We start from the raw sequence: 72,089 nt of genomic DNA, 5'->3' as shown, positions 1-72,089 counted from the left end.
ATTCTTATTGAGTGCAATTGACATCCTCTTGAAATTGATGAAGTTTTGACTAGTTGTAATGATGCGTCTAATCTTGCAGGTGCAGACATGATCGAGAGAAGCAAAGATTGCAGAGTCCTTGAAATTCAGAGTATGGGCCTTGGAATAATGACGAGTTTTATGACATTGGTTAATGTTGTAATATATGCTCTTGAATGAGAAGTTTTTTTTTAGAATTAAGAAGATTCTGTTTTGCTCCGACTCAACTAGCGTGGTTAAAGTTTTCAAGAATGAATTCATTGCATGGATTTTCAAGCAAAGAAGAAAGTTGGATATGTGTTGTATAACTCAATACGTTATGAGCATGTATGTGTGAAGTAAACTTTGCTGCTGATACTATGGAGAAAAGAGGGTGTTTTATAACATTTGGTGTGATTGATAGACATGAGGGTAAATCGGTTTTCACACACTCTGTTGAGGGGCCGAATACATCTTATTTCAGATTTATATAGTTTTAAATTTTAGTGAGGCTCAACGGCCTATTCTTTTGTATTTATTCTTGTTAATCACCTTTTTTTTTGTTGAGATTGGTCCCGTATTGGATGGAAAACTCAAGATCCCACCGTTAATAATCTTTGGGAAACCCTAGTTTTGCAATCCGGTTTTCGAAATTAGTAAGGCACATGAACTTCAATATAATATCAGAATCAAAGCAGGCAATTTGTGCCGAGTCGTTTGATCACGCCTCTAATTCGCGTCAGCTGATTTAATGGCTACATGTTAGACCCAAAGAGACATACATGAGGGGACGTGTTGAATCCACATGTTAGATCCGAAAATCCATACATGAGGGGACGTGTTGAAAACAAATGGTAAACCCAAAGAACCATACATGAGGAGACGTGTTGAGATTAGTCCCATATTGGACGGATAACTTAAGATCTTGCAGTTAATTGGCCTTGGGCAATCATAACCTTGCAACACGGTTTTCAAGGTTAGTTAGGCCCATAAACTTCAATTTATTAACAAACTAAAATTAGCAAAAAAAGAGAAGAAAAAAAATTATTGCACAAATATGAATAGATTTCCCCTGAAAAATACATGGCACTAGAAATACATAATATTTTTAGCAAAAATGAAAAATAAAAAAGGTGCTCCAATAGGAATAAATAACCCCTGAAAAATACATGGTCCTAAGGGTACCAATTTTCTTGGAGTTTTACCACTCCAAGGCTTAAGAATGTTTTGTCCTATATGAAATTTTAGTGTACTCCCAAATAAATTGGTACCTCCTATTAGCAATTTTGAAAAAAAAAAATATCCCGACGAAACCATTTAGGGATACGCCGTAGTGAAGTGAAGTTTTCATTACTTTTACGAATTTTTCCCCCTACTACTGCAGTGCCACTCTCATCGGGAAAAGTCTATCCTGTAATCTTTACCGTATAAAGAAAGTCGAATGAGAGTGATATATCACCAGATTTTCCAGTTTACCACCTACAATGAGACTGGAAAACAAGTATAATGGATAGAAAAACCTTCAAATAAAAAAGTTTGTTCATCGCGTCTCAGATTGAGTCGATCGACTCAATCTTAGACGATCTGTTCTATCTGTACCGACTGGCTCACATTGATCCGAGTCTCGGATCCAGTAGAGCCGAGGCTCGTCCCAGATTGAGCTGGTCGGTCTTAGCTGAGCCAGCAACGGCTGGTTTCATCCAACGAATACCAATTCTCTACTTATAAATTCAGCTGATTTCAACTCCAAAATTACACCTTCTCCACCTTCTTCACTTACAAATTTCTTATAATTCCACTTCAGTCACTCCTTCAAAACCTATAAAGATTTATAATTTCACTTCATTCACACCTTCTACGCCCATCTTATAATTTCACTTCATTATTTTCGAAACAAATTCTCAAAGAAAACGTCAAATCAAGCAGATATATAAAATACTTCATCACAAAGAGTTCGCGGTCCGAAGTTCAGTTTGGAGGAAGATAAAGCTATTTGCAGAGCTTATGTAGCATTTACGCTTGATTCAATCAATAGTGTTCAACAACTACATCATATACTTTGCGGAAATATTTTCACACAATTCTGTCAGGAAAATGGAAATCTAAAAAACCGTGATGCTTCCAGGTTGTCACATCATTTTTATGCAGTCAACAAAGACCTGAACAATTGGGTAGCTTTGATGATGCCGACGAAACGATAAAGATCAAGTGGAGATACTGATGTTGATGTGGTAAGTTGCACTTACACACTATTTAATTGATTTTTAAATATTTATCAATTTGTTGCAGTATCTAATTTATATATATTTTCTTTAAAACTGCAGCAACGAAAAACAAGAGAGGAATAACAAAAATCCAAAACTTCGAGTTTCAAGCACGATGCATGTTTCCACATCCTCAGAAAGCTGAACCGATACAACTCTAATCTGTTGGATATATATGCTATACCAAAGAAATATCTTTACGAGAGCGGTGGATCCCAACATTGTAGTCAATCCCAGGGTAGTGAATCCCAACATGGTTATCAAGGTTCTCCTTATTCTTAATCTGAAACAAACTCAAACCTTCAATCCAACATTGGTGCACCAATACATGGTAATTCTAATATGAATGTGAATGGAAATGCTAATGGATGGGATGGAGTGGGTTTGAAAAAAGAAAAAAAGAAAGACATCTCAAAATGCTGCACAATCACCAACTTCAGAATTTAACCTTCAAGATTATTTTGAAAAACAAGAAAAGAATGATATGGATAAATGAGTTGAACGTAAGAAACGACTTTAGAAATGAAGAAAGGTCGGAAGTTGAAAAGAATATTTTTAATGCACATATGCGAGGAATAATGGGAGTGGACATTTCCAAGATGAATCGGAGACAACTACGAATTCTGGCAAGATGAATTTGATGCAATTCAAGCACATAAGGCCCAACAACGGCCACTACCTGCATATGGATCTTCTTATGGGGAAGAAGACATCCTTGTGGAGGATATCAATAATGCCATCACACTGACTTAGTTTTAAATTTTTGACTTAGTTGTTAGTTTAACTTGTTGTGTGTAATCCTTTGTTTTAAATTAAATGTAATCCTTTTAGTTTAAGTTTCAATTTAATCCTTACTTACTTGCGATAAATTATCAGAGTACACTAATCAAACTACCGAAATCAAAGTACACGAATCAAATTACTGAAATCGAAGTACAAAAATCAGATTACACTAAAGAAGAAGATAAAAACTAAATCTTGTGAAGGTTTCTTCCTCCAAAACCATCCCACAAGTGAGCTGTGAGATCATCCCTTAGTCTTAAATGTAAACCTCTGTTTTGAAGTCTCTCTTCCACCATTCTATACTCTCTTGACGGCATACCCCAGGCGGGTTGAACTTCTTTCCTCAAATCTTTATCTGGATTATGAACCCATCTTTTATCCGGTCGAGTTTTCTCGATTACCATATTGTCGAAAATAATGTAGGTGAGCATAATTCTATTCATTTCTATTGGTTTAAACGAATAATATGATCAACAAATTATATGGAACTTTGTCTTAAAAATTTCAAATGCTCGTTCCACATCCTTCCTACAGGCTATCTATTTTTTGTTAAAAAACCGTTGAGCACGGACATATTCCTCGTTTATAAGCATCTCATCGTAAGCTTGAACTAAAGTTGACCATGCTGGATAAATCCCGTCCGCCAGAAAATAGCCAATGTTATACTGATTTTCGCTGATGGTGATATTGGCAGACGGATCATTTTCATACTTCAATTCTTCGAACAATGATGATTTGTGCAAGATATTGATATCGTTGTTGTAACCCGGAAGGCCGAAAAAGGTATGCCATATCCAACAACCATATAAAGTTGCCGCTTCCAAAACCACGGTTGGTTTTGTGTAGTGGCCCTTATACTGACCTTGTCAAGCATACATATATCCATGCCACACCCAATGCATGTAATCAAGGCTACCTCTAGCATTATGGGAAAGATTGTTTTCGTATTCTCAGCTAGTAGTCGATTGACATCTTCTTGCGTGGGTTGTCGTAAATAACGTGGACTAAAATGGTTGACTACAGTTTCGTAAAACATTTCTAGATTATCATATGCAGTTGTTTTGGCCATACGAATGTACTCATTACAAGCATCCGCAGGCAAACCATAACCTAGAATCCTAAGAGTTGTGTTGATCTTTTGTTCAGGATTATTCCCTCATATATTTCGTTCATCGAATTGATAGTTAAATTTAGGGTTTACCCGATAAAGCACTCCAATAACCCGCATGACCAAGTGTTGTTGCATTCGGTAGTGACATTGAAAATCTTGATCAAAGTAAACGCTTATATTGAGAAAATAATTACGTATCATTTGTTCGTGACTCTCCTCTCGAAATCTCCACGTATATCTTCTTTTCAGTACAACTCTTGGTTCTACACCTCGTGGAACGTGCCCGGTGTATAATTTTAGCATGGCATTTGTTCCGGATCTTTCATCGCCTGAATTTGCATCCATTTGATCCAGCTACGCATAAACCCTTGTTGTTGTCGGAAAAAAAAAATTCTCATAATAATTGCGCTTCTTCATTTTCCATATTAGGATCCATAAAGGAAACGAATGGAAACAAGAAATATATTTAATAAATTGGAAGTTGTGATTCTTTTTTTTTTTTGTAAAATTAGAGAATGGAATGTGGTTGAGTATGTTCGAAATCGGTGGATTGAATGTGCTTATATAGGTGTAAAACGAATTATAGCCGTTAAGGTTAGCGAAATAGTAACCATTGGCGTATCATACATTGAGCCAAGGCTCGTCCCAGGATGGGATGACTGGCCCTGTATGGTGTGATCGACTTATTCTGCTTCGATAAACCTTCCTTCCGCTGCACAAAGCTCAGTTTATCCATCCACCTGTCTGAATAACTGGACGGACCGTTAAAATGACTAAAGTTGTGATGAATCCCATCAATAAAATGGGTATTATGCACCACAAACAAGTTTGTTTGTATAGTCTCACCCGAATTGCTAGTTTATTTGGGTCCTTTTTTCCATCTCTCTTTTTATTTTCTTTTGATATTTCTCTGCTTAGTAAATTAGTGCTCAGTTGCCTCTTCTCCCCCCTTAAGGTTGTTTCCGGTATGGTACAATTGCATACAAAACAACGGGGTATTAGAAGTTTAATTTTTCTTTTAGTCTGATATCCTTAAACTTGCCTTTATTCTTCCTATTGTGTGTCCCTGGAAATGTTAGTTGTTTTGCATCCTTTTAAGGATTGGAAATGTGAATTTGAATCTCGCAATCCATTTTCCTTTTGCTGAAATCCCAATGATGATTGGGTCTGGTTTTTCTTTGTTGCATATATGTTGTTTGGTAAAAGTCCCGAACGTCGCTTCTGTATTACTGAGCTCTCCTGCATCCTCCCTAGAATATTGTTCTAAAAACTTAATGTTGGTAGCAACATTTATGTCAATGTTTTTTCTGCTAAAAACCTTTTCTAAAATTTAACCCTTTGTCTTAAAACAGTAAATTTAGCTTTGTCTTAATAAAATTTTAGTGTTGTGAAATCCAGGGTCTCTTCTGCTCTATCTTCAAATATTTTCCAGGAGTGATTAGCATTATAAAGTAAGTAATTCTTGGTTATTTACCCCTCTTCAGCTGTATGTGCACCTGTGCGTGTTTAAAATTTAAAATCCTTTCCTTAGGTATGTTATATGAATCAAGTGTATGTGCACTTTGATTTAAATGAATCAATTTTAAATTTCAAGTTTTAAATTAAAAATTTTGTTTTCTTAGTTCACAAATGAGATGGGCCCTACGTTTCAAGAAGGTTGAGTTGTTTCTCTGAAGAAATTCTCTTAAATCTGTTTTTAGTGAAAATTTTAGAATAAATACGGTATTTTTAAGGTTTTATAAAATTATTTGGTTTACCAAGGCATTGTGTATGGCTATATACATTTATAGTATGGGCTTTTAAACATACAAATAAATATGTTATGTCTTTATTAGGAACTTTAAAAGGGTGGTTGATCGGGGGATCTTTTGGATTAACATTAATATCCTTGTTGGCCTAAACATATTCAGGAGATTGAAGGAAAATATTGGCAGGACCAAAGTAACCGTATTTTGGTAAGTAAATTGTTAGGCTAATTTTGGGGGCTTGGTTTGTATATCATGATCTCCTTTTCGGGCTATAGAACGGCTTTAAGGGTATTCTCAAATAGTGTCTGAGCTATTTAGAGAATTAGGGACTAGGATATAGTGATTATTAGGTATTAACTACTGATAAGGTGTTTCATATCCAGCCATTTTGTTCGGTGTTGCTTTTTTTAGAGGTATGTTGATTGTTTTCCCGTTAGGAGTCACTGGTAGTTGGTTTATCCTCTTTGGTGTTCTGCTTTGCGAATTTATATATTAATTTGAATAGAATCATCACACCTTTGACAATCATAAACTTCACATCTAAACCTCCGCTCCTCTGACCCGATAAAACCCAAAGGTAAGCTGCCCTCATCCTTTGATCTAGTTTCTCTCGTCTTAAACTTCTTTTTCCTTCACTGTAACTTTGCCTTTCAAGTATTCTGGTGCATGCTTCCAGTGATTTCAATTTAAAGGTTTTCTGGTGCATCAACAAACAAGATTTCATAGCAGGAATAGAGGTAACAAAATCTTGAGGGTCCCTAGCTGGGAATAACCTCTAATTGTTTCTTGCAGATCGGTTGTATTTCCTCCAAGCTTTTGATTTCAATCCCTTCTATTTAAGATAATCCTTTGTTATATCTTGTGTTACTTCTTAAAGATTTACTGCATTTTCCCAATCCTAACACGGGTATCACCATTCTCAAATTGCGCTTACTGATAATTTATAACATGTCTGCATTTTTAATTATTGCTTGCTATTTTACACTAATTTACATTCTATTACATCTTTTGAGTGCATCCATATCCAAAAGAAATAACAACCAAAGTTTTCGCCTGGCTAAGATTTCTTGAAATCTGAGTATACTAAGACTCGGTAATTTTAACAATATTGTTTTATTTTTCTTGCTCATATTCTTGTCATGAAAATTCTGGCCTGGAACACCCAAGGGTTTGGCAGAAAGAAAACTAAACAACATCTTAATAACCTAATCATATCTGAAAAACCTGACTAAATCACAAAAAGGTCTGGTCAGAAATCTGTTAAAACCATTACCAGATGGAACGGCTGGGGGCTTGGCTATAGGTTGGATTGATGGTTTCCATTTCGAGGTGGTCCAATCGAATTTAAATATGATTAATGTAATCGTTAAAAATAATTACCATTCAAAGGAATGGCTTCTCACTTGTTTCCATGGTTCTCCCAAAAAAGAACTTAAATACCAAGTTACGAGCCAATTAGAAGATATTGATGTTAGAGTGAATAGAAACTCAATGCCTTGCTTGTTATAGGAGATCTAAATGTCATATTCAATAGTGAAGAAAAAGAAGGTGGTCTTCCTTTTAATAAAAAAGAAGTATAGCCTTTACTGAATCTAATTCAGAGAACATGTTTAGAGGATATAGGCTTCACAGGTAACATATTTACATGGAGTAACAAAAGGGAAGGATCAGCCAACATAAAACAAAGGTTAGATAGGGCAATAGCTAACGCAGAGTGGAATATAGAGTTTACCAGTGCTATTCTTACTAAATTAGTGGCAATAGGGTCTGGTCATAGCCCAATCCCCCTTTCTTTAAATCATTGTTATGTGCACCAAATTCCTCTTTTTAAGTTTTATGATACTGGGCACAAAGAGCCCTCATGTCTAGAGGTGATCAGAAAAACTTGGAATGAGGAAGGAATATCACCTGATATCTCTCTCATAAAAAATCTCCATAATATGGGTAAGAACCTAGACTCATGGAAGAAGAATGTTTTGGGGAAACTAATAAAACTCATAAAAAATACTCTAAAACATATTGAGTCTCTAACAACAAAACCATCTACTGATAGAAATGTCAATTTGTTAAATTACAAAATGATATAATTAGAAAAACTCTATGATTCTCAAGAATCTACAGCTAAACAACAATCGAGAAATAACACAATCGCTCTAGGCGAACGTAACACTAGGTTCTTTCATGTAACAACTCTCAAAAAGAGAAAACGCAACAATATAGACTGTCTACTAGACAAAAAAACATAATAACAATCAAAACTAGAAATCAATTAGAGGAAGTCTTAAGTGACTACTTCAAGGATCTCTTTACTCAGCCTCATACAACGGAGAACAATGAGATATTTAATTTCATTCCTTCCATAATCTCACAGGAACAGAATGAGTTTCTCACACTCATACCCTCTCATGAATAAATATGGGAAGTAGTCAAACATCTAAAACCAAACAAAGCTCCGGGACCTGATGGTTTCCTAGTAAGCTTTTTTAAAAACAATTGGGATACAGTAGGTAATCAGATGGTCAAGGTTATCCAAGATTTTTTCAAAACAAGGGTTCTTAACAAGGATCTTAATAAAACTTTTCTCTTCCTAATCCCTAAAGGCAAAAACCCTAAGAGTCCGGCTGACTACATGCCAATAGGTCTCACAAATACTCCCTACAAAATAATTGCAAAACTTCTAGCTAATAGACTTAAGAAAACACTGGAAAAGGTCATTTATCCTCTACAATCTTCTTTCTTATCTTCCATACAAATCTCGCACAACATTATAGTTGCCCATGAGATTGTACACTCAATGAAAGAGTAAGAAAAAGATTGGGAACATAGGAGTGAAAGTCGACATGTCGAAAGCCTTTGACAGGGTAAGCTGGCAATTCATAATAAAAACTCTTAAGGATTTTGGTTACAATGACCGCTGGTGTGATCTGATATTTCAGTGCATCTCTACTCCATATATTTCTGTTTTGCTTAATGGACATCCTTGTGAGGAATTTAACCCCTCAAGGGGTATCAGACAAGGGGATCCACTATCCCCTTACCTTTTCATCTTGTGCATAGAAGTTTTTTCAAGACTTCTTATGAACTTAGAATCAAACAAGAAAGTGCATGGAATTAAACTAACAACTTCTGCGCCTAAAATTTCTCATCTGTTTTCGCTGATGACCTTCTGTTATTCACAAAGGCCGACTTAGATAGTTGTAAAAATTTGATGGATTCTATCAACTTGTTTAGTTTAGCCTCAGGACAAGTTATAAATTTTTCTAAGTCAGGATTATTCTTTAGAAAAAAAGTCCAGAAAAAACATCAAGGGATAATTTCAAGACTGGTGAAAATAAGAAAAATTGACATCAAAGATACCTACCTAGGAGTTCCTCTATTTGTAGATAGATCAAAACTTAAAACTTTTGATAAAATTATAGAAAAAATGGAACAAAGGGTTAAAAACTGGCTGGGAACCATTCTATCTCAACCTAGCAGAATGGTTATCAATAAATCAGTTCTTTCAGGGATGCCAATATACAACATGGGCTGTTTTGTTCTACCTAAAAAAATCACTGCTAGAATTAATGCCATTCAGCGCGAATTTTGGTGGGGAAAAAATTCAAACTCCAAAGGAATTTACATCAAATCTTTCGATTTTTTGTGTAAACCAATTTCACAGGGAGGATTGGGTTTTAAAGAATCCAACAAGATGAATCAAGCAATGGTAAGTAGAATTGCTTGGAGACTAGTCAGTAACCCAGATGATTTATGGGCAAAAATTTTAAAAGGAAAATTTTCAAAAAGTCAGGTGCACTCCTTTCAAAGAAAAAACATAGTTCATCATGGATTTGAAAATGTATATTACAGGGTATAACACACATCAAGGAACATAGTATATGAGAAGTAGGGGACGGTAAGTTAATCAACATATGGGAAGATAAGTAGATACCAGATAGGGATATCATCTTATCTGAAACCTGTAACCAAGAAAACAGTAATCTAACACTTGTGTCGGAACTGATAAATTCCAACACTAAAAAGTGGAACCTGGATACACTTAATGCTACTTTTAATAGCACATTAGTGGATGAAGTTATAAATATCAAACTTTACTCCATGGAGAATGAATCTCTGAAAAATGATAAGTTAAGATGGACTCTCACTAGGAATAGAAATTTTTCTGTTAAATCATTATATGCTAAACTTCAAGATCCTACTAATTCTGTTACTGCGGATTCCAAAAAGTTTTGGAAAACACTATGGAACATGAACACTTCTCAAAGGATAAAGCTGTTCATATGGAAATGCATTCAAGATGCATTACCAACAAGACACAAACTAGGGTCTAGTATATCTGAATGTGTATTCTGTCAACAAGAAGTAGAAACAACTAAGCATTTGTTTCTTGAGTGTGCTTATGCAAAAGAGGTTTGGAATCTAGCACCTTGCGCTGTTCAGGGAGTAATTCCTAACTCTAACACCTATTTCTCCTTCTTAGATGCTTACAACAATTGGAGAACGGGTAATGGAGACTCCATCTCCATGGCACTAGCCTCTACCAAATGTTGGTTCATCTGGAAAGAACAGTGTTCTAAAAATTTTGATAATAAAAGTATTTTTTCAGCTCAATTAGCTATTTCCATCATGAAGCATTATGAATACTGGCACCCAATTAGATTTCCCTCAAACAACTCTCTTAATGCTCTCCTTCTATAGAAAAACATTCGATGGATCTTTCCTCCTAAAGACACTGTTAAAATTAACTGTGATGCCTCTTGGATATCAGCACATACTAATGCAGGTTTTGGATTTATAATGCGAAATTTTACAGGCACTTTCAGGGAAGCCTGAATTGGAAGTTGTAGAACGTCATCAACAGAAAAAGCAGAAGCAGTAACCCTGCTTGAGACTGTCAAATGGGCCAATACGAACATAATTCAAAATCTGATAATTGAAGGGGACAATTTAGCAACAATATCATATGTCCAGGGCACAACTACCTCAATCCAGTGGCAGCGTATCGCAATTCTAGATGAAGTTAAGAAAATAGCAAGTAAGTTGGAGTCTTTTTTGGGTTTCCAGGCTGTGGACATAAAAGCAAATGGAGTGGCAGATATCTTGGCAAAAAAAAGGAAGGCAATCAAATATGGGAAGAAACATCACCTTCTTTTATTATACCTAGAATAACCTTTGATTATGTAAAAGCTTATGAAGCAAACAATTTAAATTTTGTTATCCCTGTAACATCAGTAGCAACTAATCCAACAAATTCAGCCATTGTTGGGCAGCTTCATTCTGAGTCAGCCTCCAACAATACTGAATTAAACGATTAGGGGCTTCTTTGTTTTAATATATATTTATCCTATTCTCAAAAAAAGAATTGCTAGTTTATTTGCCTGGCTAAATTGGGGCCTATGTATTTTTTTCATCCACCCCATAAAGATAGATAAGGGGTGTCTAAGTTTGATGAAACTACCATTTTACCCTCTATCAAATATTAATACTACTAATTTGTCCCCATCAAATCCTAATCATAAAATTAAAAACTAAAATCAAAATCATAAAATTTAAAAACTAAAATCAAAATCAAAATCATAAAACTAAAAACTAAAATCAAATTCATTTTCATCTCCACTTCAACTGATTCTTCTTCTTTTCTTCTCAACTCAATCCTATAAACTAGGTTTTAGTAACATAAAATTGCTCAAAAATTAAAAAATTTGAAATCAAAATTTTCCTGGTTTATCAGAATCGGTTAGCGTTAATGTATATGTGATCCGATTGCAAATAGAAACGGTTTATGTTCATGCCCACAAAGACCGGTTGTCCTTGATATGTTTTCTGGTTCGAGAAATTTGAACGAGAATCGGATTACATTAGCACTTATAAAACCGATTGTTGATGTATAATGTTAGAATCGGATTTTATATGTGTGTCGAGTAAACCGATAGTTGTTCTCAATTTTTCTGTATCTTTTTTTTTTGTTAGAATCAGATTACATGAGCATTCTTATAAACCGATTCATGTTGTGCAATGTCAGGAATCGGTTTTTACATATGTATCGTGTAAACCGATTCTGGTTAACCCATTTTTTTCCAGTTAATACTCGATCATAAAATGAGTATAAAATCATACTCGATTTCATTTCGATTAAAAATGAAAATGAAAATAGTTCTACATGCTTTTACCCAATTTCAAAATGCGTATAACTTTATACTCGAATTGAAAACGAGTGTAACTTTATACTCGAATTGAAAACGAGTACAACTTTTTAAACGATTTGAAACTGAGTACGAAGTCATACCCATTCTTAACTCGGGTATAAAATGGATTTTAATTTTATTTGATGTTTAAAAAGACATAATTCACAAATAAAAAAGAAAAAGTTTACCCATAATCGGTTTATGTTCATGCCCATATAAACCGATTCTGGATAATCGGTTGATTTTCATGTCCATATAAACCGATCTGGGTAGAAGGAAGTTTCAGAAAATCTCTGTATGTTTTTGAGGTTACAATCGGTTGATACCAATGGCAACATATACCGATTCTGAGTTGGTGTTCTTCAAAAAATTTCAAAATTTCAAATTTTTTCATGTTCAGATGATTCATTAACACAACTTAATTTCACATGTAACACGATATTTTACCACTAATCACCCGAATTAACAGTAATTAATTAGAGGTAAATTAACCATTAAAAAATAGTTGGTTAAGACTTTTCATTTTACTTCAAAATGTCTTTTTTTTGTCACGTAGTGATAGGCCCAAATTAATACTTATAGCCACAATTTAGCGAGGTTTATTTGTATATTCCCATTTTGGAGTTGGTATCAGTGTTAGTATACATCGTTACTGATAGAGAAACCACGAAATCCCGAGAAATTTGGGCTCGCTTAGCAGGATAAAGGAGGAGTAAATTTGTAGGACCAAGTTAGGTCACATGTTATGTTTTTATATGCTTGGGGGAAATTTTCCATTAAAGAGTATATTCTACACATAAGAATGGCCTATGTGGGACACTAGGGTTCTTTCTTTTTAATATTAATTGAAATTGAACTTTGTTATTATCCAAATCAATCTATAAATTGTTTTCATTAACCCCCATCTTTCATATACCATTTCTAGGATTTTTGTAGCCACCATTTGTTATCCATTTTTAGATTTTATCATATCAAAAAGATTTTTTTCTTTTTTTAATATAAAAGCTGTTGTATGACCTAAAAGAAAAGCTGCCTTTATTGTGAGATCATTTGATTTTGTCACATTTTCTGGCCTTTGAATTTCTTAATCTTAATCAATGATTTCACCAAATATCAACTATTTAAAACAGGGTCCCATTTTTCCAGCAACTCTCTCTCTTTTTCTCCCCACTTCCAAGTTCTAACTGAAAGTCTGCAACTCCTCTCTCCCTATCTCTCATTAGAGTTGTGCTATGAATGGGAAGGGAGATACACAGTGATCAGCAGATCAAGTTGTCAGTTGAATGCTTTTATCTAACTTGCGGTTCAGCTCAGATTTGTTGTTTCCTTCCACTATCTTGAGATAGAGTAAAATTAAAAGGTTAGTGTGTTTGGGTTTGGGCTTGTGATAATTTTTTATGATTCTTTTAGATTAGTTTTTTTCTTGATTGCATATGAACTCCAGTTAGTATTGCTCCTTTTTTGTTGATTAGTAGAATCTTGTACATCCTAATTTACTGATCAACAGTAATACACTTAGAAGCACCTGATAGTTTATAAATTATGTTTTTCTTCTCCTGGCAAATATGTTTGAAGACTGAGATTTAGTTTGTTTTGTCATTGGTTATCTAATTGAAGTAGGGTTTTAGGTTTTTGGTTGGTGTATTTAGATTTTAGAAAGGGGTATGTGTGTTTAAGCTGAGGTTTTTCTTGTAAGTAACTTGGCTATTGGTTTACGGATCATAGGATATGAACATGATGAGACTTGAGATGATTAGTTTGGGAATTCTGAGTTGATTTTAATTCTTAATTCTGAACAGTGGTAAAGTTTTTTAGGGGAATCTGAATCTCCTTTAAATATGTTTTAACTTTTAAATAATTTTCTTTTGACATCATATGAATGGGTATTGACGGCAATCTAAGGCTGCGGAAACTAGTTGCCAGACCAAGGAAAGTAAAGAACAAGTTGACTGCCGAGGTTTAGATTCGTTGGCTAGTTTTCTGTTGAACTGTTTTAAGCAAGAGGTTTATGGAATTGAAACTTTAATTTTGAATTTCTGTAGCATTAGGATTTGCTGTTGATATTAATTCTTGTTCGTAATTATTTTTTTTTTTTTGAAGCAACTTGTTCATATATGTTTTCCCCTCATGCAAACAGGTCCAATGGAGAAAAAATCTGTAAGATGTTTGATCAACAGTATATCCCGCTTCATTCTCTTAGTTGCATGCCATACTATGGACTCTGCAATCATAGAGAGGGATTATGTAAACATGGTTGGTTTGTTAAAACTTTTGAAGTCGGTGCTGGATGAAATAGTTGATTCCTCGGTTCCTTTGGATGCAAACCTCGTTAAAGAACTTGAGGAATTGGATGTAATTGTTAATGAGGCCAGAGAATTCTTGGAGAAGTGGTGCTTAAAGATGAGCAAGACAGTCAGTGTGAGTCCCTTCACTTTCCCTTAATCATCAAGTATATGGACTCACAGTCGTTATAGTTGGTTCGGGTGGTTTCTGTGTTGTAATATATTGTTTATGATTAGTTTACTTTTCCGTCGGCATATCTAGGTTCTGCACAGTGAACCTTTGGCGGTGAAGGTCCAGAGTTCCACATTGGAGATCATAAGCATACTTTGTAGACTCCTACGGGCATCTCCACTTGGTTCACATTTATCAGCCATTCAGGTACTTGAGTATGGAGCATTACCTTTTCATTATATTTCGCTTGTAGTATGGTGTTTATGATCTCTTGAATATCGTCTATGTAGTTTTGAAATGTCAGCTTTCTTTACAGAAAAATATGCAAGAATTTCAGTATCAGGAGCGCGATAGAATATCACTCGTCATAGAGGAGGCTCTGGGGGATCAAAAGGAAAATCTTGTTCCTTGTGCTGAGCATCTAATCCGAATTATGAGGGCACTTAGTTTGACATCAAATCAAGAGTTGCTGACAGAGAGTATGGCCTTGGAGAAGGCAAGAGTTAAGACTCGATCCTTGAAAAAGGAAAATGTGTTAGACCTCATTAACCAGATTGTCACTCTCATCTCACATGTTCGTGATTGCATAGTTGAACTCGCCTTATTTGAAGAAACACCTAGGGTTCCACCCGTCCCTTCGTATTTTCGTTGTCCACTGTCTTTGGAACTTATGTCAGACCCTGTAATAGTTGCCTCTGGACAGACCTATGAGAAATCTTTTATTCAGAAGTGGCTAGATCATGGGCATAATATATGCCCTAAAACCAGGCAAACTCTTACTCATACAAATCTTATTCCAAATTATACAGTGAAGGCTCTAATCGATAATTGGTGCGAGGAAAACAACATAAGTTTTTCCAATATCAGCAAGAAGGCTAGCAATGAGACACCTTCCCTCTCATCTCTATCTCAAGAAATCAATCATGTAAGTAGCTTATCTGGTTCTTTACATAGTAGTACTTCCTCTTCAAGGTCCTCTCATGGAATTCAGAATGAGCCTGAGAAGCGAGGGGTGGAGTTGTCATCATCAGGTAGATACAGCAGTGTCACTGAGGCTTCAGTGGATGTCATATCTGAAGGTCCGTCGTTTTCTCCTTTACATAGAGCTTCTACATTTTCACCATCCCCATCAGAAGAAAGATTTCATAGATCGGAGTCGAGAATATCAATGAATGAGGATGGAAACAGTAACCATCAAAGAAGTCTGTCTCTTCCATCTACAGATTCTGGGTCTGATGACTTGACCTCTTCTTCCCATGTTAAACAGCTAGTTGAAGATTTAAAGAGCCATTCAACTGAAGCACAAACTGCAGCTGCGGTAGAGTTGCGGCTACTTACAAAGCACAATAAGGGGAATCGCGTTATTGTGGCCGAATGTGGGGCCATAGCACCATTAGTTTCACTGCTGTACTCGAGGGTGAAGCTCACTCAAGAGCATGCTGTGACAGCTCTTCTGAATCTATCCATCAACGGAGATAATAAGGTAAAGATTGCAGAAGCTGGGGCCGTGGAACCCCTTATTCTTGTTCTTAGATCGGGAAGCGAAGGAGCCAAAGAGAATTCTGCCGCTACTCTTTTCAGTCTCTCTGTTTTGGAGCAGTACAAGATTATGATTGGACGTTCCGGTGCAGTGAAGGCCTTGGTGGACCTTCTAGGTACTGGAACTCTAAGAGGAAAGAAAGATGCAGCTACAGCCTTGTTCAATTTATCTATATTTCACGAGAACAAAGCATGGATAGTTCAAGCTGGAGCAGTAAAATACCTCATCAAGCTGATGGACCCTGATTCAGGGATGGCTGACAAAGCCCTTGCTCTGCTTGCAAACCTATCAATGATTTCAGAGGGACGCTTAGAAATTACTCGTGAAGGTGGGATTCCTTTACTTGTTGAGGCTATAGAAGTTGGGTCTCAAAGGGGAAAAGAGAACGCTGCCTCCATTGTATTGCAATTATGCCTTAGCAGCTACAAGTTCTGCAGCCTAGTTCTGCAAGAAGGCGCTGTGCCACCTCTTGTTGCATTATCTATGTCTGGTACACCAAGAGCCAAGGAGAAGGTATGCAACAAACAATTCCATTTACAAGATGAATGAAAACTGTTCTTTTCCTTCCCGGTGAACAGTATATTATTAATTGATAATATGCTTGTTTTGGGCAGGCACAACAAATACTTAGTCATTTCAGGGATCGGCGCGAGGGGGTTAATGGGAAGGCAAAATCATGATAAAAGGCATTCGATTATTTGGTTGTTTCCATGCTTCATAAATCGTGAGCTTGGTTTTTCTCCAAATCTATGTAAGTTACTGAACATAGAATACTATTTGAGAGTACTTTTTCCTAAGGAATGAACTTTGGGCATATTTTGGGTACTTATACAAGTTCTTTGGATCACAGATGGCTTGAAGTAGCAGATCTGGCATTGATTTTGTGAATTAGTTTCCTGTTGTATGATGAACACTGAAACCGAAAATGGAGCTGTCAAGCAGCTTCTTAGTTTCGTTATACATAATGTTTGTAACTGTACTAGGCCTTCAATTAGAAGTTAAGGATGCATTTGTAATATATATCTTCAAAATCTGTAATTTTTTTTAAATGAATTAATACATGTTAGTTCATTTTTACACTACAAATAGGATAACCTCATTGGAGTTTTTGTGTTCGTATAACATGATAGTTCATTGTTCTTATTGATATGCTGCGAATCACACAACATTGGGAACTTGTTTTGTTCAATCTTAACTCCTGCAACGCATATTCCCTCTGTCCCACTAATAGACAATGTAGTACGCCTCGGCCGAGTCAGCCGAGTTACACTAATAGACAATGTAGTACGCCTCGGCCGAGTCAGCCGAGTTACACTAATAGACAATGTAGTACGCAGCCGAGTTACTCGTGAGTAACCCAGGTATCGGTCTTTGGCCGGTACGATCCTTAAAAACTCGGCGGAGCAGGATATTCTCTATTTACTCACCGAGTTAGTAGTGACTCAGACCGAGTCAGTTTTACTGAGTCACGAATAACTCGGCAGACTAAGATCAAAATAGTTCCCAAACCATTTTATAACACCCTAAAAACTTAAACCAATACTGGAGGCACAAGAAACATCCAGCTCCATAAGTTTCTACTTTTTTTTGAACTAGTTTTTCACCATTTTTCTTCTCCTTTTTCTTCCACATCACGAACAGTTCACATATCTAAAAATTGTATGTACATGTATGACTCACTGAGTTACTCGGTATGGATCGGCCGGGGTTTGGGAAATACTCAGGGATCGGTCTCCAGCTGAGCCGGGGCCGATCCCCAAATCGTACTACATTGCTAATAGATTACCTATTCGTTCTTAAATTTTGTCCCATTAATAAGTGATCTATATCATCAAATAAGGAATATTTCTAAAAATACCCTTTTAATTGATTATCATTAGTATAAAAACTATCTATAATTTGATAGTCGTGTTTATACTCGTTTCGTAGATGTTTTAAAATGCTTTTGATGTATAAAGTTTACGAATATCTATGGTATAGTCTTAGAGATAAATCATTTCTAAATTTTACTAATTATTATCCATAAAGGTATAGTGAAAAATACTTAAAACATAAAAATACTCTTCCCTCCTACTTGTCTTAAAAATTGTGCAAACTTAAACTAGGTCATTTATTAGGGAGGCAGAGAGAATATGAATTAACAAAGCTCTATTATACTCAAAGTAGTTAATGTCATGTATCGGTATCGTATCGGCAGGGTCCGATACAGCTGTACAAAAGATTACGTCGAATTAAGACTATAATGTTAAATCTAAAAGAATTGGTGCCATATCATGCATTCATTCTCAAGATCAAAGGCTTTACAGAACAAATTCAGTCTCATTCCACTATCTATCCCATATTTACTACTCCTATTTCAGATGACCATGTCGTTGCTACTAATCTGAATTGACGATGATAAAGATAAAAGCAACGATAATGTTTGAAAAATCTCCTGAAGAAAGAAAATCAACAATAAAGAATCATAGTTGTTTCAAGGATAAAAAAACTCATTAAAAAAATTAAATAGTTGGAAATTTCTTTATAGAATCGGATTGAGTTTTCAAGGGTACAAAAGGAGGAGATAATTAGGAGGAAGGGTTTTGTTTACAGATTTTCAGATCTAAATAATTTATCCTACCAAATTACCATTACCGATATTATCAGTGTATCAGTGAACCTGATATATCGGTCTGTACCAGCCGATATGAGTGTTTTTATTGTTCAATCCTTATATCGCCGATATTTTAGATATCGCAAGGGTTTCTCCCGATACACGATGAAAACCTATAATATCGGCCGGTATAACCGATACTGACTACCTTGGTTAAACTGTAGCTTGTCATAAATATTTTGATCTACATAAAGAGTGAGGATCCGTTAGCGTTGTTATTCTCACTCTCTCACCATTTCAACAACAATTTTTCTATAAAAGACGTCGAAACTATGAATTAGAAGTTAATTTCTCGGCACTATGTATAACGACATAATATACCACTTCAAAGAAGAGTTACTATAATGAACCCCAAACACTATTGTATAAAAAAATGATATACCACTTTGAAGATGAGGTTTGGTATATGTATAACGACATAATCTGCCATTTCAAAGAAGAGTTGCTATAATGAACCCCAAACACTATTGTATAACAACATAATCTACCACTTTGAAGATGAGGTTTGGTATAAAGTGAAGGGGGGGGGGGGGGGGGGGGGGGGGGGGGGGGGGGGGGAATAGGAGTATAACAACCACACCCAATATTTCATTCGGCAATCTATATGAACTAACTCCAATATAATTCTAAGAGAACCAGCTTATAAAGCAAGCTCAATCAAGAAATATATCCAAGAGTTATATCTCAATTTCTCAATATAATCTGCAATCGAACATATATAAATATGTGAGCCCGATTGATATGAGAAATAACTCGGACGGTACCAAAGACCAATGCCCAAGTGTCAATCAATTTATATCAACAACCAAAGGTTGAATTTACCAATTGATTGATCTACGCACAACCTGTGATATTTCAATTATATAAACAAATATAATGCGGAAAAGAAATAACACAGACACCGGGAGTTTTGTTAACGAGGAAACCGCAAATGCAGAAAAACCCCGGGACCTAGTCCAGATTTGAAAACCACACTGTATTAAGCCACTACAGAAACTAGCCTACTACAAGTTAACTTCGGAATGGAATGTAGTTGAGCCCTAACCAAGTCTCACACCGATTAAGGTACAGTCGCGTTCCTTACGCCTCCGATTCCCAGCAGGACTCTACGCACTTGGTTCCCTTAGCTGATCTCACCCACAACTAAGAGTTGCTACGACCCAAAGTCGAAGACTTATAAACAGATCTGTCTCCCACAGATAATTCTATTCTGATAGATAAATCTGTCTTCCACAGATATATCTGTGAAGTTTTTGTTCCGTATTTTTATAAATCAAGGTGAACAGGAACCGATTGATAATCCGGTCTTATATTCCCGAAGAACAACCTAGAAATATCAATCACCTCAAAATAACTTAACTATATGGTAGTAGAAGAAGTTATTGTGGAATCACAAAAAATGAAACATAGAGCTTTGTAATTACTTTTTATATCTTACCTACCGGAGATAAATCTCGAGTTAATCTTAGAGAAGATAGTACTCAATACGATAAAACAAGTAAGATCAGATCACGCAACTACAGAGAAAATAGTTGGGTCTGGCTTCGCGATCCCAAATAAAGTCTTCAAGTCGTTAACCTATAGTGGTTTTGGAAAAACCTAGGTTAAAGGAGAATCGACTGTAGTCGCAAATAGGACACAGGAAAATATCGGGATTAGGTTTTCCAGTTGCTAGAGTTCTCCCCTATATAGTTTTTCAAATCAGGGTTTTCTTTCAATCAAATCTAAGATATCTTAGTAACAAAGCATATGAACCAAATACTGGACCCGAATCATACCAGAACAGTTTGCATACTGGTATACATACTGTGATGTATCCAGACAAAGGTTAATTTGTTCTAAAATCCCATTTCAATCATTGAAACATCCTTAGAAGACGACAATAGCTGTCTCACACAAACTATTAACTTATAAGTAATTTTCAAGTGATTGAATGATCAATACGAAACTTTCCGAGTCGACATCAAATGATTGTCTCACACAAATCATGTAAGATCTTTCAAGGAGATTTTCGCGTGATCATCTTTTGACTTATTATTTAGTTTCCAACAAATAAATTGTTTTCAACTAAACTCGTCAAGAATATGATGAACGTAACTAAAGCAAAAAGATTCCAACACATATTTCGAGAAATAGATAACCGAGTTAAACTCAGCTCGAAATATCAAATGTGCATAATATAAAAGTCTATATAGATATACGACTTAGTCTCATTAGAAGATAAAATAGAATATACCTCTGAGTGATAGATAAGTTTTAGTCTCCACATACCTTTTGTTGATGAAGTTCCTCCAAGATCTCCTCAGTAGATCTTCGTCTTCAATCGATGAACGTCGTGAAGTCTAAAGCTCAACTAAACATTTTATCATAATCCGATATATAGCTATAAGTAGACTAGAAATCCAGACTTGTAGTTTTTATCACCTAAACTTGAGAAACAAGCTTGAGATAACAACACTTGCGAGTTCGACCGAGCAATGCTCTAACAATTCCCCCCCCCCCCCCTTTGTCAATTTTAGTGGCAAAACTATCAATACATATGGATTATAAAACAAATAAACTTTGTAGCTTCTCATCCATCATGCTTGATTTCCTTGGTTCTTCAACAATCCTTGAATTCTTCGCCACTCCAAGTACTCTCGTGATTCTGAACGTGTTCAACTCAGCATCATTGTTGTTGAAGATCCGTAGCCATAACAATCAGAAAACATATGAAAAACATCTGTTCTCAATCATTATCATACAGTGTGATAGTATTATTATACAACATCAAAGTCAAATTGTATCACAACTTTGACAATAATACAACTGTGATATGTATCACTCCCCCTTATTCAATACTTCCATCTCACAATGAAAACCACTCTCCCTTACATAATGATCTGTAAACCATGTGTATGTAGTGTGAACTACCAAATAATTCTCCCCCTTTTTGTCAATATAAATTGGCAAAGGTACGAAAATTACGGGATCATAATGAAATTCTCAAAGAGATAATTCATTACTAAAAGAGAACATATCAACTTTGTTTCGATGATTTCACATAGTTGAAACTTAGTGTATTCATCAAGGAGTTTATAAAGATACTAGATAACTCCTACAATATTCCATAGCCGCACTCCCCACAAAGATTTTGCAATTAAGCACAAGTTCAATTAAGAACTCTCCCCCATATAATGTCATTCCCGAAAGAACAACAAGAGAGACCTTACTTTTAACAAGAAAAGAAGGATTTCTTTGGACATTAATAAATTGCATGAAACATGAATTTGTATCCAGAAAACTCGAATAAATTAATCACAAGAAGACCTTATAGATTAATTTAGTTGGAAATGCTCAATATAACAAAACTTACGGAGCCATACATTATTTTCACAGAAAAGTGGAACAAAGAAAGATCAATATTGCGAAATATTCAAAAGTTCATTCTATATTTTATTAATATTTGCATAAATACATAATAGACTCAACTTTTGAACATATATGAGCTAATCATAGTTCACGGACATAAACACACATATCCAATAATACATTTTTGCAATATATAAAACAAATAAAGATTAATACTGCAAATCATATTCCAAATAACTTAGACTTTAAATAAATAAATCTAAAACATTGCAAAATGAAAATCGTTGGCAATAGCTATGTGTAATCACAATATTTGCTATTCCAAACTCTAGTTATCCTTCTTAAACACAAGAATAAATTCTCATAAAAAGTTTCCTATACATTACAATTCTCGAAAAATTCTTTATCTTCCCTGAACTCCTAGCCGTCAACATACATTGGAACATAAGGTTCATGAAGAAAGGAGTCAATTCCAACAAACCTTCTTGACTGATGCCGAACCAGGGCCTTCTGAATTTCAAGAGATATTAGAACAATAGCCTTTATTTGCTGCATCTCCATCCTTTTTTCTTTCAACTCTTCAAGAATACCAGAAAACTTCTGAAGATTTGAGGAATTAGCCTTTGGTTTCTTCATATTCTTCTGTTTCCTCTTCAAAGTTGTAGAGGAATGAGATTTACCATTTTCCTTCATGATTGATGGCTTAACAATCATATTAACATCTTTCCATCAGAAGATATGATGCTTGGAGTCTCCATTAAAATATGGGATTGTGAGAGAACTTACACAAAAGTAGCTCCACAAGCAATCTTTTGATAAAAAGAGTTTTCAGAGAAGGAAAAAAGGAACGTAGGGTTACAGAACCTATATAAAGAGTAAGTAGGATTCACGTACGAACAATTCTCAACCCTAAAAAAGGTAGAAATTTTGATTTTAACCCTCTTTTACTAATCAAACAAGGTAAATCTTTTCAATACCATGAAAAGATCAACAGAATTCTAAAAATAAAACAAAATAAGAAAAATTCTTTTCCTAAAACCCGATTGTGCATGACTATTGTCTCTTTGAATTCGTGTATATGAGACAAGATGCACTTTCAACACAATTAGACTGTGTTGGGGTGAACAATAATCTATTCACCATGTGATTCTTGTATGGAATTCTTAGTTCCTTTCAAAGAACATTTAGACCTAGTTTTCTTCTGTAGAGGTCTAATTTTTTCTTTAGAAATCAACTTCTTAGTAGATGAGTTAAGTTTACATACCTCAGATGGATTCGACTTCAGAACAAGTTTAGCTTTGTTTGCTAATCGACTTGCTCTCCGTTGAAGTTTGTGGACATATCTTATTTTATGTTTGTACTTGAAAAACTTTGAGAGTTCATGACCCTTAAAAGTACAATAAGAACATGTCAATGTGAAGGACGGTTCAGGTACCAGCCGAGTATGCTGCTAAACAGATTGAAGTACCTGAAATATGTGAGGTATAATTTTTAGTATATAGAGTAAAATCCATGTTATCCTCCAAAGTGGTCGAAGAAGTTTCTCCAGTAAGAATATCAAGATTGATGTATGTTTGCTACAATTATCAAAGTTAATATTTTCGCCAAGGAGTGCAACACTTGATTTTTAATCTTCATTTGAATCATAGAGACCATAGATTTCATTAAGAGTTGTCGCAAGACCTTTGTTACCAGTGTATTTTCTACGATTTGGACACTCATTAGCAAAATGACCAAAACCTTTACACTTGAAACACTGTGGCATATCTTCATCATCAGTGTCGACGGTGTCCCTTTTTTTGGAGGGGAACGATCATGAGGATTAACTGATGATATGGGTTTATCTCTGGTGAACCGTTTACTTCTCTTCAAAAGAAGGTCTCTAAACTGTCTTGTGATCAGAGAGAATGAATTGTCAAGATCCTCATCTGAAGAATCAGTCTCAATAGGATCATCCACAGAGTTGCCAACACTTTACTTCTATCAAGTAATTTAGTGTTCTTTTGTGCTTTGAAAGCAATATCCTTTCCAGACTTGGATGTATGCTCATGATCAAATATCTTTAATATCCCAACAAGAGTATTTCTGGAAAGTGTATCAAGGTTATTTTCCTTAAACGATGGCATGTTTCTTAGAATCATATTGAGCTGGAAGAGATCTGAGAATTTTCATCACATTGTCCTTTTCAGGAATAGTCTTAGCCAATGCAAAAGATGCATTAACAATTTCAGACACTTTGTGATTAAACTCATCAAATGGATCTTCATCAGCCATACAAAGGTTTTCCCATTCAGAATTTAGATTTTGCAGCCTAGCTTCCTTTTCAGAGGTATTCCCTTCAAATACAGTTTCTAAGATATCCCATGCATTTTTAGACCGAGTGCACGTAGTCACATGGTGCTGAAGATCTGGGGTAATGGCATGGATGATAGCATTCACTCCGTCAAAGTTTTACTTTGCAGCAAGAATCTCGATAGGCTCATACTCACCAATATACTTTTGAACATTTACACCATTTACTGTAACCATTGGAGGATTATAGCCATTAACAAAACGAACCCATGATTGAAAATCACGCGCTTGGAGAAAGGCACGCATAACAATTTTCCACCATAAGTAATTTGAGCCATCGAAGACCGTCGGTACGTTTATAGAGATATCATTTTTGTCCATAGAGTCAGATTGCTACAAACACAGACTTATGAGGTCTTTAACGTGATTGCCTGCTCTGATACCAATTGAAAAAGCGGGGGTATAACACCTACACCCAATATTTCGTTCGACAATCTGTATGGACTAACTCCAATACAATTCCGAGATCACCATCTTATAAAGCGAGCTCAATCAAGAAATATATCAAACAGTTACATCTCAATTTCTAAATACAATCTGCAATCGAACAGATAGAAATCTGTGAGCCCGACTGATATGAGAAATAAATCGGACGGTACCAAAGACCAATGTCAAAGTGTCAATCAATTTATATCAACAACCAAAGGTTGGATTTACCATTTGATTGATCTACGTACAACCTCTGATATTTCAATTATATAAACAAATATAATGCGGAAAAGAAATAACACAGACACCAGAAGTTTAGTTAACGAGGAAACCGCAAATGCAGAAAAACCCCGGGACCTAGTCCAGATTTGAATATCATACTGTATTAAGCCGCTACAGACACTAGCCTACTACAAGTTAACTTCAGACTGGAATGTAGTTGATCCCTAACCAAGTCTCACACCGATTAAGGTACAGTCTCGTTCCTTATGCCTCTGAATCCCAGCAGGACTATACACACTTGATTCTCTTAGATTATCTCACCCACAACTAAGAGTTTCTACGACCCAAAGTCGAAGACTTATAAACAAATCTGTCTCCCACATATAAGTATATTCTGATAGATAAACTTGTCTCCCACATAAGTAACTGTGAAGTTTTTGTTTCGTCTTTTGATAAATCAAGGTGAACAGGAACCAATTGATAATCCGGTCTTATATTCCCTAAGAACGGCCTAGAAATATCAGTCACCTCACAATAACTTAACTATATGGTAGTAGAAGAAGTTATTGTGGAATCACAAAAAATGAGACGAGGAGCTTTGTGATTACTTTTTATATCTTACCTATGGGAGATAAATCTCGAGCTAATCTTACAGAAGATAATACTCAATATGATAGAACATATAATATAAGATCATGCAACTACATAGAAAATAGTAGTGTCTGGCTTCACGAATCCCACTTCAAGTCATTATCCTATAATGGTATTGGAAAAACCCAAGTTAAATGAGAATCGACTCTAATCTCAACCAGGACACAGGAAAGTTTCGGGATTAGGTTTTCCAGTTGCTAGAGTTCTCCCTTATATAGTCTTTTAAATCAGGGTTTGCTTTCAAACAAAAGTAAGATAGCTTAGTAACAAAGCATATGAACCAATTGAATCAAAATCGGAACATTAAGACAAGGTTGGTAAAGATTGCATTCCTTAATTCATAAATGTATTTTATCATGAGGATGAAAACATACTTAACCTATTTTAGAACTTTAACCACTAAGTTTGCAAACGGGTACGCAAACTATAGCTTCCGGACTTTAGTCTTGTCCATCAGTTTGCAAACCGGTATGCATACTGCTGGCCCGGACCTTAACTCAGGTAGAACCGTTCACGTAATGGTATGAAAACTTGGTTCCCGGAATTTAACAGTTAAAACTGTTCGCATACTGTTATGCAAACAAGATTTTCGGACCTGAATCATACCACAACAGTTTTCATACTGGTATACATAATGTGTTGTATCCAGACAAAGGTTAATTTGTTTTAAACTCCCATTTCAATCTTGAAACATCCTTAGAAGACAACAATAGCTGTCTCACACAAACTATTAGCTTATAAGTAATTTTCAAGTGATTGAATGATCAATATTAAACTTTCCGAGTCGACATCAAATGATTGTCTCATACAAATCATGTAAGATGTTTCAAGGCGATTTTCACATGGTCATCTTTTGACTTATTATTTAGTTTCCAATAAACAAATTATTTCCAACTAAACTCGTCAAGAATATGATGAACGTAGCTGAAGCAAAAATCTTCCAATACATATTTTGAGAAATAGATAACCTAGTTAAACTCAGCTCGAAATATCAAATGTGTATAATATAAAAGTCTATATAGCTATACGACTTAGTCTCATTAGGAGATAAAATAAAATAGACTTCCGAGTGATAGATAAGTTTTAGTCTCCACATACCTTTTGTTGATGAAGTTCCTCCAAGCTCTCCTCAATAGATCTTCGTCTTCAATCGATGAACTCCACGAAGTCTAAATATCAACTACACATTCTATCCTAATTCGTGACATAGCTATAAGTAGACTAGTAATCAAGACTTATAGTTTCAATCACCTAAACTTGACAAACAAGCTTGAGATAGCAACGCTTGCGAGTTCGACCGAGCAGTGCTCTAACATAAAGAATGCACTGTTGTTGGAATATAGAGCGGGGTAAATATGAATATATAAATAACAAAAGTATTAAGGTTTTATAAAAAATTGGTATACTCAGACGGGCATAGGGAAAGTTTTAATTCAAGAAGAGTTTTTAAAGGTTTTTTTTTATTCAAGAAGAGTTTTTTTTTTTTTTATCGGACGTTCAAATTACAAATAGTGATATCCCCTTGTACATATGCACTAGTATCAGGTGGGAAATCATCAATGTACTCGATGTTTATGCCACCAATTGTAGCTTTCTTAGCTACTACCTCAGCTACTCTATTCTTTATTTTATTAACTGACTGACAAACATAAAACTCACGACTCTGGTTTAACCAATGAACATAAATTTTTTCCTCATTTATTGACTTAACTAGGACTTCACTGTCTGACTCAAATATAACTTTCACAAAGTTCTTTGAGATTGCCCACTCCACTGCTTCATGCAATGCAAGACATTCCATCTGCTCCACCTCCTGGTCCTGAATCCTTACTCTATTGGAATACCTTCCTTTAACTTCATGGCATTGACCTGCAAAATCTCTAGCTATTAGTCCCATGCCTCTTGTTAAGTTTGGTTTGAGAAAAGATACATCAATGTTAATTTTAACATAATCCCTATCTAGGGGATCCTGTTTCTGAATATGTACCTATAAACTGTCACTATTATTTGAAGGAGTGGAAACACTCTGTTTATAACCATCTAGTAAAACAAGAATATTGTTTATAGTAAAGATCTTATTTTATTTATTTTTTTAAAAAACAACAACCCATCTATCCTTCCAAATACACCATATAATAATCATAAACAAAAACAAAGTATGCTTATTTTCAGAAGATGAAATATTAACATTAGCAGCGAGAAACCATCTTCCAGTCCAATTAAAAAAGTTACCATGCAGAGTCCTTATGGTACTAACAATCACATTAACACCAAGCCAGATATATCTAGCATGAGAGAAATCTAGAAAAAGATGTAATGATCTACAATAGGATTCAGTATCATGTTTGTATATAGCAATCTTATCCCTAGTTGGAACTATTTCTTAGAGACATTTCCAAACAAACAGTTTAACATTATGAGGATTTTTACATTTCCAGATGGATTTCCATTTTATTTTACTGACATGATGAGTACCTGCAGACTTAGTAGTGTTATTACTAAAAATCTTATAGGCACTTTTGACAATAAAAATACCTTTCTGATCATGAATCCAGTTAAGAGTGTCATTACCATGTTTAGGAATTTGCATGGACAAAGTTTTGTCTGCAGAATTTATATTGAAAGTATCTTGGATTAACTGCACATTCCAAGTTCTAGTACTTGGCAGAAACAACTCATGAACATAAATAAGAGTAGAATAAGCATTAATGCTAACTGCTGGTTCAGGTGGATGATTTAGGACAATCACCCATTTAGCCAAACAAATATTAATTTTAGTACCACACATAACATACCAGAAACAATTCTCATTAATGGTTTTAATCTTCCTATATATTCCTTTCCAGATCCAAAAGCTATTATCACTCGGTGTTTGTAAATGAAGAGGATTGGTAGTCCTAAAATACTAGAATCTGATCATATAAGTCATCTGAGTTAGAACAAATTTTCCAAGAAATATTGCTAATGAGATCTCTATTTAAGGCTTCCGGATTCCTAAAACCTACCCCCCCCCCCCCCCCCCCCCCAAATTCCTTAGGTTTGTTGAGGGTAGACCAAGCAACAAATTTGATCCCTTTATTACCCTTATGCCCGCATCAAAAAATTCTCTGTAAGGAGTCCAGTTTATCAATAATACTAGTAGGTATTTTTAAAACAACCCATTTGATAATTTTGAGAGAGTTTAAGACTGACTTAGTCATGGTAGTCCTACCAGATTGTCTTAGAGTAATACTAACCCAATGTTTGAGTCTAGCTTCAACAGATTGAGCTATAGGATCAACAGACTTAACTTTAGAATTGTCTAAAATTAAAGGGGCACACAAATAAGTTTTTGAGTCACTTACAATTTCCAGAATAAGCCTTTTATCCAAATTATCACAAGCACATGGACTTAAATTATTGCTATAATAAACACAGGATTTTTGAAACTTCAGAGTCTGACGAGAAAGATTTCCAAATTCATGCAGGATGCTTAGAATATTGTCAATATGATTCATATCAGCTTTTGCAAAAATGAGAATATCATCTGCAAATAAAAGATGAGTTGTAGGAGGAGCTCTTCTAGCCAATTTAACACCTGTAATTATTCTGTTAGTCTCAGCAAAACTTATGCTTCTGAAGAGACATTTCATTGCCATGATAAACAAATAAGGAGACAATGGGTCTCCGCCTAATACCTCTAGAAGGTATATACTCTTGACAGGGAGATCCATTCAGCAAAACACTTATGCTAGTGGTAGATATGCATTGTGAACTAGCTTACAAAAATATTCATTAAAGCCAAAATGGGAAAGAACTTTCAAAAGTAAATACCATTCAAGTTTATTAAAATCTTTTGACAGATCCAATTTCAAATCCATAGTACCCCCAGAACCTTCTTTTCGTTTCATGGTGTGAATAATTTCATGAGCTATTATTATGTTATCATGAATTGGCTCTACCAGTAATAAAGGCAGTCTAATATGGAGAAATAAGTTTATTAAGATAAGGTCCAATCGTATTAGCTAGGATTTAGAAACAATATTATAAGAAACATTGCACAGACCCGAAGGTCTAAATTTGGTAGGCTTTTTAGGATCTTTCACCTTTGGAATCAGACAAATGTAAGTCTTATTAAGACACTTGGGCATGAAAACAGTTCCGAAGAATTGATAAACAACCTCAATGACATCCTTATTACAATGGACCACTGTGATTGGTAAAACCTAGCTTGGAAACCATTAAGGCTTGGTGAACTCCAAGCTGGCATGGATTTGACAACATTAACAATTTCCTCAGCAGAAGGAACAACAAGCAAATCAATATTATCATTTTGATTAATAATAGCAGGATTAATATTAAAAGCGTCACCATGCAAAACAGGATTACTAGTGCAAGCAATAGAACTAAAGTGGCCAGTGGAAAGATTACTAATAGATTATCTCTCTGGACCGATTCCCAGTATCGTAACTAAGGTCACTAGTGTTGTTCTTGTGAAGCATTTTATTCACCAAGGAATGAAAATATCTTGTATTGTTATCCATATCATGGATATGCTTTATCCCTAGATTTTTCCTCATAGAAACTAGTTTGGATTTTGTACTAGTTTTCTAGATCATGGTAAAAGTTTTAACTCTCATTTCCTGGTTGTCAGAGATAGATTCTTTTTCGGCGTTATCAATTTGGTTTTGTAATAAAATGATATTTTTATGAATGTCTCCAAATTCCATTTTATTCTGGTGAGACAAAGTGATCCTAGTATTTTATAGCTTATTTTTAAATTTATGAGCAGGGATACCATTCATACTAATGTTCCAAGCTGTTTCCATTTGGTTGCTAAAGGAATCATGCTGCATCCAAGTTCCAAACAACTTGAAAGGTTTCCAGAGTTTCCTAGGTAAAGGATCAATAATAAGCAAAATTGCGCAATGATCAGATGCAATATGATTTAGATGAAAAACTTTTGCTTGAGAAAAGTGTAAGAACCAATCAACATTACCTAAATACATATCCAATATAGATTTCCTAGTACCAGTTCCATAACTATTACTATTCTAGGTGTAGTCATTACCATCATAGCCAAGATCTTAATGACCAGAGTCTCTAACCCCGTTTTGAACCCCAAGTGTCGGAGCTGCTACTATTCCTAGATAGATGAAATTTTAGATCACCTATAACGAGCCAGGGATGATAAACTACTTCACTAAGTGATAGACACATTTTTGTGTCTACTTTATCCTTAATTTTCTATATTGTTGGTACTCGATTTTGTACTTATTATGGTGTTTTGTGTGTTTGTAGGTATTTTTATGGGAATAAACATTTTTGGAAAATTCGGCTCGAAAAGTTGCTAAAAGCACCCGGAGGGCACATGTTATTCGGACTCGCTGTTTTGAATATGGGGTAACCTATTACTATGGGGCACTCCACTGACTAAGGGGCACACTAGCTGATATTTGCACCCCAAGAATCCACCTGCTATTCGCACACCTGTACATGATAGGGGGAGGTCATCTTCTCCATTTGAATTATATTTTGGCGGGAATTGGTTCTTGAAAACCCAAGAGCTTACAGTGAAGATTTCGACGAGTTTGAAGGATATTAAATAGCTGGAATTTGCATCAAATATCCTGCTTTGACTAAACAGGGTAGGTAATGTCGTCAGAATCGATTAACTTTGGCTACAATCACGCGTGAGAGAAAACAGGGAGTACGTGTATGGGAAGATTTTCTTCATTAAAGTCGAGAAGATTTGGGGAGATTTTATCGTTCCAATTAGTTGAGACCAGCCTGTTTAATCGAAACAGAGATGGTAAGAGCTTTAATTTCGAGAAATTAGGAGTTTGGTGTGATGTGGAAGAAACCAGGGCACATTTGTTCTTCGAGATATTCTAGAGATTTTTACTTCATCTGTTGAAGGTTTGCATGAGTTTGAATCATGCTAAACTTCTTATGGAGCGTGTTTGAGGATGATGAGAGTGCACAGGGTACCTGCAGCCGTGTGAAGAAGTTAATTCAGGAAATTATTTTCGATGACTGCATGGAATTATTACAGAGATTTAGTGAGTTATTACGGTATATTCTTGATGGAGTTGGGTATAAAAAGAGTTTCCAAGACTCATAGTGGGATATGGAGAGTTTAGGGAGCATTTTAGAGCTTCAACAGAGCTGAAAATCAAAGTTGCAGGAAAACCGTTTTCTGCTGGTGCACTGAAGAGCACGAAGAATATAAGACGCATCAGAACTGTCGTTTAGCTACAGTGTCAGTGACAAATAATTTGTATCGTTCTCTTTAACAGTGACAATAGCAACAATTATAAGCGTTACAAATTGATTTTTTCACTCTACTCATATTTGTAAGCACCTATTGAGCAATGAAATTAAATTTTGAGTGTGTTTTCACCATGCGAAGCTAGAACCCATTACTGGGACAATGGAGGAAGCAACTTTTCATGATTGTGGTAAATGAATTAATTCTTTATATGACTTTTTGCATAGATTTAATTGTGTTATGATTTCTACTAATTATTTATTATTTTGTTTGATGTCGCATGCTTGGTTTTAATTACTTTTGATGCATCGTGCTCACAACTTACAACTAATGTTTTATGAAATCTATTTTTGGCAAAGAATTAGAGTCACAACTTCTTTTGTTTGAGCTATATTGTTTAGAATTAATGACTGAACCACAAGAATATGAAAAGTAGTGAAATCCTGCGTCCTATTATCTCTTTATCCTGTGACCTTATTTTGTATATTTTCCTTTGTTTTTAGTATTTTGTATATTCAAGCCTAAATCAATCTCAACAAAGTCCGAGTGAACGACAACCTTACTTACCACTATAAATATTCGATCAATTTTTGGCGCCGTCGAAGTGGATTTGTTTATAGATTTGTTTTTAGGTTTTATTTTATTTGTTGTTTTTTACGCGTTTTGGTATTTTTGTTTGCTTTCAGATTTGGAGCTAAGCTAAAGGAAAAGAGAAAGTGATGAAAAGAAAGGAAAAGCCCAAAAAGGAAAGAAAAGAGAAATCCAAAAGGAGTGAAGAAGAAGATTTTGTAAATAATTTTATTTTTATTTTTTTAGAAACTATAATTAAGGTTTTTATTTTTGTAATATTTTATTTTTGGACATTTTTTTTTCTTCTTTTATTTTGGACATTGAACATTGGACTTTATTTTTAAAACCCCATGGAAAGGTAGTTTTAAATAAACTGTTTGCAGAGAAGGACGACGATTACGATATCGCCTCGGCCCCTCAGGTTCGTACATGACATAGGATTCGTGGCCCGAGTCGACTTCAACGGTTCATCCCCCGGATGGAACGGGAGGTAAGAATTCTAAACACCCGCGAATCCCCTGTCAGCGGGTTTACTGGATGATTTCGTATGCATATATGTTGAGGACCTGAAATCGGATTTAATTTTCTAGTAAAGGGAAAGGCATGGCCAAATCTAGATAAGGACTCGAATTTCATCACCGTTTCCTTCTTGCCCGTCTTAGGAACACGTAACCTACGCGAACCTAAGCCTTAAAATTTGGACTAGAACGAGACCGATAGGGTAACGAGCTTATTAGGAAAGTCGTTCGGAAAATATTGGTTACTCTTTTGAGAATACTATGAAGTTCATGATGGTTTCTGTGAGTTGAATACGCCGCCTTGTAACGCCGGTGAGGCCTTGGGTATCAAAGCTCCACTGAGCTTTCCTCGTCTCTATTCAACTTACTTTAACTCGGATTGATTCCAGAGAGGTTTGCTCAGATTGTAACGAATTTATTTTCGAAAGAATAGAAGCTAGTCTAGAAACAATCTAAGTGGAGCCATCATGCTTTTTGTTTGCTAAATAAAATAGGCTTGCTGTGGTCGAGTCAGCGTTGTTTGTGCTTGTTTAGAATTCCCTTGCAGTTAGGATGTCGAACTGGTATATCCAATACAACGATTATCCAACTGAACAACATGGACATTACTCTTTTTATGATCATAGTGTGAATAGTGGTTGGGCACGCCAACCTTTTCAAGGTTTTGGGTCATACCATGGTGAGCCCAATTACTATCCACACGCGCATCGGTCATACGGGAAAGAAGATTATAGTACTAGTTCTTCGTCTTTAGAGGATACAATCAAACTATTGAAAAGTAGTCCTTTTATGATCCTTCAATTCCTATTCCTTCTCTAGAAGAGTCTCTCAGTAATTTAGCTGAGTCATCACGTAAGTTAGCTGAATCGACATACAAATTAGATGAGGTGAGCAACGTAGTTATGGATAAAAGAACTGCAACAATGACTGAATCTTCTTTGGAAGATATCCTCAATAGGTTAAGTGAAAACTTATATCCAACACTTAGGGATCTTTCTTTAGAAGAGACCCTTGAGAGGATAGTTGAGTCGACACGTAGACTTGAGTTAGAGACGAACGAAAGTATTTCTCGAAATGACTTGAATTTACAATATAGTGTATCCAATAATACTCTTGAAAATGAGGATAGTTATTTTCATAATAAAGATATCGTGGTTATAATTGGTGACACTCCTTGTGTAGATGAGGTTCATCCATTTCCATGTTATGATAATGATGAGTATGATGTGGACAATGTTGATGAAGAATCTGAAGTATTTAGGCATGGTGATCAGGAATTTGTTACTCCTATTGAGCTTGATAATGATAATGATATTTCTGGTTCAAATCCCGATAATTTTAATTATTATCCACCTATTCAAAAGGATGGGGATTTGACTAGAGATAATACCGTTTTAGACGAAGTTGTACTTCCTTTTGATTACGAAGCCAATGATGGTTTAGAGGAACTAGTTTATCCTGAGAATATTATTTTCGAGTCTAGAAATTTAGAAATTCTACTCTTAGAAGAAGATGAACTCGTAGAGATGAGTGAGGATGAACCTGACTTAGAAGAACCAATTGACCATTTCCAGGAATCCGATGACCTAGAAATTAGGGAAGTTGTGACTAGTCTTTCTAGAGACACTGAAAACTCTAAGTTTGGGGGTGATCATCATTCTCCATGTGCTTTAACTCTTAGAAAGGTCCCTCACTTGGGACTTGACATATGTGCCTCAACCATTTTACAAGATTATCTTCATACGCGTTTTCCCGAACCTAATAATGTCCAAGAAGAAGTTCAGTTGTTAGAAACCCATCCTTTGGTTGATGTGGTTTACCCAGGCTATGATACCCAGATTGATTTTGTTTTCCCACCAAAAACTTTTATTCCAATTGTGGGAATGCTTGAATTTGAAATGTCTCAGTTATTGAGTTTTGAGACTAAACCTAATTACTTTAGGAGATTAGGGTCGACACGTTTGTTTAAGGAACACCACCACTCTCATTGTGGTCAGATGTGTGAATCAAATCTGATTGACTTAGAGGATCCCCAGTTATTCAGGCTATTATTACGTGCTTCTAAGTTTGTATTTGAGTTTTTCCAGACTCTAGAACCTGAACATTCGGATCTAACTTATGAGGAAATGCAACCCATGGAAATAATTTATCTAGACCCTATTATAGAACCTGAACCTGAACCACAACTAGATGTAGTTGTCTTAAACAGGAAACTAGACAAGGTTGTGCTTTATTTGTTAATTTTCTTGGCATGTTGGAGATTCCTTTTAATTGTGAGAGCTCTATTTGGTTTTGGTGATCCACAGTTATTCCGGATATTACTTTATGATTCTATGAGGTGATTAATTCCTTCCGATGTCTGGCTGAAGACTTTAAACTTAGCACTTCTTGGGAGGTAACCCATGCTCATGCAACACAGCAATATCTTTCCTTAACTCTTTTGCTTCAAGTGGTAACGGTTTCTCCTTGTTCATGCTTTTAATTTTATCTTTAGAACATTGAGGAAAATGTTAGATTTAAGTTTGGGGGTATGGGAGGAACTTTTTAGTTGCAATAAATAAACTCCACATCCTAGAAATTTATGTTTGTTAAGGATGGCACTAACCAATCTAAGTGGATGGGAACATCTTGGTTGTAGGAGTTGAGGAACCAATCTGATTAGATGGAAACATCTAAAGATTCTATTCATAAAAGCACAGAGCTCAGGTGTTAGAATTAAAAAAAAATGGTAGTTTCGCCATATCTCGTTGAATCATAATTCTTCTGTTTTTATTTTTTAAGTGATTTGGTGGGGCACACGATTCAAGTTGTTACCATTGCTAGAGAGAAATAAAATGATTGAGATACCACAAAAAAAAAATAATAATAATTAGACCAGACCATCAGACCAACCGGAAGAAATTCAATAATGTCGACCACTGGTGCCCTTGTATATGCCAGTTGTGTTGACCTAGAGTTAGGTTTATCGACCATTGGTCCCCTTGTATATGCCAGTTGTGTTGATATTAGTCAGACCAGTATCTCAGTCCATTAGGATAGGTTCATCTTGGCAGAGGCCTTCAGACAGATATGGGAACCACTGTTCACTTTAAACATCTATTTTTTCTCTTTATCCATCTTCTTTATCTTTTCATGTGATTGGTTGACTCCGTTATGATGTCTAGAAACTATCTGAGTAGAGCTCTATCACTTATATATGAATTTTAGTATGCTGAGTGCAAACTCGTGTACAACAATTGGAATTTCGCATCATGGTACTTCCTCCTGTAGTCAATGAGAGTATACCAACCAAGGAGATTCTTTAGTGCCTTCCAAGGTTCTGCGTAGATAGCTAGGGTTTGGAGTAATGGTTTTGTAGGTACACCTCTAGTAAACCCTCCCGAGACTATATCTCGGTCACTAGGGCCACCTAATTTTTTAGATTAGATTTTCTCGAGGACTAGAAAATAATAAGTTTGGGGGTATTTGATAGACACATTTTTGTGTCTACGTTGTCCTTAATTTTCTGTATTGTTGGTACTCGATTTTGTACTTATTATGGTGTTTTGTGTGTTTGTAGGTATTTTTTTTGGCAATAAACATTTTTGGAAAATTCGGCTCGAAAATTTCCTAAAGGCACCCGGAGGGCACATGTTATCCGGACTCGCTGTTTTTGATATGGGGTAACCTATTACTATGGGGACTCCACTGACTAAGGGGCACACTAGCTGATATTTGCACCCCAAGAATCCACCTGCTATTCGCACACCTGTACATGATAGGGGGAGGTCATCTTCTCCATTTGAATTATATTTTGGCGGGAATTGGTTCTTGAAAACCCAAGAGCTTACAGTGAAGATTTCGACGAGTTTGAAGGATATTAAATAGCTGGAATTTGCATCAAATATCCTGCTTTGACTAAACAGGGTAGGTAATGTCGTCAGAATCGATTGGCTACAATCACGCGTGGGAGAAAACAGGGAGTACGTGTATGGGATGATTTTCTTCATTAAAATCGAGAAGATTTGGGGAGATTTTATCGTTCCAATTAGTTGAGACCAGCCTGTTTAATCGAAACAGATATGGTAAGAGCTTTAATTTCGAGAAATTAGGAGTGTGGTGTGATGTGGAAGAAAACATGGCACATTTGTTCTTCGAGATATTCTCGAGATTTTTACTTCATCTGTTGAAGGTTTGCATGAGTTTGAAGCATGCTAAACTCTTATGGAGCGTGTTTGAGGATGATGAGAGTGCACAGAGTACCTGCAGACGTGTGAAGAAGTTAATTCATGAAATTATTTCCGATGACTGCATGGAATTGTTACAGAGATTTGGCGGGATATTCTTGATGGAGTTGGGTATAAAAAGAGTTTTCAAAACTCATAGCGGGATATGGAGAGTTTAGGGAGCATTTAGAGCTTCAACAGAGCTGAAAATCAAGTTGCAGGAAAACTGTTTTCTGCTGGTGCACTGAAGAACACGAAGAACTTAAGACGCATCAGAACTGTCGTTTAGCTACAGTGTCAGTGACAAATAATTTGTATCGTTCTCTATAACAGTGACAATTGCAACAATTATAAGCGTTACAAATTGCTGTTTTCACTCTACTCATATTTGTAAGCACCTATTGAGCAATGAAATTAACTTTTGAGTGTGTTTTCACCATGCGGAGCTATAACCCATTACTGGGACAACGAAGGAAGCAACTTTTCATGATTGTGGTAAATGAATTAATTCTTTATATGACTTTTTGCATAGTTTTAATTGCGTTATGATTTCTACTAATTATTTGTTATTTTGTTTGATGTCGCATGCTTGGTTTTAACTACTTTTGATGCGTCATGCTCACAACTTACAACTAATGTTTTATGAAATCTATTTTTGGCAAAGAATTAGAGTCACAACTTCTTTTGTTTGAGCTATATTGTTTAGAATTAATGATTGAACCACAAGAATATGAAAAGTAGTGAAATCCTGCGTCCTAGTATCTCTTCATCATGTGACCTTATTTTGTATATTTTCCTTTGTTTTTAGTATTTTGTATATTCAAGCCTAAATCAATCTCAACAAAGTCCAAGTGAACGACAACCTTATTTACCACTATAAAAATTCGATCACTAAGATCATGCAGAAAATTTCATTGTTTGTTTTTGGGATCAGTATATGTTTAAACATATATAAAGTAGAATAAAACTTCTGGCTTACTAGGATCAATTTTAATAAGAGCATGTATGATATTATCAACAATACTATCTATGTCACAAAATATACCATCTTTCCACATGAGAATAAGACCACTTGCAAGACCAATTCTGTTAATACAAGTATAATTATGGTAATTTGGGGACTGAGCAATGGAGATCATTCTTTGAATATTTATTTTAGTCTCACAAAGAAAGATGAAATCATGATTATGAGTTTTGAGCAAGTTTTATATTGCTTCTTTGTAAAGTTGTTTGCAATTCGTGGGACATTCCAGGAAAGGATTTTCATTTTGAAAATTGGGATTAAACCGGTATGGAGATTAAGAGTGTTTTGATCTAAGAGCATGAAATAAAGTGTTGAGTGATAACATGCAAAATTGAAAAGATTCTGAAAATTGAACTCATGAGTGAAGAAAGTAAAAGTTGAAAATAAAATTTTAGTATTGAAAAGAGTGCAAAATGTACCTCATTCTCCTTTTCAGTGTTAGTGACTTGTCTATCCCCAGTTGCGATCATGTGAGTATTTTGGATGTATATGTTGTTATCCGAGATGTTATGATGTGGAGAAAACTCAGCATCAATGGTTTTTTCATTCAAATCATCATAGGTTCTAGGTTCTTTTCCAAGTTTGTTATGTTCAATGTCATCTGGTGAACCTTTTTTGAGTAGGAAATCCATATTTATGGTTATGCCATCTTTCAGAGGTACAAAAATAGTAGTTTTGACAAAATTCTTCTGACTCTTCTTAGGTGCAGGAACAAAATTATAGGTAATGGTTGAGATTCTCCTTATGATTTACTAGCTTTCCCCAAAAAAAATGGTTTTTCATGAGATTTGGCCAAAACATTTGTTGCATCTTTACAAGCCTCTTTAGAGTGATTGATCACATAGCATTGGGGATATATGCTATTAGGTTGTCTCTCATAAAAATAACTTTTTCCAACGAGTTACTCCTGCATTTGTGATAGTTTTAAATCCTTTTCTAAAAGGCATAGAGAGGTCAATATTAACACAAACTTTGACAGGGTCACTACCAACCGGTATTGCGTCTTTTCGCTTAATTCCTGTGACTTCTCGCATGTTTGTTACAGATTCGATATTCATATGTTCTGGTATGAGGTACTTGAGTTGGATCCAGAAATGTTGGAAACCCTAGTGTTTTTCAGTATATACCATATATGGGATATAATCATGCACAACCAGTAAATGCTTGTTGACACTCCATGGTCTCTGTTCAGTCAATTTGTTCAAGAGGTCTCAGTTACTGAACTTAAATACCATCGTGTTAATTCAACCTTTATTATCTTCAAGTCTTCTGGAGACATAAAAGTCTAGGTGAACTTAATAAGTTTCTCCACTGTCTGATAAGTTATTCTCCCTTCAATAATGACTTTCCCTATGTCACTTGATTCCCAATTTGATTCTTCATCATCTCCATTGTTATTCTACTGCTGAAAAACCACCACCTCATTTGAATCTCTAAGCTCCAAAGTTGCTTGATTAAACTTGTTGACTAAGTCACCAAGATTACTTGAGTTTCCTTATTCCATTATGCAGAAAGGTTTAGAGTTTGTGTGCCTAAAAAGATAAGGTCTAGGTATGGATTTTGAGAGGTTATAAGGATAATGATTCGGAGGAAATAATTGACATGTATGTGTTAATATATTCTGACTATTATCAAGAAAACAGATTGAACGAGAGTAATGGTTTTTTTTTGTAACTATAACAGCCAGCAATTGACCAACCGAGGAAAAAGAGGAAACAACCTTTCCTTTTGTAACTATTTATTTTGATCTAACCAACAGTCCAGATATGATTTGACTCAATGGGTTGAAATGGTGGCAATATTTCTTCTGCATAACATCACAGATACCAGAGGTAACAACACATGCAGATTCTGCAAGCAAAATCTTGGTAAAATACCAGCACACACTTTGATTACAACATACAAAAAGGCAAACACCATTAGAGATAAAACAAGTTACATACACATAATAGAGAGACAAATAAAGTTAGTTACTCATCTATCTTACAAAAACAAATGTGCTTTTTCTGATCGGACAGTTCTGGGTAGACCTTCTTTCACAACCGATGGCTCCAATTTCTTTGAAATGTCTCCAAGTGCAAGAGATAAATCTCGGTTGAGAACTCTCCCACCTCCTAAGCCCCTCATCCAACGTCTGTGAGTACCTCAAAACACTTTTGCTATATCAGGAATGTTCCGCTCTCTCTCCCTAATAATGTTTTTCAGTGCAATGGAAAAAAAACGTATAGATGAATCAATGTCTCCCTAATAAATGTCATTCAAAGATGAAAACGTATCCAAGGAACCCAATATTGTGTATTCAAATATGTAATTTTTCCTCTCACGAATTCCTTTTATGCATGTTTTCCTACCTGTTTATACAAGAATCACGGATGAGATTTTTGTGAATGCAAAGGGTCATGGTGATGGATTTAATGAAAGTTGATATTGATGTTGAGGGGAATGGAGACTGCTGATGGGAAGAGGAAGAAGATGTATAAACAGGTATTTGTATTAGGGTTTTAATTTTGTTGGAATTGGACTAATGGGTTCATCCTGGAGGTAGGTTCCTGGATTAGTTTTACTGAAATTGGATTTATGGGTTCATATTATTGTTAGTATTTAGAGTTAATTTTGTTGAAATTAGCTCTATGAATTATTTTTGATGACTATTTAAGGTTTTACTGTTAATTTTGTTGTTGTTACACAACAAAATACTCCATTAGGTATCGGTCTTTTCCTGTCTCAACTTGCATTATTCCCAGACTTGGAGAAATTCTGGAACCCCTCACAGAATTGTGGCAATATGTATATTTTAACTGTCATTCTTTATGTACATCATAGGAATATATTTTTGCTCGAACGTTTTATTGTTATGCTTTTCTCAAGTTTGCCCTTTTTGGTGTTTTACGTAGTTGGATTCTCTTATATTGCACCTATGGATTTGTATTGCAGGAGGATGTCTAAGATACAATAACATGTACTATAGCATATGTAACTTTCTACATCCACTCTCATTTTTGGCTGATCAAATTTCTTTGTTAACTAATATTTAACCAATGATAAGCCGTTATATTTTTGCTTTTTTCCCATTTTTAATTTCTCAATGCAATCTCATCTCTTAATTAATCATGAAAAGTAAAAGTGCTTACATGACTGTAGATGCAGTGCTGCCACTGTTGTGTTTTCTTTATAGGGGTTCCTTGGAAGCTATTAGGCGGTTATTATGTGGGCGCAGTGAGAGTTTGTTCTTACATTGCTGTTTCTTTTTTATCTCAGGCTCCATAAATGGACATCATATATCCCTCCAGTGATTTCGGTCTTCACAAACTTTTCTCTTTACTCAAGGATCGCATTATACGTTAAGAGTAAGTATTTCTTCTGAATCTCGCAGTAGTTTGATATGCTGGCAATCAATTCATATTGCAGATCTTAACGACCGCATTGCACGTTAATGGTAAGTGTTTCTTTTCAATTTCGTATAAAGACAAAAACAAAACACGCTTAAGTTTGTGCATTCGTATATTGCTTTTATCGATGTTCAAAGTCACAGTATTTGTTTGTAACTTATCCGAACATTTCATGAGTGTGTGGCCGGGGCTGATGAGTATAATTTATTGGTTTATCAATTACTTCGAATGCTTTGATAAGGTATTCGGATTACATATGCATTTATTTTTGATGATGTTACCTTTTCTGAAATTTACAGCAATTCCTATGGAATGAACAAACTCATAGTTTGTTCATTTTGCTCCCATTATGGAATGAAGAAACATGGAAAATGGATGTTAAAAACTTAAAAATGACTTTTTTCTGTAGTGCAAGCCCCTTTCACTTTAGTCTAGGACTGATGTCCCTATTGAACACCAGTCTTTACCGTGGCTAAGATCTCTAGCCCAAGGTTGATTTTAGTTTAGGACTAGAGTAGTAAAATCAAAAGGAAAAAAAACCAAATGGACTATCTTCAATAGCTCTTGGTGGGAACTGTGAATACTTAAGTTCAATTTGAAATTTGAGTTAGAGTAGTGTCTATAGTTCATTTCACTTCTATCCCTTTTTTCTAACTGGATTAACAACCATTCGATAGAAGGAATCAGTAAAGGTACTAAAATCTTAGGTCGTCATATGTGCTTTGGTAATGTTCACTTTTTATGAAATACTCATTATGGGTGTTTTGCAGGTAATTAACATTTATGGACCTAAGAGCATTAGGAAGAGAGTCGGGAAAAGGTAATTACCCCAGAAACTTCTTTTATGTTTTCTTCACATTTTCTAAGAATGTTCTGAAACTGCATTAGATGTTCTAAATCGCATCCCAGAGTTCTGGAGTACTACCATTACAAAATTTTGGGTTTCTTTCAGGAAATATAAATTTTTATGTGTTTATCGTAATCCCAATAGACCATCAATATCAAACGTAGGAGCAGCTACGACATAATTGCCATCCAATGTTTGTACAGCTAAAGATACTGTTACTAAATTTAGCTAGTTACAGATTCAAGCTAATTCTGCTAAATTTAAAAGTTCAAACTAATTATGGGTTTCAATATATCAATTTAGAGCTTTAGAAAATGAGTTTTATAGTCACCAATGTCATTAGTTTAACCAACGTTTTGCTACCATTGCCATGCAGGTAGTTAGTTGTGAATGCAGATTTAGCACTGGCCAACATAAAATTATCATCATTATTTTCATCTAACGAGAAATTGGATAAGGTGTACTCTAATTATGCCGCAACGCTCTTTTGATTATCACTTTCTTTAAGCTGTGAAAATAATAGCATAACAGAAAGAACCGGCATCTGTAATCTGGATGGTACTGAAAATGTTCCTATCATTGTGCTTTCAAAGAATTGTTGCTTGATGTCACTGTTGTTGGATGTGGGCTGGATTCTGCTGAAAAGACACGTAGAAAGGACACAATGGTTGGAAACTTGGAAGCGTGGGAATGGTATTAACCTTAGGGTATCAATTGTAATTTACGCATCATTAGTAGTTTATTCTATTTTAATGTTGGTCTTGCAATCTGTTCTGGAAAGACCTGAAGTGAGCTAATACCATTATTGTCCATCCGTATTACCAATTTAACAACATAGATTTTAAATTTTAGTAGCTTGCAAATGCACGACTACTGGAAAAGATGTTATCTTAGGTTTAAGTAGAATTTATGTTAAAGTCATATATGTGATTGTGTAAACTTTTTTTTTTAATTTAAAATCTTTGTAATATTTTTCTTACGCGGTTATTGGATAAGGGGGAAGCAATGTAACCAATTAGTTATTATAAACTCGAGGACTAGCTAATAAGATTTCTTAGGTAGTCATCAATTATTTTATTTTTTCTGTTGTAGTAGGTACCATTTTTCCTCATTTAGGGGATAAATCAACACTCACTTTCAATAATGAGATCATTGTCTTATTGTAATTTTATTTTGTACTTAGCAGTCTATTTTCATTTTGTATATTCTGTTTTTTTGGCTCTTGGTTAATTGTTTGAAGTAGTCAATAACCAAATCTGAATCTATAATTGAACTACAATCATCTTTGAGTAACTTACAAGAACTCTTCTGTTCTTCACTTTGGCCATAACCCATACCCACTATAAAATACTGATGATCCAGTTAAACTAGCCAGCATTTTATAGACAAGAACAAAATGCGTGGATACTACCAGTATACAAGAAAAACTATTAGATCCCTATCTCCAACAACACCCCAAAACCCGGGCCGTTACGGTCCGGGTCATACTCTAGTCTATCTTACAAAAACAAATGTATTTTTGCTGATCCGATGGACGTGAACAAGATTTTTTCTCCGATCAACGGCTGCCATTGTTTTAAAAATAGAGAAAAGTGCAAAAGATACATCTTGGATTAGAATGCACCCCTATTTTAAGCTCTGATCCGAGGTCTGCGAGTGTCTCATGCACACAACATGTTTCCCATTCAATGCGTCTAATTAATCCCTTGATGAAAAATGAAAACAAAACGCATCTAAGACCCGTCCGTTTCAAAACCTTGGCAATCAATGGGATTTATGTTGAATATTTGTTTCTTCTTTGAATCAATTTGGAGGCAATCGATCAGAATCTTCTTTGAACCTCATTAACTCACCGACATACGTTTCTTCTCATGAGATTTATAACTTCTAAACTGAGATGCATCTAGAAATCTTCCCAACAGATCGAAGAAGAACAGGTATGACTCTCTGAGGTATATCAATTCAGGGTTCTTGGTTCTCTCTCTTAATATTATTTTTTCGTTATCAAAAGTAAGCCCTATAATTCTTAGGATTGGGTATTTCAATCAGTTTTCTATTTGGAAAATCTTCGATAGTTGTGTTGATTGGTTTTAATGTTTTTGTTTTCCCTTGATTTTGATTTGATTGACCATACCTTACATTTAATCTCCTTAGCCATACTTTTCATTCGTTTAACTATCAGGGAGAGCTTGAAAAACGATTGTTTTTGCTCAACGATATTGAACTATTTGCACCGAGTCATTATCTTTTCCATTAAAGTTTATTAATCCATTAATGGCTTTTTGCAGGAGATGATGCATGTACCAACACAATATTTATCATTTTTTAAGAGCAACGGTAGCAGTATCAGTGTGGATGCTTGAAATAAATCAATGGAGGTGGATATGGTCAGGAAGTGACAGGAACCCATTATCCTAAAGGTATTGATAAACTCACTAATTGTATTATTCTTTATCTATTAGTTCTTTACTGCATTTGGGTCTTCTATAAGATTCATTATCTAATGGTAATTTTTGCATTAAGCTTAGACTTTTCGTCAACTCATTTCATTTATGGAGCTTAGCATTACTACTAAAGGGTAGAATTTTCTGGCAGCTTAGAGTGAAGTATCACACCTAGACAACCCTTCATATTTCAGCTGCATGTACCTTTCTTAGGCTTGCAAAACTTATTTTTTTCACTTTCATGGAAACTAACCACAATCACTTGAATTTAGCTACGAGGAATATCTTTGCTCAAGAACGTGTGTATTGACGAAATAATGAACCTTGGATTGACTACTAAGTATTAAGTCCAAGTAAAGGATATGATCAAGTCTATGCAAAGGTAAATGTTGTTTTACTTTCCTCAGCTTCTTGGTGATAGCATCGTTTTAATATCATTTTTACTATGCTTCGTTCTCCAATATATAACAACATACGTTGAGATATTTTGGAAACCTTGATAACAAAGCCAACTAATAATTCCATTGCCGTCAGTGCTTACTCCTGTTAGAGCAAGATATAATATTGTGGTGCGCCATTCTGCAGGTATAAAATTCAAGTTTCATCATCAATGTTCACCTTTAGATATCAAAGGACATCTCTAATTCAGCCACGTATTAGACATTAAGTTTCTTTTTTTCACACTATGATTCAGTGAAAATAACTAAATGTTTTATGTTCTTTGACCTAAATAGAAGAATTAAGATTATATCTTGCTCTCACAGGAGTAACCTCGGACGGAAATGGAATTATGAGTTCTTAACTACCGATGCTTATTTGCTGCATAGGTATGCAATTCATCCTGAATCCGACTATTACTTTAAACCGCGTTTATATGTTTCCCATTAATTATTTTCGTCTGTAGTTTTCACATAATAGTTGTTCTGTATCGTGTATATAATTAATATTCTAATTCAAAAATTGATTTATAATTCCTAACAGAGAAGGGTACTTAGGATGCATTTTGGGGGATAAGTTCCATGTATTTTTGCTATATCCATGGCCAATAAACACTGTTATGGGAAGGTCTTGCCATTAAGGATGAGAGCAGGGTTTCCCTGTTCACAGCTTCCGAAACGAAGAAGTAAAATTCTAAGTGTTGGAACCTAGCGTTTCTAAGAGTCCTTCATGTCAACTAGCTGCTAAGAGTCCTTCATGTCAACTAGCTGACGAAATTTTTCCTTAAAGTTTGAGGACTTAAATTAGAGATTTAAACCTATGTCTACTCTGTATTTTCCGCACCTTATCCAGTACTTTTGTGTATTTACACTTTATTTTTTGTATAAAAGGTGATTGTCTGGAAATGAATTTTTTTTGTTTAAACGGTGATTTTCGATGAAGACGTTGAATCTAGATGTCAAGATAATTGAGAAAAGAATAAACATGGTTAATAATAATGATAGTCAGTCAATTACTACTATATTACACTGTGTGAATAATAAAAGAGAGAATAACCAAATTTCCTCACTAAAATATCATTAACGGACATGGAATTAACACGGTTAAATCTTTTGAAATCCCGTGAATGATTAGTTTGCTGGGTTGATAGTGCATAACAGAAGGGTGTTGTTTCTTGATGAAAATGCAAATCCAGGATTCTTTACCGGTCAATCCACTCCACTGTTCCAACACCCAGGGTTATTACACCTTATAACTTTAACTACCCAAGACTAACCGACATAAGGGTGATTCCGATGGAACTCAGGGTTTTATAAAAGGGGAGGAATTTTTATATCGCAAGAGATAAATTGGCAGGTAAAGTTGAGGTGTACTAACATGTTCTGCTTTGTGCCAAACACATGATTTTACTTTAGCATCGTTTTTTTTCATAAGAAGTTGATCAGTGTTATTACCCGACCAAAACCATACGACATGCCATAAAGATAAAAATTAATGTAGATCGATAACCTATCCAAATCCCGGGCCGTTACGCACGGGTCGTCTTCTAGTAATACTAAAAAAACAGAGTTTATGTAACATCCCCACTTCGAATTCTAGGTCGGCCGCCCTAAAATCCCAAGTGTAGCATACTCATGGACCATTTTACACACTTAAACCGTCAAGCCAACAACTGGAGATCGGGCTATTGTATGGAGCGCATTGACAATAATCCATAACTAATGAGTTTTATTTAATAAAACTGATAGAAATTGTTGAGTTTGATAACATTTTTAAAATGAAATTAATCCTCGACAAGCGGGTCGGCCACTTGTTAAATGTTAAGAATTTTATGTAAAAGGAAAAAAGTTTGGTCTTTATAAGAAATCAATAAATCATTTCTATAATTAAACACCTTAAAATAATCAGGAAGTAGCTTCTCGGAACGGAAATGCAATCTGCAAACTAGGTTGCTCCACAGTCACGATTTCCTGAAAAAAATAGTAAGTTGGGTCAAACCCCAACTAACAGTAGGCTTTCACACCCTTATATTCATTGTAGACGATCTAACAAGCCATAAATAATTAGAAGAATGTCGATTACAGGTAAACTGTTTACGGGACACTCCCTTTAAAAAGGAATGCGAGTACTGACAGAGGCTTAGAGTTTAAAAAATGGACTAGAAGAAAATAAGTCTGTAAAGGTAAAACAAAAACGATTGTTGAGTGATGAGACAAAAATCATCAAATGAATACTACCCATTCTGTAGTCCAATAATACTTGGTTGACATCCCCTCTCTAGTCTCTTAGTCTAACCATACGACAAAAAAAATAATCAACCCTTATGTAGTCCACCTGGTTGCCCTACCGTGCACCGGAGAACATGGTGTTGTCGCGCCCATTTAAAGGTAATAGATCCATACCCTTTTAGGTGACCGAGGCTCGGTCATCGCCATAATATCTCATGGGAGTCGAGCCAACTACAGCTAATCAGTCAAACGAGTAATACTATTCTACTTCACATAGCACTTCCATGACCATTGCTCCTATTCACACGAGATAACATCCAAAATTAGCAGGCGCCTAACAAAACACTAGACATCATTTCGTCAACAAGATAAATCAAAAGTAGGTGGCTTAATATCAACTATCCTACACTAAAGTTGGATGACAAAGTTATCAAGGCAAAGCTAATTTATAACCAATAGTACTCTGTAAGTCTGTATGATTATAGGATTCAAAACAGTGCGACATTTTCAAATTGTGCCAGCACTTCCCACTTCTCCAAGCTTAATCCTTCCAAAATGGAAAAACATATTATACACTAGCACATCTAACTATAGTTCCGTAGGCGTTCTTGAAATAAAAATACGCAGTTCATTTACTGACTCTGCCCCTATACAGTTTCACCAAAACTTACAAGTATTCACATATCGCGTTTATAAGAATTGAGCGCACTATCTCTAGCATAAAGGACCTAATACCTACCAGGAGTAGTAGTCAGGATTAAACGTCCCAAAAATGGGTGTTCAAAAAGTTATATTCGTATACAGTGAGATAAAGACAATAAGCCTAACTATAGCACCACATAGTGGACTAAGGACATTCGCGAACTATTTCATAGATGGGTTAAGTGGCAAAATGCCCCAATTTGGACTGCAACGTTGTGAAAATGCCACAGACGTTAGGCAAAAGATCAAAATGCTCCAAAATGGAATCAAAATGCCCCAATCTGTTATGTTTTCCGTCTGACATGGTTAAGTGGTCAAAAAAGTAAGCATATGGCCCCGCACGTGTAAATAAATATCATTTGTACCCTTCTGTCAAAATGCCCCACAAGCACGTGACTACTTAACCGTGTGCCAGATTGCGACACGTGGCTAGACTAAAATTGGACGACCATAGATGAAGTGGTAATATTTACTGAAACGGATGTTTCTTTTTCTAAAATGACCAGCATGTCCTGTTAACTAGGATTGCAACACGTGGCTATTCTTTTAGTTGGACGGCTGGAGATTTGGTTGTTATATTTACAACAATGGTTTTTTTTAAGAGAATGACCACCGTGTCCTACAATCTAAGATTGCAACACGTGTCACATGAGTTCAAATCAACGGCTACAGATTTCGACCGTTTTAAATCCGACCGTTGTAGATTCCGACCGTTGTAATAACAGTCACTTTCTTGTCTCGCCTGACTTATATAAATGGGGAATTTTCACAACCTTAAATCAGTATATTGGTTTTTTTTCTTCAAAATGTCTGCTAGCTCAAGTGAGAAAATAAAAATGGTAAGAGCAATTTCAAGATTTTTTCAAAGAAGAACATAGTTAAGGGGTGAGTATCTTATCCATCTTACTTTAATTTTTACTTAATTTGCAGGAATGTGAGATGTGCAACGAAAATAATCATCAATCAATTGATTGTCCTTGGATCTACAGTAGGTGTAAATTAGTTCCTTGTAATGGTATTCGGAAACTTTTAAAGGTCAAAGAAGGTGCTAATTCAGGGAAGAAATTCTTCTCTTGCTCTAATCCTATGTGTCCATACTTTGAATGGTTTGATGATGCTATTAAAACCATGACACCTCAGTACAAAGGAGGTTGTAAAGCTTGTGTTGGTGATCACAAATTTGCTGATTGTCCTTGGTCATATACTCCTTGTATCAACCTCAAATGCAATTCAACTAAGGTGAGGATGTTAAACATAGCTCAAACATCATGGAATTATGGTATTGGCTACCTAAAATGCAAAAAATGTGAAGATTTCCAATTGGTGTCTGATGCTATCTTTGTGGAAAAACAAAAGCAATCTTATAATTCTGAAGATCAAATTTGTGCACAGTTTAAAGACAAAGTGAAGGTAAAGTGCAGAATTAGAAGTTAATGTATGTAAACAAAAGCAATGTAACAAAATATTGTCAACATTCATAAAACAGAACTGAGTACTACTATCTCTGATATTACTGATATTTAGAGTTAGGCTTTATAACCCTTTTTGATGGTGGCTCAGAAATGTTGATTGTTTGGCTAGAAATATTAACAGTACCACGATAAGTCTGGTTAAAACAGGCAGATGAAGGTGTAGAAGAAGTATATGGATGTGTTACCTTCATTTTGGGTGAAGTGGAGGAGGATGTTGTTGATTTCTTTGATGCATATGTTGATGCATTTTTTCCTTTTGACAATGGTGGTACCTCAGTTGATTTCTTTGATGCAGATGATGTTGCTTTCTTTGATGCAGGTGATGTTGCTTTCTTTGATGCAGCTGTTGATGCAGTATTTGGTGCAGACAAGGCCTTCCTCATCTTCTTTGTTGGTGCAGCAGTAATACATAACTCATCCCCATTAACAGAACACTCCATTCTCACTCCTTTCTTCTTGGGGTTGGATCCAACTGGAGGACCTTGACATGTTAGAATGTTATGATCAATACCTTTACATACACTACACTTTGTTACTCTTTTGCGCGGATTGTTCTTCTCATACCAGGACTTCTTTCTTTTGACACAAGGTCTTCCCTTATCTCTCAATCTGTGTGGATGTATAATCTTGATACCAGTCTGCAAAAGAAATAAGGTTAGGGTTAGTATACTTTAAATGCACAGATCTAGAGAATAATGAAAAAATAATAATACAATAAAGTAAAATGACAAAAGTAGATAATATTATTCATTGAAAAGATTCTCAAAACAAGAATACTTGAAAACAGACAATGGAAAAAGTTAAAGCATTTGAAAGAAATTTATGGTTATCAAACCTTATTGGGATACTCATCAATGTCTCCCAATGGTGTTATTGACCATGAGTAGGTGGTCCTATAGTATTCTACTGTGTAGTATTTACTGCTGTACCTGCACACATAATTGATCCAATCACTCATCATACATTTATTGCATAAACACATTCAACTATTTAGGTGTAGTAAATTTACTCACTTAGACCAATCAGGATTCAATTTAAACAATGCAACTACACCATGTATGCAGGGGAACTTCCTCAATTGCCATTGTCGACATGTACAAGATTGTTCTTCCACCCGAACAACAAACACTTTGCTAGTAGCTTTGTTAGTAACCTCATACACTTTGCGCTTTATAGAAGGATAACATTCATAGTTACCTCTAAGATCACACATCACCTTAATGAGATCTTTCCCAGCAGGAACAAGGTCACCAGCTTGCCAAGTTGCAGCAAGCTTTCTTCTATTTGAAAACATCACCATCACCAAATGTGTGTACATACCGATCAATTGAGTGAGAGGCTTGTCTCTGAATTTCAAGGCCATGTTATTAAAACTTTCTGAAAAGTTAGATTAGATGTGATCACAAGCAACATCATGAGGAAACCATGACCTTGCCCAAGACTTAGGCTCTGCATCAATCAGGTATTGATATGCAGCTGAACTTATCTCTGCAATTTCTTGCATGGCCTCCTAGAAAATAGGTGTCTAAGTTAATTCATTTGATGCAATAAGGCTTGACTGAAAGAATGAACTTTCATTATAACCAAACATTTCTTACCTCCCGGTGATGATACTTGTATGCCTTTGCAGCCTGCCAAAGAAGGTGTGTGAGTCTTGGATTTCTGAATCCCTTGGTCAAGAAATTCTTGTATAAATGCCTGGAAAGAAAAAAAAAAGGGCAAACATTAATCATTTCCAAAAAAAGGGCAAACATTAATCAATTCCAAAACAAAATCTACCTTAGGCAGTATCTATGATTTGCCAAAGGAAACAATCTTTTTACTGATTCAAGAATGCCCTTCATTCTATCAGAAATAAAGGTTAGTCCAGGCATATCAGGTATCCTTTTTCTCAATTCTTTTAACATCATAAACCAATTTTATTCAGTTTCACTCATACAAATCATCACACATATAGGAAATACCCCATTCTGGCCATCTATACCAACTGCTGAAAGCATCACACCACCTAGCTTACCATTCAGGTGAGCTCCATCTAAGCCAATAACCAATCTACAACCATGAAGAAAACCTTTGATATGTGCATCATAGGCCACAATGACACTCTCAAACCTGTTATCTTGACCCTATTTGGACCAACTGAAATGACCAATGCTATTTGGGTTCAATGAAGTAGCAGCTGTGACCAATTGTGGTGCTTTTGTGTAAGAACTCTCAAATGTTCCATTCCTTTCTGCTAGCACCAATTTCTGTGTACACAAAAAAAATAGCATTTCCAACATACCACAAGGTTATCAAATAAACAAACACAAGGGAACCAAAACAAGCATCAAAATCATACCCTTGCATTATTAGCAACCCATTTTGGTATGTCAGTTTGCAACCGAGGTCTAATGATCCTGTTAGCTATATCAGCTGCCTTGTCCACTGGTGAAGCAACATCCATTGTCTTCAACAAATACTTGGATACAAATTTTGCATTGCATTTCCTGCTGTAGTCTTCATTCGGATTCTTACAGGTGTGTTCTGTGTTGCATTCATTAACTGTGACTGTTGGATCGTCTTCATCTGGTAACTTTCTTGCATTCACCATCCAAGCACAATTTTGGGTATCCTTGTAAGTACAATAAGAATAGTGTCTCTTCTTATCTGCCTTCTTCACCTTAAAATCCCTATGTTTCAACACTGCATATTCCTTTAAATGATCCTTGTAATCTTGCATGTTTCCAAAAGCCATTCCACTACTTATTTCACCAGGTACAACCTCAGGAACATCTTCATTTATCATTTCTAGACGCTGTGGTTCTTTTAAATGCTCACCAAAATCTTTTTGCCACTTAGCTTCTTCCTCTTGAGTGACATCATATCTGGGAACTTCTTCATCTGAAGTAGCATTTACTGGTGCACTCTGCTCTTCATAAAACCCACCTACATTGAAATCTTCATTACAATCATCAGTCTCATTATCAATATCTATACCTCTAGCACACATAGAAACCCAATCTTCATAATTGTACTTTTCTTGTGTTTCTTCATCTTCACTTTCCTCTTCACTTTCATCTCCACTTACCTCTTCCTCATTATGTTCCTCAAACAAAAAATCAGGCCTATCATTAGGATGACAATCATCTGATTGTAGATTAGGCAAATTCACTTGGTCATCATCTTCATTCCCCTGTACTTGGTTGTCTGCAACAGATGCTTGTGTAGCATTAACTTGTGCTTCATGCACTGGTTTTTCTGCAACAGATGCTTGTGTAGAAACAACTGGGTCTTCATGCACAAAATCAAGTCTTGTTGGTCTCATATCACTTAGCCCACTAACACTAGCAGTCTTATTAAGTCTTGGACTCCTCTAACCTCAACCCTTTTACTAACAGTTTTCTTCTTCACTGGACTCATAAAATCAGTCACACCACTTACCCCACTAACACTAGTAGTATTACAAACAAAACCCCAATGTGTAATTGTAGGAATAACTACATGAACCACAGTCTTACCAAATTGTATTTACCTGGTTTCCCTTTATTCCAAAATGAAATAAAACTCTCCTCTGTTTCACACTTATCATATGCATTCCCATTATCATCATCAAATAAAAACAGTTCTAGTGCAGAATTCATACCCTGTTCATTCACCAACCTGCTCTTTAGCATATCCATGAAAGCTTCTCCGCTGGTACCAGCTTTACAACCAAAACAATAAAGGTCCTTAAACCTATTGCATACATCTGTAATCCAGAAATTCTTATCCTCACTACCATTCTGAAACATTTAAAAAAAATGAAACAATAATCAGTTTCACAGTAATCAACAGTTACCAAAATAGACAAAGATACAAAGAAATTCGTCAATTTCTTATCCCCTAAAAATGGAAAACCCCCAATTATAATCCCCAATTTCGTTTCTTTCAAACCCTAATTAGAAAGAGAGTTAGAAACAACCCTAAATCATCTGCTAAAAATTCAATAACCCAAAAATATAATCCCTAATTTCGTTTTATTCAAACCCTAATTAGATTTATTCAAACCAAAAATTTGCTTCACTAAAACCCAATTTTGTTTCCCTGAAATCCTAATTTCATTTATTATCTTTCAAACCCTAATTTCATTTATTCTCTCTGAAACCCTAATATCATTTCTTCTCTTTGAAACCTAATCACAGTTACCAATTTCACAATGTTTCGAAAACCCTAAATCGTAAAACCCAAAACAAATTTAGGGTTAAAAGTTTACATGTTCTTCACTGGGTTAAGAAACGTGATTCTTATCTTCTCCGCATCTATCTTCACTGGGTTAACGTCTGTATCTCGATCTCTCGATCTCTCTGTCACTCGATCTCTCTCTGTATCTCTCTCTATGTCTGTCTGTATTTTGATTTATGTGGCTCAAACACGACCAAGGTTGAAGATAAGAATTGAAGTATTCGTGCGAACCACACGGGTGGTACAGGTGTCTCAGCCACGTGTCATTCAAGTCTACGTGTTCATCACTTTCCACGTGTCGCCAGTTTACATTGCACGCGTGTCATCAGTTTGAAGTCTACACGTGTTATGAATTTTTTAGCACACTTGTGACAGCAAGTCGGGCGATATTTCTGTCCAAGGCAAAAAAAACATTTCACGACACCGTTGACCAGTCAAGAGTGATCAAAATGCCCCATTTTGACTATTATAGGGAAAAGTAACGGATTGGGGCATTTTGATCTTTTGCCCAACGTCTGGGGAATTTTCACAACGTTGTAGTCCAAATTGGGGCATTTTTCCACTTAACCCTTCATAGATTGATCAGGGAATGAAACAAAACAACACATCTCCCATACGCTACACAAAGACTCGCACAACAACCACAAATCAATTGCAGTGAATCCTATAGTATTCTATCACGGAACAAAACTTTAAATCCTTCTCTCGTTAAACTCTTGCAAACTCTTTCCAGACTCGTTAAACCATTCTTAAAAGAGATAAGACTTAGAAAACCTACCTGTTTCGTGGTGAGAGTAATCCTCCAACTAGTAACAACACCCTTTGCCTAAAATCAAACGTCTTCTTTCTTTACTACCTTCACAACATCTAGGTTTCAAAGAGAAAAGGGTTTTTAGTGCGGCTGTTTTTTTTTTGTGAGAAATGGAAAACCCTAGACTCCTTTTGGTCGAATAAAAAGCGGGTTTGGGCTAGAGATGGGTAAGAAGGTTGTATTTTCCTAAACAGGTGAGATTCTTTTACTCTAAACAAAATCTCCCGATTATTAATACTGGTGTAATAATTATGGAAACCCAAAACCAAGGCTAATATTAATCAACATGAAATTTTGGATAAGGGAATTTTACAGTTTATAAATGGCAATAGAGTTGAGTATTTTGGGAAACAAAGAATAATTAAGAAAGCATCAGAACAAATAGCAAAGACTAGATAAAGAGTATGCAAAAAGAAAAGATTAAAAACTGATGAAAAGGATTTGATAAAACTAAGGATTGATAATCAAAATTTTGAAAATTATAAACACTGAATTAACTCAGATTTTTCGCGCGATCCTCAAAGAAAACGAAGATTTTAAACATAGAATGGAGGGAGAGCTTACATCCAATTAACAAGACGGGATTATGTGTAGACGGCCATTGAAATTATACTCTCAACGATAAAGGTCTGTTTGGCACGCCAATATAACGACGTAAACTATTATGTATTACATACAATTGTAATGTCATTCATAGAACTACAAGCAATTTAATATTCAAGGTTTGTCATGAATATAATATGAAGATGTAATTCTAACTTTCAAATTCAATTACAATAAAGTAAATAAGTTAAAAATAAAAAATTAAGTTTCTTTTTAAGAAATAAAAACTATTTGTTTTATAAAATGAGAAAGAGTTCTTTTCTTAAAGTAATATCTAAAACTAAATTAAATAAATAATATTTAAAAAAATAAACATCTATAATGAAAAAATAATATTAAAATAAAGGTAATTATTAGGTAAAGAGTTAATTATTATTATGACCCTATAAAATATGGGTCTTTCTCTTTTGGTCTTAAGATCATAGAAATAATATGGAAATTATTCACATAACTCTGAAACAATTGTAAATGTGGGAAGACCAAAATAACCTTATAGTGTGGATATTTCCTGCACAGATTCTAGTGGTGGATACTTTATGCACATGTATTAGTTATAAATTATTCAGCACAACCTAATATTAATGTGTTTGTTCATCTTTAAAAACGATTTTCTAAACTCATTTCTTGATTGACTGATTGTGCATATTTTCTTCACATATTTACTTGTTTATATATGTTGCACAAATTATGGAATCAAAAGATAGGTTTTAGATCCTATAATGATGTACATACTAGAGTATAAACAATTAAGAAAGGTTAATCAACACTGTAGACAATAGCTACACGCTTGAAAAACATTGTGGCTAATAGCTGCACATTAAAAAAACGTGGATAATATATGCACACTAAAAAAACCATGGATAATAACAAACACTATAAAATATTGAAAAAACGGGCACCTAGCTCAGCTGGTCATCCCCGTTTCCCAAGATTCTATGAGGCTCGCTGGTAGGCTAGCACGACAACCTGTTCAATTAATGTAATAGTACGTTGTTTGAGCTTGGCTTGTTAGGCTTCCAACTAGTTAATGTAATACGCTTTATCTAATAATAAAAAAAATTATAGAATAAAAAATTATAGAAAACGGAAATTTGATATTCACATTTAGCTTATTCCTACGTATGATTTGTGAGATATGTTATATTTAAGCTGGTTTGACGATTACACACCTAAAAGATAGAGTTTATATCCATTTTTGTAAAAATTTACACATAAGATTATTTCTTCCATTAGAATCTTTTATATCATCAAACTTTTTTATTCACATGACCCTCCTTGTTTTTGAGGGTCATTTCAACGAAATGGGTTAAAATTATTTTACATCAATTCCAAACCAAAAGCCATTTGAGTAAGATAGAGTGAGGAGAGGGCAAACATTAATTTCCACTTAGGTAAATAATATAAATGATTCATGTTTATCAACATTGTAGTTAGAGACTCTAATACAATGACGCATCAAATGCAGACCTCAAGAGATGAGTATTCAACGTAGCCCTTTGGAGGTAATAGCAATTACATGTTGTTGATATATTATGTGATTGGGCTCATGCCAACACCTAATTTTAGAATGCAACCCTTGAATACATCGTTCTTCTTTTGACTGCATTGTACCCTCAAATTACCTCCAATTTAAGCATGCCTACATGAATGAATTCATTTCCTTATCCGTTCTGATAAAAAAAAATTTATAAAATCTTATGTTATAAGTAAATATACTACCTGCAATCCCAGATAGCTAGGCAAAAAGAAGGGAAAACAAATCCCGCAACCCAATGCTGACGAGTTTCGAACTCAAGTAGCCGATATCATCACTCAACTGTTGATGGTGGAGTTTTTGACAAAGGCAATATGATGCTGATCAGAAGCGTTAAAATAGATTAAATTGAGAAGCATAATATAAATTGATAAGTAGCCGATAAACTACAGATCAGATGATTATTTAGACCTCAGGAACCCAACTATAAAAAAAATGAAGTTAAACAAAGTTTAACATCAAAAACATAATTTGATTAATCAAAAGAGTCTCTAAATTTCATTTTTAGAGCTCCTTATATAGATAAAAAACCATAAACTTAACATAAACAACCCTAAACTTAACATAAATATCAACAACTTGTTTTCCAAGGTATCTACTACCTTTAGGCTACTTTCCTAACTTATTAAAATTCTTAAAATAAACTTCTAAGCTATTCTAAAATTACCGTAATTAACAAAATAAATTAAAATACAAATAATAATAATAGTATAATGTATTTATTTTCCATAAATCTCCCTCTATCACAATCGTAAAATCTTCTTTGAACCCTTATTAGAAGTATATAGTCTATGCTATAGGATCTATGTGTGTATGGGTATGTGTGTGTGTGCGCGCGCGTGTGTGTGTGTGCGCGCGTGTCCGTGTGCGTGTGTGTTTGTGTGTGTATTAGGGATTCATCCAGCCGAACTATCAGTATTTTATATATATATCTAATATATTTACCAAGTATTTCAGTATTTATACTTTACTCACCTCTCTATGGATTTAACATTGATTGTCCACAGAGTGCCACTGGCGGTGGTTGCAACTCCTCTCTAGATGTTATCTGACTTTACAGAATACACATTCAGAACATACTCTTGTTCTCAAATGAGTATCAAGCTCCAAGATGGATATCCACTAGTACAAAGCAAACATTAACTTGTTTCAAGTTGCAATAATTCCATAACTGGATTCCTTGAACTCGTTATATATATGTACATCAATATTTAGAATCCCATTGAGCAATAATGATTTACTATTATACTCACAATATACAAACTATAAACTTGCATGAATTCTACTGGCCAACTCTATACTCAATCGCTAGGATGAGAATTACCAAAAATATTCATGACTGCTCTCAGTTGAGTCATATGAATCTATACCATTAATCAAGTGAAAGTCTCACCAACAAGTGAGATTCCCTAAAAACAAGTTTTTATAGAAATCTTTAATACTTGAAGTTTTGTTCTTAAATATACATTAGTCGGCTGAAATCGATTACTTAGCAGTTTCATAATTCTTCCCAGCAGAATCTACAAATTCTCTTTATTCAAGAACAAATATGTATACTTATGGGTTCGTCAATTCCATGCTTACGCAAATACGAATACTTATAGTTCAAAAGAGCACCAAGTGAAAATAAGACATAGAGGAATGCCCGTTCTCCTTCTCAGGGGGTTAGCTTGCACGATGTTGGCCCAAACTACTCGTAGCGCTAACATAGTGTTAATGTCTTACCTAGCGAAGATGGAAATACCAGCTCCATACTACTTGTGGCGCTATCTCTTAGCCTCACGGCATTGTGTTAAACCCAGCGACAAACTAATCCATGGCTCTAGCCTATTGCTAGAGCCCTATTCTCCGACCTAGTGTTATCATTAATACTACTTTAAATTTTACTGTTGACCTAATATTGGTACCTTGCACTTCTCATCCTTGGTGCGACACCAATCTTCTTCATCCCACTTGTACTGGTCTCGAGTCTAAGATACATTCTCGATGCCTGGGGTCATAAATATTCAACAAGTGAGTCTCTCAACTGAGACTACTTAAAACACCATCATTGGTCATTCACGCTACCATTGAGTGCGCATATTACTCAAATTCTTGTGGATGACATCGATACTTACAACTCATCAGTTAGAGCTCTTTGCTCATATCCTATGACTTAGGTCTCATCGCTCATAGCCTATCATCGGAGATCAACGCTCAGATCGTATCAATATAAGTCATTACTAGACTTACTATTTTTAATAGACTTGACACTGATCAGTCTACTTTATTAATTTAATACGTAATTGAGAATTTAGTTCCAACAAATCATTTAACATTACTTAACCCAAATACTAGTAGTCAATGACTTCACTGCTTTCTGCGAGACATCAAATACGTCACATGGAGGGATTCTCATCGAGGTATTGATATGGTGGTTTACAACAACGTGCAATGTGGAAACACATCTATGATAAAAAAAAAAGGTAATAAGTAGTGGGATCCGTTAAGAGCAGTTAGGTGAATGAGGGATTAGTGGCTATAGATAACTGATAGACTTTCCTGACATGGTGGATTTTACTTGAGCACTACCTCCACGACCTATATTTCTCCAATCCTTCACAACCTCCACAACTTACAAATAATCAACGTATGTCCACTAAGACTATAAATAGATGACTTCATCTATTCATAAAGGTGGTCGATCACATAACAAGCTTATGTTCATGACAATACGATTTACAGTCATAAAATCTTGCCTTCATACAGTATTCAAAAAATCTACACTGCAAAATTCATTACACATTGATTTCTCAACTTCTTATACATCACTCCTCTAAGATCAACCCATCATCTCCACCTTTGTGATCGGAGCAAGACGTGAACGATCATTTCTTTGTTTAGGCTCGTCTTGTACGATTTTGATATCTCGAACCTAAAAATAAAAATAAAAAACTTCTACAGTACATTGTTTTCCACCCAAAAAACAACAACAACTTTATCACTGTAATATAGTGATATCTTCTCGTTTTAGTAAAAAAATACCGGGTAGTACCCGATGATTTTCATAATTATACAAAATCTATTCTCATGTATTTATAATCTTCTTGCTCTAAAAGAAAGCAATTCCTAGGTATAGTTAGACTTAGAATAAGAAACAAGGAAGCATAGGTTCTTTTAACCTCAAGACCAAGATATTACTAGTAGCACAAAGAAACAAAGTCCTTTTAGGTAAGAAAATTATTCAGAGGTTGTACAACAAGGCAGATGAATATAAGAAGAACTGCACAAAGAAACAAGATAATTCTTGTTTTAATAAGGTACACTACATTGGATAGAAATATATTTATATTCTTAACTCTTATACACCCCCTCAAACTCAGTAGTTGGTAACCAAACCAAATAAAATAGATAACCCTTCGGTAAAAAGATCAATTACCTGACTGAGTGGTGAAACAAATTTGATTACCAAAAGTATGGAAACAATGAAATCCCTAATAAAGTGGTAAATAATTTCTACATGTTTTGTCGTAGCATGAAAAACCGGATTGCAGGCAAGACTAGATGCCCTCTTATTATCACAAAGCAAAGAGAATAGCCTTAAAGATTAAAACCCAGTCCTTTCAGAAAATAAGAAAGCCAATTTAATTCTGCAGAAGTATTGTATTCAGCTTCAGCAAAACTCCATGGAAAATGTAGGTTATTTCTTGGAAGTCCAAGAAATCAAAGAAGAACCTAGAAAAGCATAATATCCAAATGTACTTCTTATGGTGTCAGGACAACCTCCCCAGTTTGAATCTAAGTATGTTGTAAGAGTTGATAATGAAAACGCGGAGGTACCAAGTACACCACAAAAATTTTCGTTCGGCAACCTGTATGGACAAAACCTAATAAAATTGCAAGAAGACCAACATAATGATCCTTGACAATATGTATGTAGAGTTTATATCTCCACCTCTTCTCAATAAGTATGTATAAGACAATGAGTCTGTGAACTTGATTGTCAAGAAGAGTACTTGGACGATCTCAAAAATCAATATCCAAGATCAATCTAGTCGTATCCAAATAATCCAATAGGAATTCTTCTATTTAATTAAATTTGTTATCTATCTTTCAAGATACGAATTCTAGAAGAAAGAGTCTCGTAATCAATTACAATTAGATCTATGTATCTACTTAGATTGAATACGTAATTATAAAGATAAACAATATAATGTGGTATAGGAAAGACACAAGACACCATAAGTTTTGTTAACGAGGAAACCACAAATGCAAAAAAATCCAGAGACCTCGTCCAGATTTGAATACTGAGTTGTACTAAGCAACTACAGACACTAGCCTACTATCGGAATTCAGGATGGAATGTAGATGAGACCGAATCTACCCTCCAAGCGATTCAGTTACAACTGCGCTCCTTACGTCTCTTGAACCTCGCAAGGCTCTTCGAACTTGATTTTCTTAGCTGACGTCCTTTACAGCCTTAGAATTTCTTCAGCCGCAGTGAAGACTTTTGATACCAATCTGCCTCTAACAGATAACCCTATTTGATTTTCGTTTAAATTAAGAGATCAAGGTGCGGAAATTTGTTTGCAATAAATAAGCTAGCGAACCTCACAAATCCGGAACTTACGACTCCCGAAGAGCATCCTAGATTCTTAACTACCTCTGATGAACAATCTTCAAAAGATTAATTAAGATCGATTATCAGATATCTATCTTGAGGAATCACAAAGTTTGAGACAAAAAGAACTTTGTGATTTCTATCTATCTTGCCTAAAAGAGATTATGAAAACCTCGATAACAAAAAAGTAAGATCAGTATTCACAAATTATCAAGGTAAAAGATAGTCGGACCTGACTTCACGAATCCCTAAAGAAAAGTCTTTTAGTTGTAAACTTAATTATGTTTCTCATAGGAAACCTAGGTTCATAGAGGACGACTCTAGATTAACTAGGACACAAAGTTTCAGGGATTGATTGTCCTAGTTGAAAGACCATCTCTATTTATATATTTTCAAGACTGGGGGTTGCTTACAATTCAAGCTAAGATAACTTGAGAATCAATAAAACACTTTAGGTCTTGAAAATACAATAGAATAATATACACTATTGTCCGGTTCTGGAACCGTGTATTATGAATTGTTCAGTTTGGAAAATATGCCATGTGAACAATAAGCAATACGATGTTAATTAAAACACTTAAGAGTTTAATCGTGATGCATACACATAGGTGTCTAAGTGATCAATAAAGTCTTAGAAGTGTTTCAGAGAGTCATAGCAGTGCTAAACATATTTAAAAAATAAGTCTTTCAGCATCTGCTTGATTCTACTAGGACAATTGGTGAGACGGTTTGTAAATCGTACGACTCGTTCACGAGTCAGGGAGCTACGCTTCATGAACCGGGTTCTCCAACCCTTATTTTTCTCGACATCACTTAGATGGATACAGTTTGAAAACTGTGTTAGCCAACCGTTCCTGGCTTATGAACTTAGAGGGACACAGTTTTCCAACCTGGTTCGCCAACCTTAAGATTTTTATACCAACATTAAAAAAAAAAACAGTTCACCACGGTTTGCTAACCGAGTTCATGAACTGTTCCCAACTTAACTCGTGGTTTGCGAACAGGTTCGCCAAAAATCCTGTATTTCTGAAATCAGATATCTATGGTTTGCAAACGAGTTTGCCAACCTATCCTAAATAGAAATACCATAAGTTCATGAATTTCTCTCTTATGATGTTTGGAACATTCCCAAATAACAAAATCAATTGTATGGGCGATTTCCAATTGATCCACAAATTAATTCTCAAATAATAAATTGTTTTGAACTAATATTATTAAGGAAATTTGAACGCATATGCTAGAATCATATTTTGAGATTTTCACCAAAACAAGCTTGGCTTGAAATTTCTTCTTTGCAAATCAACTAGAAGTCATACGACATAGTTTCAATAGATATAATAGTAAGATAGTGAGTAAAATCGAATGTTTCAGTTTTCACATACCTGATACATAAGTTCTTCAAATGTCCTCGTCGATCTTTAGTCTTTGAGGGTGATGTTTGATACTTAACTACCAAATTCTAACCTAGTATAGGACTTGACTTAGTAGACTAGAAATCAAGAAATAGTTTTGATCATCTAACATTAACATCAAAATTGAGATGGAAAAACTTGTGGGGGTCAAACGAACATTGCTCTAACATGGATTCCTTGCTGCTTGTAAGATGTCTTAAAGAAATTAGGTTGTAGAAATATTTACATAGGTAAAAAAACACTTAGCAGTGTCTTTTGTTAGGTGATTCACATGCGTAGGACAGATTCATTTTAGGCGCAAGAACAGTGAAAAAACTGAGTAAGTAGGGGTAGTTTATTCTGTATCAACTGTGCGAGGTTGCAGGTATAATATTTAAAAGTAAACTAGGTCCTGAGATCTTTCCGCCAAGAAGTTTTCCTCATTAAAAAAATCTCGTGTCTCTGTATTTTTACTTTAGTTCTGCATTATAATTGTTTTATAATTAAAGTAATTGTACGTGTAAGTTAATCGTATATCTTGGATCGATCCACTAATTTGTTCCTTGGTTGGAAGAACGATTAAATCAAAGATAGCCTTGTCCATATAATCTTTGGTCATTGTAAGATCGATAAGATTATCCAAGGTTATCTTTTATAGGTTATTGCAAAAGAATTAGTGGTGTATTTGGTACCGTCATCTTTTCAAAGAGAGCACCTTGAAACCTTGGCAACATGTATTGCACAAGGTTTACAATCTATCATGTCAGCCTTAGTAATTAAACCCAAAGTGTATTTATTCCGTGTGCGCAACATTATATAGGTGAAGAGAGATTTCTTTGAACCTTAACGTCAAGAAAATAAAAGAACTCACCTAAATCTTTCATTGTAAATATAAACTGAGATAAGAAGTAAGTTCTAACAGTAAAGATTCTGAACTACTTATTAGACTAATATCATTAACATAGAGCATAAGGAACATTACACCAACACATGAGTCGTAGAAAAAAATGGATGATCACACTTAAACCATAAAAAGCCATATTTAATCAAAAAAACTGCTAAATCTTTGAAATCAGGCCCTAGGGGTCTATTTCAATACATAAAGAGTTTTCTTTGAATGAAAAACATAGTTCTCTTAGAAACATAACTTATTGAGCTGATTTCTTGGAATTTGATCTCTCAGAAGTCTTAATATCTCCATATTATTCTTTTCTTGATATTTGTATCTATTAATTTATGATTGTTGAGCTTCTTGAATTCACAATGCATTTTCAACTGCAAATAATAATACTTCTTCTTGCTCCACCGCTAATAACGATGGTGGATCTTTTCAAGATCAATATGATTCCAAACCCCCCTTCACCAACATCGCCAATTCTATACCATTGAAGCTTGATTGTACTAGTTAACCATCTTTGAATGGATCAGTTTGAGTCAATCTCGTTTTCTGTTGATCTGTTTGATTGTGTTGATGGTACTATTTATGAACCTCCTCGTCATGTTATAATTGATGGTATTGAAGTGCATAATCCAACTTGGCATTATTTCCGAAGGTTAAATCGTTTTGTTTCAAGTTTTCATAAAGCTACTATAAATGGGGAAAAAACGGTTTGCTGGTTTTCTAGGAAAGTGGAGAGTCGAGCGTGTTGTAGAGACTCCTCAACTGAGCGAGCTGCTGAACCTCACATAGATACACCGCTGCAAAGAGGGTGCTTAGATTCGAGAAATCAATCTGTATGACTCCGGCCTAAACCAAGACAATGGCCGTTCCAGAGTCAATTCGGTCGCAAAGAGGGAGATGGGTTGATCTGTAGGAGGGAAGCTGAGAGTTCTGTGGGATCAGTGATGATCAAGGATTGTGGGTGTGTTGAAGGTTTCTGCAATATTGATGAACTGCTGAAGTTGAGTTATGTGAATAAGTTTATATCGAGTTGTTGACGGATAATGATGATAATCGATGATTGATGATATTCCCGATGTCCTCGATTTAGACTTATTTATATTGCAAGAATGATGTACCACTGATCCCTGTAAGTGTGACGGTTTCTTGAGTGAAAGAGTGGGAAAGTGGGAGATCGTGGTAAAGTCAGTTCCATGTCGTGCAGAGACTTGAATGATCGTACACTCACTACTTTGCTAACTCCTTCTACCGTTTACACGACTTACGCACATTTCTCGTTGTGGATGAATCCACGTGTTGTAGACCGCCAGACCAAAACCCAAAGTGATATCTTCCCATTTGTGACGTGATTGATATTTCACGAATCGTGAAGTCTGCAAGGAAGACGTGTATTAGTTGGTCATGATTGAGGAGGGACCAACCACATAGGATAATGAGCGTCCATGGGTGCCCAGTGCTCGAGTGATCATGCACCAGGGTTCTCAGTTTGAGAGTTGGTGAAAGAACGATAATTAAATGCAGGTTTCATCATTTATTGAAATATTGCTGGATTCAGCATTAGGTGATAAAACCTAGGTATGAGAGATGAGGACCGACCAAGATAGCATGGGACCGTCTCTTGGTGGTCACCGGACCAGTTGTCAGTCATTTGGAGAATCCCCCCAGTTGGTTGGAGAGAGTTCGGGCCCAGTATGAGCAATTGAGCAAATTATGTCAGAATTATGAAAACGTGTGGGACCGGCCTTGTGCAAGCCCTAAGAATGACCCTGGTCGGTCATGAAGGCGTGCACGTGTTGCCGTGGTGTCCTTGTTTCCATAATGAGGGTTTCAGTATTTTCTGATGCGCGTTCGAGCAATATCGTGAATTTTCAGAAGAGTTTCATCTTGACTGAGAATTCTCGATTTTTGTTGGAATGAGCATGTATGCTCAATTCATCAATATTTTGAAAATACTAAAATAAAAGTTTTTTAATATTTAGAATTGTTGTGAGAGGCTAGTCAGTTGTATGACTATGTTGGCTTTTGGTTTTTCGTGATTTGAGCAATATTTGAGAAAATATGGAGAAATCATGAATTTTGCTCAAACCCAGGAGTTTCATGAATTGAGGAAAATAATAATTATGCAAGATTAGGGATTGAAAGGTGTGGGACCGACCATGGCTAGGGCATGGCCGGACGGCTAGGTTGCCCGGTCCCGCACACCTTTCCCTATTTTATTATTTTTCATGAATCCTTGAAGTTATGGAGAATCCTTGAAGTTATGGAGAATCCACGAGTTCTTGTTGAAACGGAGGAGTTTCGTGAGATTAGGGAATAATAAGTATAAAAATCTAAGGATTGTGAGCTGTGGGACCGGCCACGGCTTAGGCATGGCCGACCGGTTAGGTTGCCCGGTCCCGCACACCTCTCCTTATTTTATAATATTATTTCGTGAATCCACGAAGTTATGGAGAATTCACGAGCAAAAACAAGGAAAGTTGCTAAAACCAAGGAGTTTTCGTGAGTTCACGAAATAACAAAAAATAAGGAAAGTAATGGGAGAGGCACGAACCGACCATGGCTAGGGCACGGCTGGCCGGCTGGTGGGACCGGCCCTGGGCGTCTTTTATTATTTTATTAATATTTATTGTTTTCTCCTGTTTTGCGAAGGATTCCTCATTATTTCATATTTTGGACACTCGTTCGTGCATCCGGGTGCTCAGGCATGCATCATTGTCGAGTACACTCGCACCATTTTTGTGGGGCTTACTCAGTGATGGTCCAGATGCCTTGATGTTGGGTATTTATCACTGATTTATGAAATTCAGTGGAGAATAATTCATGAAACTGAGTAATGAGATTAGTAGTTATTTATTATCAATCCATAAAATCAACAGAGGATTGGACTATGGATTCAGAATAATAAAATGATAATTTCATCACCATCTCATGGAATCGCAGATTTGACCATAAAATTGGAGTAATGAAATGAGCGGTGATATTACCATTCCATGGGACCGTGGTGATTCGACCATGAAATCGGATAATATCTATTACTATTTCATGATATCAGCCGTGGATTCGATCATGAAATCGAAGTAATAAAATAAGTGGTGATATTACCATTTCATGAGATCAGCCGTGGATTCGACCATGAAATCGGAGTAACATCTATTACCATTTCATGAGATCAGGCGTGGATTCGATCATGAAATCAGAGTAATACATTTATCCATTACCATTTCGATCATGAAATAGGAGTAATGAGATAAGATAGATTATCTTCTAGAAATTCAGTGGTGAATATGACCTATAATTTAATCTTTTGCGTATAGTCAGTAAATCAACGAGTGTTGCTAATGTCCCTAAGACGTTTTGCCCTCTAAACATTTCATGTATGGAGGACCGTCTGAGTCTATACACGGGTCTCTCTACATAGTCAGGAACAGTGAGTATCACCGTCCTGAAGATGTTATTGCTCTCAATCTTACGGAGAACCGCCCAAGTGTTCTTATATGTAGAGGCGAATTCCTCTATGTAGTCAGGGGACAATGAGTGTCACCGGCATCCTGAAGGCGTTAAGCTCTCAATCTTACGGAGAACCGCCCAATTACGTTATTCTACATAGAGGCCATAATGAAATGCCCGGTGTCGAACGCTCCGGAGAGAACTTTCGAGCGACATATGCATCATACTTCGTAAAACACGAATATTCACATGGATCCCTGAAGCCGTGTCAAAAACATGCAGTATCATGATTTTACGGTTTTGACCTTTATTGAAAATCCACCACCTACATCAAGTCCCCGCTTAGTGAGGAACAGTTATGTTCCGCAGTAAGAATTAAATGGTGATTTTCAGTCGACGAGATCAGTGGTTGAACTCAGTCTACAAAGGTAGTTTCAGAATCCTCGATTTACCCCAATGATGTCATGTACGAGCAAATGCACAGATGAGAACCCTGATAGTAAGATAGAGTGTCATCCCGTGAGCGTGGAGAGATGAGTCACTGCTGATTTGGTCTGTTGAAAGTCCAGTTTTGGTCAGTTCAGCGTTTACGGGCTCGACCCAAAAAAGGAAATCCTTGTTTTAGGAACAAACGTTCGTTCGTTAGTTTAAGAAACAAACAAAATAGACCTGAGTCTAATGACATAAAATTTTGTCTATGAGCTTTCATGAAAACCAAAATTTTATTTTTTAAATATGTGAGATTTCACAAAGTGTATAAACCCTCATTTCAAAGGTGGATGCTCGTACGAGAGAAGATTTTTTTTTTTAATAGACGTGTGTCTGTTAGTAATAAAAAATTTTCTATGATCTTTCATGAAAAAGTTTATTTTTGAAAATATACTTTCGTTTCAAAGACGGATTCTCACGAGAGGGACCAAGAAAATACATATTTTCAAAGTTACATGGGTTTGACGTTATATATTTTTGTAAAATCAATGTTTTGATTTTGAACAACTATTGAAAAAAGACAATTATTCGCGGTGAAACAATATCTGTACGTGAGTTTTCGCAATTGTAGAATGGACGTCTGTCCAGTTTTCAAAAAACCAGTGGATGTTCACTCAGTAAAAATCTACGTGGGTTGTTCACGGTTTTATGAAACTCAATTTATGATTTTTGAGCAATTGCTGAAAGCAAACAATTGTATACGTAATGACATAATGAATATATGAGTTTGGCGATTTTATAGTATATGCACACATGTAGAAAATCAGTGAACTTTCACATGAAAGGTTATGTGAATTATTCATAGTTTCATGAAACGTCAGGTGTTGACTTTAAATAATGAAATTTGCTCGTCTTGGCAATTTTGAAGAAGCGAGCAAGTTTTTTGAGGTTTTTACGTTATTATCACTAAGTTCGTGAAACCGTAAATAGGTAAGAGTTGAGGATTACCATTTTTGTTGCATGTTTGTGAGCACCTTTATTCCATGATTCATTGTTTTGTCGAATCTTGCGCTTCGTATGAACGATGTTCTGAAATAGCCACTTTGCAAGAATGACTGATTCCCAGGATGATACCTCCAAAGATGGTGTTTCCAGAGACGACATCTCTATGGATGAAACTTTAAGAAATGGTACCCCTGGGACTTCTGAGTGATGGTGAGAGATCCTTCATACTGAGTTGTACTTTTGGTTATTTCATTAGATTTACCCCAGGATGATCGTATAGTGAAATCCTGGATCAATGTATACTCCACGGAGGAAGAAAGTATACGGGAGCGGAGAACCCAGATGTAAGGACTACATGAGGTTAGAAAATGACGTGCAGTCCCCAGCCGTTTCTTTGGTGAGTTGTTAGCGCTCCTTGTATCATGACTTTGACCGTGAAATTAAGATTACGAGACCAAGGTTTGTTATTTATTTTCGGACTTTTTCTCCATCAATTGACGGTCTTCAACTTGTTCCGGGCAAACAATTCATGAATCCAACACTGATGAGGAAGTCGATGTAAGTATCTTTATCGTGCAAGCGATCATGGCATCTCCTTGAATGAAATAATAATACTTATTGTTGATGAATCCAGGAAGAAATCCTTATAGATAAGTAGCATGTTGATGAAGCGTGCTCTTTTCTGGGATATGAGAATATGGAGAATTCCTGAAATCCCGAACCGAATGGAGACAACGGTATTGCCAATGGAGATTTCGGCGTTGCTAAGCCTTCAAATGATTTAGGGACTCCCCTGGTAAGTATATCTCTTGTAATATCTTTATATAAGTATGAACTTGCTGATTTGTGAATGAATGAATGAATGAGAACCCATGTGAGTATACGAGTAATTTTGCTGAAATACGTCACCAGAAAATTTCAGACTTCAGATTTTACTAGAAACGCTGTAGAATCCTCGTCCGAAGTCGTATTTTTGCGGTTTTCATATGTATTTTCAATCCCGGGAAATTTCCAAGATTTTAAAGAGAAGATTTTGAACTTTGAGCATGTTTAGGGTCTAAAAAGGAGAAATTGTGAACTTCCAGGAGACCTTCAGAACTTTTTCAGATTGCGTGTCGTCCGATGTTTTAGCCACATCTCCTAGCTCGTTCATCCGATTGCTACGAAATTTTGATATGTTGTAGATAACATCCACACGAAGAGAATGGTATATGACCCAACCTTAAATTATTTTCCAATTGCTCCCAATTATCCGTTGAATACAGGGAAGTGTAAAATATCTTCAGTTGAGCTTGTTTGAAAACGTGTTTCATGACTTCTACACTATTTGCGCATGCCTTGGGTGCATAATAAGGAACTTAGATGATGTTAGTTCACTTACATTCTGAATTTTCTCGTTGTGTTTGGCTTCCATGCTTTAATCATTCTAATTCCATGTAATCTTCTCATTAGGTACCAAATGTCGAAGTTGGAAATAATGGATCCAATAGTGATGGTTTGGGAAACCCTGGAGACGTTGGCGATTAGAACTCCATACCTTCACCTCAAGGTCATGAAAATCTGGTTTTTGATGCTATGGAGGTGACTGAAACTCCAACTGCGCCCGAAATAGTCGAACCCGAACCAAGAATGGAAGAAATTACCCCGACTGAAGTTGTCTCTATGATCGTTGACACTGCTCCGTTAACTGGGAATAGGATGGTAGTACACGAATACCCCACTGAAGGGATTTCTTTCGCTCCTCCATTTGGTGAGTTACTCCTATATCACAGGTTTGTTGGTGGATCTAGCGTTCCCAATGGATATGCAGGGCCAGAAGTATTGTTACTCGAGATGTACTCTTTGATTGGGAGTACAACTTGAAGAATGATGAAGAACTCGGCTTTAATCTGAAGTGGCTTCGTCAAAAGGTTGATTCCATCAAGGAAGTAGTAGAATGCAACACACCTTTCGAAGCCGTAATGAAGAAGATGGCTGAAGTTACTGAGTTAACCAGGAAGCTGGAGTCGGAGAGAGAAACTTTGCAAGTCTTCGAGGATGCAGAAAAGCAGAAATTCTATTTCGCTGACTTTCTTTAGTTTTCTTTCCATAGTCTCTTGAACTTTGAACTTCTGAGAGATGTGAGGCTTCTAGATTTCGGTTTTGGTTTTTGATTGGTTTTGGATAGGTAAATGATTGAGGATTTTCTTTTGGACTTGATAGGGATTTTTTTTAAAGTAAAAGAACTTTGATAAATTGCTGAATTCAAATACTGAATGCAAGTATTGCAAACGTTTTAGAGGGATTGAAAATACACTGAAAGTCCTAAATGCCAAATCCAGATGTTTTGGACGTTCACGTCTTTGACTTCAATACCTCAAATGTCCATGTCTTAGGATTCAAAAGCTTTGAGCCATTTCTCACGAATTACTGGTACAATGGTTTTATCATCCATGTCGATCAACTTGTAGTACCCGTCGACCACGGATTTGGTGATCATGAAAGGCCTTTCCCAGTTAGGCTTCCTCCTTGAACGCTCTTTGAGTTTGACTGCTTTGAGAACTAAATCTCCTTCATGAAATTTGTTGGGTTGGGTTGCTCGTGCCTTGAATATATTCTGTTGGTTAAGTATTCCTCGTACCTTAGGATCCCAGGTCTGAGAAGCTCTCTGCGGCACGTGTGGACACTCATGCAAGGGAGAGTACCCAGAATATTGGCTGTCAAACTCGGTCATTATTATAGAAATGATCATGTTTGTGAGATTCTGGATCCGTAGAGGCTCTGCATATAACCACTTGGTGTAATATTGTTGAGGCGAAGCCTTCCATTCATAGCGTTTGGTGAAAGCCAAGTTATGAGCATAATTGAGTCCCCAGACCAGGGTAGCATGTTTGGAAGTTGATAATACAGACACATGAGGAGGAATAAGACCTTCCTGAGTGCGAAACCTCTTGAAGAAATCGTGTGCGCTCTCCTCAGGTTTTTGTGTGAGCTCCATCAAGGCTTGAACATTCTCTAGATGCTCGAATGATGGAGTATGCTCTATTTCTTATGAGTCGGATCTTTCCCCTGAGTCGGAGCTTTCTTCAACAGAGAAATGTGCAGTTGATGATGTTGGAGTTACCTTTTCACCATGAATCCATGTTCTTCCAAGGATTATATCATATCCTGGGTCATCCCTAATTATGTGAAATTTGGTTTCTGCCCAAGTCGAGCCAGTTTTCATCTTGAGGATGATGTAACCATAAGTGTCTCCGGAGACTCCTTCATGGTCTCTGACTGAGACTGGAGCATAAGTGGATTCTTGTCGAGTGATGCCCGTGGCTATGAGAGTCTTCAGAGGAATGATATTAACAGCA

The 72,089-nt window shown here is 35.6% G+C and overlaps 1 protein-coding gene and 2 long non-coding RNA genes across 4 annotated transcripts; all 3 read left to right on the top strand.

Moving 5' to 3' along the window:
* The first annotated feature begins 12,931 nt into the window (after nt 1-12,931).
* Nucleotides 12,932-17,195, top strand: LOC113349921 (U-box domain-containing protein 3-like). Of its 2 annotated transcripts, none has more exons than XM_026593968.1 (6): nt 12,932-13,448; nt 14,226-14,506; nt 14,633-14,749; nt 14,859-16,595; nt 16,697-16,833; nt 16,933-17,195. In XM_026593968.1, the coding sequence occupies exons 2-5, from the start codon at nt 14,231-14,233 to the stop codon at nt 16,760-16,762; spliced, it is 2,196 nt and encodes a 731-aa protein (XP_026449753.1). In that variant the 5' UTR covers nt 12,932-13,448; nt 14,226-14,230; the 3' UTR covers nt 16,763-16,833; nt 16,933-17,195. The 2 variants fall into 2 exon arrangements, with proteins under 2 accessions (XP_026449753.1, XP_026449754.1); XM_026593969.1 differs by lacking the exon at nt 12,932-13,448 and adding an exon at nt 13,473-14,092.
* Nucleotides 17,196-40,459: 23,264 nt separating this feature from the next.
* On the top strand, nt 40,460-43,575 carry LOC113354287. Its single transcript, XR_003361780.1, has 4 exons — nt 40,460-40,791; nt 41,566-41,654; nt 42,467-42,516; nt 42,920-43,575. It is a non-coding gene; the product is annotated as an uncharacterized LOC113354287 (long non-coding RNA).
* A 610-nt stretch (nt 43,576-44,185) lies between these two features.
* On the top strand, nt 44,186-46,349 carry LOC113354286. Its single transcript, XR_003361779.1, has 5 exons — nt 44,186-44,480; nt 44,832-44,963; nt 45,260-45,369; nt 45,752-45,814; nt 45,969-46,349. It is a non-coding gene; the product is annotated as an uncharacterized LOC113354286 (long non-coding RNA).
* The last annotated feature ends 25,740 nt before the right edge of the window (nt 46,350-72,089 follow it).

Source organism: Papaver somniferum, chromosome 2, assembly GCF_003573695.1.
Source record: "Papaver somniferum cultivar HN1 chromosome 2, ASM357369v1, whole genome shotgun sequence".
Classification (NCBI taxonomy): Eukaryota; Viridiplantae; Streptophyta; class Magnoliopsida; order Ranunculales; family Papaveraceae; genus Papaver; species Papaver somniferum.
This window is presented reverse-complemented; position numbering and strand designations above follow the sequence as displayed.

What these genes read in the sequence shown, in the direction of transcription:
- LOC113349921 (XM_026593968.1), top strand. Translation starts at nt 14,231, where the DNA reads ATGGAGAAAAAATCTGTAAGATGTTTGATCAACAGTATATCCCGCTTC. An exon ending in AGATGAGCAAGACAGTCAGT is followed by an intron (nt 14,507 to 14,632) that starts GTGAGTCCCTTC and finishes CGGCATATCTAG; the next exon opens with GTTCTGCACAGTGAACCTTT. An exon ending in CACATTTATCAGCCATTCAG is followed by an intron (nt 14,750 to 14,858) that starts GTACTTGAGTAT and finishes CTTTCTTTACAG; the next exon opens with AAAAATATGCAAGAATTTCA.